This window comes from Plecotus auritus (genome assembly GCF_963455305.1).
Source record: "Plecotus auritus genome assembly, chromosome: 13".
In the NCBI taxonomy this organism is placed as follows: domain Eukaryota; kingdom Metazoa; phylum Chordata; class Mammalia; order Chiroptera; family Vespertilionidae; genus Plecotus; species Plecotus auritus.
This window is the reverse complement of record NC_137779.1, coordinates 758,388-829,320: the sequence shown is the minus strand read 5'-3', so window position 1 is coordinate 829,320 and position 70,933 is coordinate 758,388. Positions and strand designations below refer to the sequence as shown.

The window sequence follows — 70,933 nt, the reverse complement described above, 5'->3', positions numbered from 1 at the left end:
GACATCAGCAATTCTGGCCAGCCAGAGAGCCCCAAGTATTTGTCCACCTGAGTATTTCTGGCTCTCCACGTGTCCCCATCCCTCCCATGACGTCAGCACTTCCTGCTGCACCCCGGTCATCAGCCCTTATAAACCTGAGCATTTAGGGCTGTTTTCGTGGCCACTCCCCCTCGATGACGTCAGCACTTCCGGCCAGCCCCAGGGCCCCAGAACTTGGAACACCTAAGCACTTCTGGCTATCCACGAGCCCCTTTCCCTTTAATGAAGTCAGCATTTCCTGCTGGTCTCTGGACCCCAAGGACTTATCCACCTGAGCACTTCTGGCTGTCCAGCATTCCAAACTCCACTGATTGATATGACCACAAAAAGCTGGTCACAGGGCCCCAAACTTTCTTCACGTGAGCGTTTTCGGCCATTAACCCCCCTTGTTTGCCTGACCAATGACTCACAAGGCTGTCTACTGAGCTCCTAAGAAGCGGGGTGACTTCCCAATCTCTGGAAGTTCTCTTAAAGGCCTACCACCCACAGCTCCAGCTCAACTTCTGCTCACAGACTTACTCTTCCCAGCTGGGTAGGGTTACAGGCAGGCGGCTGCCAGCGCTCCTTTAAAATCTCCCTGGGCGTCGATCAGGCCAGAGACCCCGCATTGTCCCCAACATGCGGGCGCCTCACACTGGACTGACCTGGGACTCTGACAGTCCTTCCTTAGGTTTTGAAATCGGAGAAAAAGCAGTGTTGAGACCCTGAAAAGCCTTTCACTAATGGGCATAAAAGCCTGCCCCTCCAGGCTCAATTACAGTTTCCTGAGCCCTAAGTCCCAGTTTTTTGCTTAATAATGGGGAACGCCCTTCCCTGAGAACAGGTACCATGTCCAAAATTCCAGAGCACTGACCCAAGGAAGTTGGGTTGTTTGTGACCTCTAGCGACCCTCCCGGGAATGCATTCATCTGGCTTTCTATGTGGCCCCTCTCCTTGATGACATCAGCACTTCTGGCCAGCCAGAGAGCCCCAAGTATTGGTCCACCTGAGTATTTCTGGCTCTCCACGTGTCCCCATCCCTCCCATGACGTCAGCACTTCCTGCTGCACCCCGGTCATCAGCCCTTATAAACCTGAGCATTTAGGGCTGTTTTCGTGGCCACTCCCCCTCGATGACGTCAGCACTTCCGGCCAGCCCCAGGGCCCCAGAACTTGGAACACCTGAGCACTTCTGGCTATCCACGAGCCCCTTTCCCGTCAATGACGTCAGCATTTCCTGCTGGTCTCCGGACCCCAAGGACTTATCCACCTGAGCACTTCTGGCTGTCCAGCATTCCAAACTCCACTGATGATATGACCACAAAAAGCTGGTCACAGGGGCCCAAACTTTCTTCACGTGAGCGTTTTCGGCCATTAACCCCCCTTGTTCGCCTGACCAATGACTCACAAGGCTGTGTACTGAGCTCCTAAGAAGCGGGGTGACTTCCCAATCTCTGGAAGTTCTCTTAAAGGCCTACCACCCACAGCTCCAGCTCAACTTCTGCTCACAGACTTACTCTTCCCAGCTGGGTAGGGTTACAGGCCGGCGGCTGCCAGCGCTCCTTTAAAATATGCCTGGGCGTCGATCAGGCCAGAGACCCCGCATTGTCCCCAACATGCGGGCGCCTCACACTGGACTGACCTGGGACTCTGACCGTCGTTCCTTAGGTTTTGAAATCGGAGAAAAAGCAGTGTTGAGACCCTGAAAAGCCTTTCACTAATGGGCATAAAGGCCTGCCCCTCCAGGCTCACTTACAGTTACCCGAGCCCTAAGTCCCAGTTTTTTGCTTAATAATGGGGAACGCCCTTCCCTGAGAACAGGTACCATGTCCAAAATTCCAGAGCACTGACCCAAGGAAGTTGGGTTGTTTGTGACCTCTAGGGACCCTCCCTGGAATGCATTCACCTGGCTCTCTACGTGGCCCCTCCCCTTGATGACGTCAGCACTTCTGGCCAGCCGGAGAGCCCCAAGCACTTGTCCACCTGAGTATTTCTGGCTCTGCACGTGTCCCCATCCCTCCCATGACGTCAGCACTTCCTGCTGCTCCCCGATGATCAAGCCCTTATAAACCTGAGCATTTAGGGCTGTTTTCGTGGCCACTCCCCCTCGATGACGTCAGCACTTCCGGCCAGCCCCAGGGCCCCAGAACTTGGAACACCTGAGCACTTCTGGCTATCCATGCGCCCCTTTCCCGTCAATGACGTCAGCATTTCCTGCTGGTCTCCGGACCCCAAGGACTTATCCACCTGAGCACTTCTGGCTGTCCAGCATTCCAAACTCCACTGATGATATGACCACAAAAAGCTGGTCACAGGGCCCAAAACTTTCTTCACGTGAGCGTTTTCGGCCATTAACCCCCCTTGTTCGCCTGACCAATGACTCACAAGGCTGTTTACTGAGCTCCTAAGAAGCGGGGTGACTTCCCAATCTCTGGAAGTTCTCTTAAAGGCCTACCACCCACAGCTCCAGCTCAACTTCTGCTCACAGACTTACTCTTCCCAGCTGGGTAGGGTTACAGGCAGGCGGCTGCCAGCGCTCCTTTAAAATCTCCCTGGGCGTAGATCAGGCCAGAGACCCCGCATTGTCCCCAACATGCGGGCGCCTCACACTGGACTGACCTGGGACTCTGACAGTCCTTCCTTAAGTTTTGAAATCGGAGAAAAAGCAGTGTTGAGACCCTGAAAAGCCTTTCACTACTGGGCATAAAGGCCAGCCCCTCCAGGCTCACTTACAGTTTCCCGAGCCCTAAGTCCCAGTTTTTTGCTTAATAATGGGGAACGCCCTTCCCTGAGAACAGGTACCATGTCCAAAATTCCAGACACTGACCCAAGGAAGTTGGGTTGTTTGTGACCTCTTGCGACCCTCCCTGGAATGCATTCACCTGGCTTACTACGTGGCCCCTCTCCTTGATGACATCAGCACTTCTGCCCAGCCAGAGAGCCCCAAGTATTTGTCCACCTGAGTATTTCTGGCTCTCCATGTGTCCCCATCCCTCCCATGACGTCAGCACTTCTTGCTGCACCCCGGTCATCAGCCCTTATAAACCTGAGCATTTAGGGCTGTTTTCGTGGCCACTCCCCCTCGATGACGTCAGCACTTCCGGCCAGCCCCAGGGCCCCAGAACTTGGAACACCTAAGCACTTCTGGCTATCCACGAGCCCCTTTCCCTTCAATGAAGTCAGCATTTCCTGCTGGTCTCTGGACCCCAAGGACTTATCCACCTGAGCACTTCTGGCTGTCCAGCATTCCAAACTCCACTGATTGATATGACCACAAAAAGCTGGTCACAGGGCCCCAAACTTTCTTCACGTGAGCATTTTCGGCCATTAACCCCCCTTGTTCGCCTGACCAATGACTCACAAGGCTGTCTACTGAGCTCCTAAGAAGCGGGGTGACTTCCCAATCTCTGGAAGTTCTCTTAAAGGCCTACCACCCACAGCTCCAGCTCAACTTCTGCTCACAGACTTACTCTTCCCAGCTGGGTAGGGTTACAGGCAGGCGGCTGCCAGCGCTCCTTTAAAATCTCCCTGGGCGTCGATCAGGCCAGAGACCCCGCATTGTCCCCAACATGCGGGCGCCTCACACTGGACTGACCTGGGACTCTGACAGTCCTTCCTTAGGTTTTGAAATCGGAGAAAAAGCAGTGTTGAGACCCTGAAAAGCCTTTCACTAATGGGCATAAAGGCCTGCCCCTCCAGGCTCAATTACAGTTTCCCGAGCCCTAAGTCCCAGTTTTTTGCTTAATAATGGGGAACGCCCTTCCCTGAGAACAGGTACCATGTCCAAAATTCCAGAGCACTGACCCAAGGAAGTTGGGTTTTTTGTGACCTCTAGCGACCCTCCCGGGAATGCATTCATCTGGCTTTCTACGAGGCCCCTCTCCTTGATGACATCAGCACTTCTGGCCAGCCAGAGAGCCCCAAGTATTGGTCCACCTGAGTATTTCTGGCTCTCCACGTGTCCCCATCCCTCCCATGACGTCAGCACTTCCTGCTGCACCCCAGTCATCAGCCCTTATAAACCTGAGCATTTAGGGCTGTTTTCGTGGCCACTCCCCCTCGATGACGTCAGCACTTCCGGCCAGCCCCAGGGCCCCAGAACTTGGAACACCTGAGCACTTCTGGCTATCCACGAGCCCCTTTCCCGTCAATGAAGTCAGCATTTCCTGCTGGTCTCCGGACCCCAAGGACTTATCCACCTGAGCACTTCTGGCTGTCCAGCATTCCAAACTCCACTGATGATATGACCACAAAAAGCTGGTCACAGGGCCCCAAACTTTCTTCACGTGAGCGTTTTCGGCCATTAACCCCCCTTGTTCGCCTGACCAATGACTCACAAGGCTGTTTACTGAGCTCCTAAGAAGCGGGGTGACTTCCCAATCTCTGGAAGTTCTCTTAAAGGCCTACCACCCACAGCTCCAGCTCAACTTCTGCTCACAGACTTACTCTTCCCAGCTGGGTAGGGTTACAGGCAGGCGGCTGCCAGCGCTCCTTTAAAATCTCCCTGGGCGTCGATCAGGCCAGAGACCCCGCATTGTCCCCAACATGCGGGCGCCTCACACTGGACTGACCTGGGACTCTGACAGTCCTTCCTTAAGTTTTGAAATCGGAGAAAAAGCAGTGTTGAGACCCTGAAAAGCCTTTCACTACTGGGCATAAAGGCCAGCCCCTCCAGGCTCACTTAGAGTTTCCCGAGCCCTAAGTCCCAGTTTTTTGCTTAATAATGGGGAACGCCCTTCCCTGAGAACAGGTACCATGTCCAAAATTCCAGACACTGACCCAAGGAAGTTGGGTTGTTTGTGACCTCTTGCGACCCTCCCTGGAATGCATTCACCTGGCTTTCTACGTGGCCCCTCTCCTTGATGACATCAGCAATTCTGGCCAGCCAGAGAGCCCCAAGTATTTGTCCACCTGAGTATTTCTGGCTCTCCACGTGTCCCCATCCCTCCCATGACGTCAGCACTTCCTGCTGCACCCCGGTCATCAGCCCTTATAAACCTGAGCATTTAGGGCTGTTTTCGTGGCCACTCCCCCTCGATGACGTCAGCACTTCCGGCCAGCCCCAGGGCCCCAGAACTTGGAACACCTAAGCACTTCTGGCTATCCACGAGCCCCTTTCCCTTTAATGAAGTCAGCATTTCCTGCTGGTCTCTGGACCCCAAGGACTTATCCACCTGAGCACTTCTGGCTGTCCAGCATTCCAAACTCCACTGATTGATATGACCACAAAAAGCTGGTCACAGGGCCCCAAACTTTCTTCACGTGAGCGTTTTCGGCCATTAACCCCCCTTGTTTGCCTGACCAATGACTCACAAGGCTGTCTACTGAGCTCCTAAGAAGCGGGGTGACTTCCCAATCTCTGGAAGTTCTCTTAAAGGCCTACCACCCACAGCTCCAGCTCAACTTCTGCTCACAGACTTACTCTTCCCAGCTGGGTAGGGTTACAGGCAGGCGGCTGCCAGCGCTCCTTTAAAATCTCCCTGGGCGTCGATCAGGCCAGAGACCCCGCATTGTCCCCAACATGCGGGCGCCTCACACTGGACTGACCTGGGACTCTGACAGTCCTTCCTTAGGTTTTGAAATCGGAGAAAAAGCAGTGTTGAGACCCTGAAAAGCCTTTCACTAATGGGCATAAAAGCCTGCCCCTCCAGGCTCAATTACAGTTTCCTGAGCCCTAAGTCCCAGTTTTTTGCTTAATAATGGGGAACGCCCTTCCCTGAGAACAGGTACCATGTCCAAAATTCCAGAGCACTGACCCAAGGAAGTTGGGTTGTTTGTGACCTCTAGCGACCCTCCCGGGAATGCATTCATCTGGCTTTCTATGTGGCCCCTCTCCTTGATGACATCAGCACTTCTGGCCAGCCAGAGAGCCCCAAGTATTGGTCCACCTGAGTATTTCTGGCTCTCCACGTGTCCCCATCCCTCCCATGACGTCAGCACTTCCTGCTGCACCCCGGTCATCAGCCCTTATAAACCTGAGCATTTAGGGCTGTTTTCGTGGCCACTCCCCCTCGATGACGTCAGCACTTCCGGCCAGCCCCAGGGCCCCAGAACTTGGAACACCTGAGCACTTCTGGCTATCCACGAGCCCCTTTCCCGTCAATGACGTCAGCATTTCCTGCTGGTCTCCGGACCCCAAGGACTTATCCACCTGAGCACTTCTGGCTGTCCAGCATTCCAAACTCCACTGATGATATGACCACAAAAAGCTGGTCACAGGGGCCCAAACTTTCTTCACGTGAGCGTTTTCGGCCATTAACCCCCCTTGTTCGCCTGACCAATGACTCACAAGGCTGTGTACTGAGCTCCTAAGAAGCGGGGTGACTTCCCAATCTCTGGAAGTTCTCTTAAAGGCCTACCACCCACAGCTCCAGCTCAACTTCTGCTCACAGACTTACTCTTCCCAGCTGGGTAGGGTTACAGGCCGGCGGCTGCCAGCGCTCCTTTAAAATATGCCTGGGCGTCGATCAGGCCAGAGACCCCGCATTGTCCCCAACATGCGGGCGCCTCACACTGGACTGACCTGGGACTCTGACCGTCGTTCCTTAGGTTTTGAAATCGGAGAAAAAGCAGTGTTGAGACCCTGAAAAGCCTTTCACTAATGGGCATAAAGGCCTGCCCCTCCAGGCTCACTTACAGTTACCCGAGCCCTAAGTCCCAGTTTTTTGCTTAATAATGGGGAACGCCCTTCCCTGAGAACAGGTACCATGTCCAAAATTCCAGAGCACTGACCCAAGGAAGTTGGGTTGTTTGTGACCTCTAGGGACCCTCCCTGGAATGCATTCACCTGGCTCTCTACGTGGCCCCTCCCCTTGATGACGTCAGCACTTCTGGCCAGCCGGAGAGCCCCAAGCACTTGTCCACCTGAGTATTTCTGGCTCTGCACGTGTCCCCATCCCTCCCATGACGTCAGCACTTCCTGCTGCTCCCCGATGATCAAGCCCTTATAAACCTGAGCATTTAGGGCTGTTTTCGTGGCCACTCCCCCTCGATGACGTCAGCACTTCCGGCCAGCCCCAGGGCCCCAGAACTTGGAACACCTGAGCACTTCTGGCTATCCATGCGCCCCTTTCCCGTCAATGACGTCAGCATTTCCTGCTGGTCTCCGGACCCCAAGGACTTATCCACCTGAGCACTTCTGGCTGTCCAGCATTCCAAACTCCACTGATTGATATGACCACAAAAAGCTGGTCACAGGGCCCCAAACATTCTTCACGTGAGCGTTTTCGGCCATTAACCCCCCTTGTTCGCCTGACCAATGACTCACAAGGCTGTCTACTGAGCTCCTAAGAAGCGGGGTGACTTCAAAATCTCTGGAAGTTCTCTTAAAGGCCTACCACCCACAGCTCCAGCTCAACTTCTGCTCACAGACTTACTCTTCCCAGCTGGGTAGGGTTATAGGCAGGCGGCTGCCATCGCTCCTTTAAAATCTCCCTGGGCGTCGATCAGGCCAGAGACCCCGCATTGTCCCCAACATGCGGGCGCCTCACACTGGACTGACCTGGGACTCTGACAGTCCTTCCTTAGGTTTTGAAATCGGAGAAAAAGCAGTGTTGAGACCCTGAAAAGCCTTTCACTACTGGGCATAAAGGCCTGCCCCTCCAGGCTCACTTACAGTTTCCCGAGCCCTAAGTCCCAGTTTTTTGCTTAATAATGGGGAACGCCCTTCCCTGAGAACAGGTACCATGTCCAAAATTCCAGAGCACTGACCCAAGGAAGTTGGGTTGTTTGTGACCTCTAGCGACCCTCCCTGGAATGCATTCACCTGGCTCTCTACGTGGCCGCTCTCCTTGATGACATCAGCACTTCTGGCCAGCCAGAGAGTGCCAAGTATTTGTCCACCTGAGTATTTCTGGCTCTCCACGTGTCCCCATCCCTCCCATGACGTCAGCACTTCCTGCTGCACCCCGGTCATCAGCCCTTATAAACCTGAGCATTTAGGGCTGTTTTCGTGGCCACTCCCCCTCGATGACGTCAGCACTTCCGGCCAGCCCCAGGGCCCCAGAACTTGGAACACCTGAGCACTTCTGGCTATCCACGAGCCCCTTTCCCGTCAATGACGTCAGCATTTCCTGCTGGTCTCTGGACCCCAAGGACTTATCCACCTGAGCACTACTGGCTGTCCAGCATTCCAAACTCCACTGATGATATGACCACAAAAAGCTGGTCACAGGGCCCCAAACTTTCTTCACGTGAGCGTTTTCGGCCATTAACCCCCCTTGTTCGCCTGACCAATGACACACAAGGCTGTCTACTGAGCTCCTATGAAGCGGGGTGACTTCCCAATCTCTGGAAGTTCTCTTAAAGGCCTACCACCCACAGCTCCAGCTCAACTTCTGCTCACAAACTTACTCTTCCCAGCTGGGTAGGGTTACAGGCAGGCGGCTGCCAGCGCTCCTTTAAAATCTCCCTGGGCGTCGATCAGGCCAGAGACCCCGCATTGTCCCCAACATGCGGGCGCCTCACACTGGACTGACCTGGGACTCTGACACTCCTTCCTTAGGTTTTGAAATCGGAGAAAAAGCAGTGTTGAGACCCTGAAAAGCCTTTCACTACTGGGCATAAAGGCCTGCCCCTCCAGGCTCACTTACAGTTTCCCGAGCCCTAAGTCCCAGTTTTTTGCTTAATAATGGGGAACGCCCTTCCCTGAGAACAGGTACCATGTCCAAAATTCCAGAGCACTGACCCAAGGAATTGGGTTGTTTGTGACCTCTTGCGACCCTCCCTGGAATGCATTCACCTGGCTCTCTACGTGGCCGCTCTCCTTGATGACATCAGCACTTCTGGCCAGCCAGAGATCCCCAAGTATTTGTCCACCTGAGTATTTCTGGCTCTCCACGTGTCCCCATCCCTCCCATGACGTCAGCACTTCCTGCTGCACCCCAGTCATCAGCCCTTATAAACCTGAGCATTTAGGGCTGTTTTCGTGGCCACTCCCCCTCGATGACGTCAGCACTTCCGGCCAGCCCCAGGGCCCCAGAACTTGGAACACCTGAGCACTTCTGGCTATCCATGCGCCCCTTTCCCGTCAATGACGTCAGCATTTCCTGCTGGTCTCCGGACCCCAAGGACTTATCCACCTGAGCACTTCTGGCTGTCCAGCATTCCAAACTCCACTGATTGATATGACCACAAAAAGCTGGTCACAGGGCCCCAAACATTCTTCACGTGAGCGTTTTCGGCCATTAACCCCCCTTGTTCGCCTGACCAATGACTCACAAGGCTGTCTACTGAGCTCCTAAGAAGCGGGGTGACTTCAAAATCTCTGGAAGTTCTCTTAAAGGCCTACCACCCACAGCTCCAGCTCAACTTCTGCTCACAGACTTACTCTTCCCAGCTGGGTAGGGTTATAGGCAGGCGGCTGCCATCGCTCCTTTAAAATCTCCCTGGGCGTCGATCAGGCCAGAGACCCCGCATTGTCCCCAACATGCGGGCGCCTCACACTGGACTGACCTGGGACTCTGACAGTCCTTCCTTAGGTTTTGAAATCGGAGAAAAAGCAGTGTTGAGACCCTGAAAAGCCTTTCACTACTGGGCATAAAGGCCTGCCCCTCCAGGCTCACTTACAGTTTCCCGAGCCCTAAGTCCCAGTTTTTTGCTTAATAATGGGGAACGCCCTTCCCTGAGAACAGGTACCATGTCCAAAATTCCAGAGCACTGACCCAAGGAAGTTGGGTTGTTTGTGACCTCTAGCGACCCTCCCTGGAATGCATTCACCTGGCTCTCTACGTGGCCGCTCTCCTTGATGACATCAGCACTTCTGGCCAGCCAGAGAGTGCCAAGTATTTGTCCACCTGAGTATTTCTGGCTCTCCACGTGTCCCCATCCCTCCCATGACGTCAGCACTTCCTGCTGCACCCCGGTCATCAGCCCTTATAAACCTGAGCATTTAGGGCTGTTTTCGTGGCCACTCCCCCTCGATGACGTCAGCACTTCCGGCCAGCCCCAGGGCCCCAGAACTTGGAACACCTGAGCACTTCTGGCTATCCACGAGCCCCTTTCCCGTCAATGACGTCAGCATTTCCTGCTGGTCTCTGGACCCCAAGGACTTATCCACCTGAGCACTACTGGCTGTCCAGCATTCCAAACTCCACTGATGATATGACCACAAAAAGCTGGTCACAGGGCCCCAAACTTTCTTCACGTGAGCGTTTTCGGCCATTAACCCCCCTTGTTCGCCTGACCAATGACACACAAGGCTGTCTACTGAGCTCCTAAGAAGCGGGGTGACTTCCCAATCTCTGGAAGTTCTCTTAAAGGCCTACCACCCACAGCTCCAGCTCAACTTCTGCTCACAAACTTACTCTTCCCAGCTGGGTAGGGTTACAGGCAGGCGGCTGCCAGCGCTCCTTTAAAATCTCCCTGGGCGTCGATCAGGCCAGAGACCCCGCATTGTCCCCAACATGCGGGCGCCTCACACTGGACTGACCTGGGACTCTGACACTCCTTCCTTAGGTTTTGAAATCGGAGAAAAAGCAGTGTTGAGACCCTGAAAAGCCTTTCACTACTGGGCATAAAGGCCTGCCCCTCCAGGCTCACTTACAGTTTCCCGAGCCCTAAGTCCCAGTTTTTTGCTTAATAATGGGGAACGCCCTTCCCTGAGAACAGGTACCATGTCCAAAATTCCAGAGCACTGACCCAAGGAATTGGGTTGTTTGTGACCTCTTGCGACCCTCCCTGGAATGCATTCACCTGGCTGTCTACGTGGCCGCTCTCCTTGATGACATCAGCACTTCTGGCCAGCCAGAGAGCGCCAAGTATTTGTCCACCTGAGTATTTCTGGCTCTCCACGTGTCCCCATCCCTCCCATGACGTCAGCACTTCCTGCTGCACCCCAGTCATCAGCCCTTATAAACCTGAGCATTTAGGGCTGTTTTCGTGGCCACTCCCCCTCGATGACGTCAGCACTTCCGGCCAGCCCCAGGGCCCCAGAACTTGGAACACCTGAGCACTTCTGGCTATCCACGAGCCCCTTTCCCGTCAATGACGTCAGCATTTCCTGCTGGTCTCCGGACCCCAAGGACTTATCCACCTGAGCACTTCTGGCTGTCCAGCATTCCAAACTCCACTGATTGATATGACCACAAAAAGCTGGTCACAGGGCCCCAAACATTCTTCACGTGAGCGTTTTCGGCCATTAACCCCCCTTGTTCGCCTGACCAATGACTCACAAGGCTGTCTACTGAGCTCCTAAGAAGCGGGGTGACTTCAAAATCTCTGGAAGTTCTCTTAAAGGCCTACCACCCACAGCTCCAGCTCAACTTCTGCTCACAGACTTACTCTTCCCAGCTGGGTAGGGTTATAGGCAGGCGGCTGCCATCGCTCCTTTAAAATCTCCCTGGGCGTCGATCAGGCCAGAGACCCCGCATTGTCCCCAACATGCGGGCGCCTCACACTGGACTGACCTGGGACTCTGACAGTCCTTCCTTAGGTTTTGAAATCGGAGAAAAAGCAGTGTTGAGACCCTGAAAAGCCTTTCACTACTGGGCATAAAGGCCTGCCCCTCCAGGCTCACTTACAGTTTCCCGAGCCCTAAGTCCCAGTTTTTTGCTTAATAATGGGGAACGCCCTTCCCTGAGAACAGGTACCATGTCCAAAATTCCAGAGCACTGACCCAAGGAAGTTGGGTTGTTTGTGACCTCTAGCGACCCTCCCTGGAATGCATTCACCTGGCTCTCTACGTGGCCGCTCTCCTTGATGACATCAGCACTTCTGGCCAGCCAGAGAGTGCCAAGTATTTGTCCACCTGAGTATTTCTGGCTCTCCACGTGTCCCCATCCCTCCCATGACGTCAGCACTTCCTGCTGCACCCCGGTCATCAGCCCTTATAAACCTGAGCATTTAGGGCTGTTTTCGTGGCCACTCCCCCTCGATGACGTCAGCACTTCCGGCCAGCCCCAGGGCCCCAGAACTTGGAACACCTGAGCACTTCTGGCTATCCACGAGCCCCTTTCCCGTCAATGACGTCAGCATTTCCTGCTGGTCTCTGGACCCCAAGGACTTATCCACCTGAGCACTACTGGCTGTCCAGCATTCCAAACTCCACTGATGATATGACCACAAAAAGCTGGTCACAGGGCCCCAAACTTTCTTCACGTGAGCGTTTTCGGCCATTAACCCCCCTTGTTCGCCTGACCAATGACACACAAGGCTGTCTACTGAGCTCCTAAGAAGCGGGGTGACTTCCCAATCTCTGGAAGTTCTCTTAAAGGCCTACCACCCACAGCTCCAGCTCAACTTCTGCTCACAAACTTACTCTTCCCAGCTGGGTAGGGTTACAGGCAGGCGGCTGCCAGCGCTCCTTTAAAATCTCCCTGGGCGTCGATCAGGCCAGAGACCCCGCATTGTCCCCAACATGCGGGCGCCTCACACTGGACTGACCTGGGACTCTGACACTCCTTCCTTAGGTTTTGAAATCGGAGAAAAAGCAGTGTTGAGACCCTGAAAAGCCTTTCACTACTGGGCATAAAGGCCTGCCCCTCCAGGCTCACTTACAGTTTCCCGAGCCCTAAGTCCCAGTTTTTTGCTTAATAATGGGGAACGCCCTTCCCTGAGAACAGGTACCATGTCCAAAATTCCAGAGCACTGACCCAAGGAATTGGGTTGTTTGTGACCTCTTGCGACCCTCCCTGGAATGCATTCACCTGGCTGTCTACGTGGCCGCTCTCCTTGATGACATCAGCACTTCTGGCCAGCCAGAGAGCGCCAAGTATTTGTCCACCTGAGTATTTCTGGCTCTCCACGTGTCCCCATCCCTCCCATGACGTCAGCACTTCCTGCTGCACCCCAGTCATCAGCCCTTATAAACCTGAGCATTTAGGGCTGTTTTCGTGGCCACTCCCCCTCGATGACGTCAGCACTTCCGGCCAGCCCCAGGGCCCCAGAACTTGGAACACCTGAGCACTTCTGGCTATCCACGAGCCCCTTTCCCGTCAATGACGTCAGCATTTCCTGCTGGTCTCCGGACCCCAAGGACTTATCCACCTGAGCACTTCTGGCTGTCCAGCATTCCAAACTCCACTGATGATATGACCACAAAAAGCTGGTCACAGGGCCCCAAACTTTCTTCACGTGAGCGTTTTCGGCCATTAACCCCCCTTGTTCGCCTGACCAATGACACACAAGGCTGTCTACTGAGCTCCTAAGAAGCGGGGTGACTTCCCAATCTCTGGAAGTTCTCTTAAAGGCCTACCACCCACAGCTCCAGCTCAACTTCTGCTCACAAACTTACTCTTCCCAGCTGGGTAGGGTTACAGGCAGGCGGCTGCCAGCGCTCCTTTAAAATCTCCCTGGGCGTCGATCAGGCCAGAGACCCCGCATTGTCCCCAACATGCGGGCGCCTCACACTGGACTGACCTGGGACTCTGACACTCCTTCCTTAGGTTTTGAAATCGGAGAAAAAGCAGTGTTGAGACCCTGAAAAGCCTTTCACTACTGGGCATAAAGGCCTGCCCCTCCAGGCTCACTTACAGTTTCCCGAGCCCTAAGTCCCAGTTTTTTGCTTAATAATGGGGAACGCCCTTCCCTGAGAACAGGTACCATGTCCAAAATTCCAGAGCACTGACCCAAGGAATTGGGTTGTTTGTGACCTCTTGCGACCCTCCCTGGAATGCATTCACCTGGCTTTCTACGTGGCCCCTCTCCTTGATGACATCAGCACTTCTGGCCAGCCAGAGAGCCCCAAGTATTTGTCCACCTGAGTATTTCTGGCTCTCCACGTGTCCCCATCCCTCCCATGACGTCAGCACTTCCTGCTGCACCCTGGTCATCAGCCCTTATAAACCTGAGCATTTAGGGCTGTTTTCGTGGCCACTCCCCCTCGATGACGTCAGCACTTCCGGCCAGCCCCAGGGCCCCAGAACTTGGAACACCTGAGCACTTCTGGCTATCCATGCGCCCCTTTCCCGTCAATGACGTCAGCATTTCCTGCTGGTCTCTGGACCCCAAGGACTTATCCACCTGAGCACTTCTGGCTGTCCAGCATTCCAAACTCCACTGATTGATATGACCACAAAAAGCTGGTCACAGGGCCCCAAACTTTCTTCACGTGAGCGTTTTCGGCCATTAACCCCCCTTGTTCGCCTGACCAATGACTCACAAGGCTGTCTACTGAGCTCCTAAGAAGCGGGGTGACTTCAAAATCTCTGGAAGTTCTCTTAAAGGCCTACCACCCACAGCTCCAGCTCAACTTCTGCTCACAGACTTACTCTTCCCAGCTGGGTAGGGTTATAGGCAGGCGGCTGCCATCGCTCCTTTAAAATCTCCCTGGGCGTCGATCAGGCCAGAGACCCCGCATTGTCCCCAACATGCGGGCGCCTCACACTGGACTGACCTGGGACTCTGACAGTCCTTCCTTAGGTTTTGAAATCGGAGAAAAAGCAGTGTTGAGACCCTGAAAAGCCTTTCACTACTGGGCATAAAGGCCTGCCCCTCCAGGCTCACTTACAGTTTCCCGAGCCCTAAGTCCCAGTTTTTTGCTTAATAATGGGGAACGCCCTTCCCTGAGAACAGGTACCATGTCCAAAATTCCAGAGCACTGACCCAAGGAAGTTGGGTTGTTTGTGACCTCTAGCGACCCTCCCTGGAATGCATTCACCTGGCTCTCTACGTGGCCGCTCTCCTTGATGACATCAGCACTTCTGGCCAGCCAGAGAGTGCCAAGTATTTGTCCACCTGAGTATTTCTGGCTCTCCACGTGTCCCCATCCCTCCCATGACGTCAGCACTTCCTGCTGCACCCCGGTCATCAGCCCTTATAAACCTGAGCATTTAGGGCTGTTTTCGTGGCCACTCCCCCTCGATGACGTCAGCACTTCCGGCCAGCCCCAGGGCCCCAGAACTTGGAACACCTGAGCACTTCTGGCTATCCACGAGCCCCTTTCCCGTCAATGACGTCAGCATTTCCTGCTGGTCTCTGGACCCCAAGGACTTATCCACCTGAGCACTACTGGCTGTCCAGCATTCCAAACTCCACTGATGATATGACCACAAAAAGCTGGTCACAGGGCCCCAAACTTTCTTCACGTGAGCGTTTTCGGCCATTAACCCCCCTTGTTCGCCTGACCAATGACACACAAGGCTGTCTACTGAGCTCCTAAGAAGCGGGGTGACTTCCCAATCTCTGGAAGTTCTCTTAAAGGCCTACCACCCACAGCTCCAGCTCAACTTCTGCTCACAAACTTACTCTTCCCAGCTGGGTAGGGTTACAGGCAGGCGGCTGCCAGCGCTCCTTTAAAATCTCCCTGGGCGTCGATCAGGCCAGAGACCCCGCATTGTCCCCAACATGCGGGCGCCTCACACTGGACTGACCTGGGACTCTGACACTCCTTCCTTAGGTTTTGAAATCGGAGAAAAAGCAGTGTTGAGACCCTGAAAAGCCTTTCACTACTGGGCATAAAGGCCTGCCCCTCCAGGCTCACTTACAGTTTCCCGAGCCCTAAGTCCCAGTTTTTTGCTTAATAATGGGGAACGCCCTTCCCTGAGAACAGGTACCATGTCCAAAATTCCAGAGCACTGACCCAAGGAATTGGGTTGTTTGTGACCTCTTGCGACCCTCCCTGGAATGCATTCACCTGGCTCTCTACGTGGCCGCTCTCCTTGATGACATCAGCACTTCTGGCCAGCCAGAGAGCGCCAAGTATTTGTCCACCTGAGTATTTCTGGCTCTCCACGTGTCCCCATCCCTCCCATGACGTCAGCACTTCCTGCTGCACCCCAGTCATCAGCCCTTATAAACCTGAGCATTTAGGGCTGTTTTCGTGGCCACTCCCCCTCGATGACGTCAGCACTTCCGGCCAGCCCCATGGCCCCAGAACTTGGAACACCTGAGCACTTCTGGCTATCCACGAGCCCCTTTCCCGTCAATGACGTCAGCATTTCCTGCTGGTCTCCGGACCCCAAGGACTTATCCACCTGAGCACTTCTGGCTGTCCAGCATTCCAAACTCCACTGATGATATGACCACAAAAAGCTGGTCACAGGGCCCCAAACTTTCTTCACGTGAGCGTTTTCGGCCATTAACCCCCCTTGTTCGCCTGACCAATGACACACAAGGCTGTCTACTGAGCTCCTAAGAAGCGGGGTGACTTCCCAATCTCTGGAAGTTCTCTTAAAGGCCTACCACCCACAGCTCCAGCTCAACTTCTGCTCACAAACTTACTCTTCCCAGCTGGGTAGGGTTACAGGCAGGCGGCTGCCAGCGCTCCTTTAAAATCTCCCTGGGCGTCGATCAGGCCAGAGACCCCGCATTGTCCCCAACATGCGGGCGCCTCACACTGGACTGACCTGGGACTCTGACACTCCTTCCTTAGGTTTTGAAATCGGAGAAAAAGCAGTGTTGAGACCCTGAAAAGCCTTTCACTACTGGGCATAAAGGCCTGCCCCTCCAGGCTCACTTACAGTTTCCCGAGCCCTAAGTCCCAGTTTTTTGCTTAATAATGGGGAACGCCCTTCCCTGAGAACAGGTACCATGTCCAAAATTCCAGAGCACTGACCCAAGGAATTGGGTTGTTTGTGACCTCTTGCGACCCTCCCTGGAATGCATTCACCTGGCTTTCTACGTGGCCCCTCTCCTTGATGACATCAGCACTTCTGGCCAGCCAGAGAGCCCCAAGTATTTGTCCACCTGAGTATTTCTGGCTCTCCACGTGTCCCCATCCCTCCCATGACGTCAGCACTTCCTGCTGCACCCTGGTCATCAGCCCTTATAAACCTGAGCATTTAGGGCTGTTTTCGTGGCCACTCCCCCTCGATGACGTCAGCACTTCCGGCCAGCCCCAGGGCCCCAGAACTTGGAACACCTGAGCACTTCTGGCTATCCACGAGCCCCTTTCCCGTCAATGACGTCAGCATTTCCTGCTGGTCTCTGGACCCCAAGGACTTATCCACCTGAGCACTACTGGCTGTCCAGCATTCCAAACTCCACTGATTGATATGACCACAAAAAGCTGGTCACAGGGCCCCAAACTTTCTTCACGTGAGCGTTTTCGGCCAGTAAACCCCCTTGTTCGCCTGACCAATGACTCACAAGGCTGTCTACTGAGCTCCTAAGAAGCGGGGTGACTTCCCAATCTCTGGAAGTTCTCTTAAAGGCCTACCACCCACAGCTCCACCTCAACTTCTGCTCACAGACTTACTCTTCCCAGCTGGGTAGGGTTACAGGCAGGCGGCTGCCAGTGCTCCTTTAAAATCTCCCTGGGCGTCGATCAGGCCAGAGACCCCGCATTGTCCCCAACATGCGGGAGCCTCACACTGGACTGACCTGGGACTCTGCCAGTCCTTCCTTAGGTTTTGAAATCGGAGAAAAAGCAGTGTTGAGACCCTGAAAAGCCTTTCACTACTGGGCATAAAGGCCTGCCCCTCCAGGCTCACTTACAGTTTCCCGAGCCCTAAGTCCCAGTTTTTTGCTTAATAATGGGGAACGCCCTTCCCTGAGAACAGGTACCATGTCCAAAATTCCAGAGCACTGACCCATGGAAGTTGGGTTGTTTGTGACCTCTAGCGACCCTCCCTGGAATGCATTCACCTGGCTCTCTACGTGGCCCATCCCCTTGATGACGTCAGCAATTCTGGCCAGCCGGAGAGCCCCAAGCACTTATCCACCTGAGTATTTCTGGCTCTCCACGTGTCCCCATCCCTCCCATGACGTCAGCACTTCCTGTTGCTCCCCGGTTATCAAGCCCTTATAAACCTGAGCATTTAGGGCTGTTTTCGTGGCCACTCCCCCTCGATGACGTCAGCACTTCCGGCCAGCCCCAGGGCCCCAAGAACTTGGAACACCTGAGCACTTCTGGCTATCCACGTGCCCCTTTTCCATCAATCACGTCAGCATTTCCTGCTGATCTCCGTACCCCAAGGACTTATCCACCTGAGCCCTTCTGGCTGTCCAGCATTCCAAACTCCACTGATGATATGACCACTAAAAGCTCGTCACAGGGCCCCATCCTTTCTTCACGTGAGCGTTTTCGGACTTTAACCCCCCTTGTTCGCCTATGGATGACTCACAAGGCTGTATACTGAGCTCCTAAGAAGCGGGGTGACTTCCCAATCTCTGGAAGTTCTCTTAAAGGCCTAACACCCACAGCTCCAGCTCAACTTCTGCTCACAGACTTTCTCTTCCCAGCTGGGTAGGGTTACAGGCAGGCGGCTGCCAGCGATCCTTTAAAATCTCCCTGGGCGTCGATCAGGCCAGAGACCGCGCATTGTCCCCAACATGTGGGCACCTCACACTGGACTGACCTGGGACTCTGCCAGTCCTTCCTTAGGTTTTGAAATCGGAGAAAAAGCAGTGTTGAGACCCTGAAAAGCCTTTCACTACTGGGCGTAAAGGCCTGCCCCTCCAGGCTCACTTACAGTTTCCCAAGCCCTAAGTCCCAGTTTTTTGCTTAATAATGGGGAACTCCCTTCCCTGAGAACAGGTACCATGTCCAAAATTCCAGAGCACTGACCCATGGAAGTTGGGTTGTTTGTGACCTCTAGCGACCCTCCCTGGAATGCATTCACCTGGCTCTCTACGTGGCCCCTCCCCTTGATGACGTCAGCACTTCTGGCCAGCCGGAGAGCCCCAAGCACTTGTCCACCTGAGTATTTCTGGCTCTCCACGTGTCCCCATCCCTCCCATGACGTCAGCACTTCCTGCTGCTCCCCGGTCATCAAGCCCTTATAAACCTGAGCATTTAGGGCTGTTTTCGTGGCCACTCCCCCTCGATGACGTCAGCACTTCCGGCCAGCCACAGGGCCCCAAGAACTTGGAACACCTGAGCACTTCTGGCTATCCACGTGCCCCTTTTCCGTCAATCACGTCAGCATTTCCTGCTGGTCTCCGGACCCCAAGGACTTATCCACCTGAGCCCTTCTGGCTGTCCAGCATTCCAAACTCCACTGATGATATGACCACTAAAAGCTGGTCACAGTGCCCCAACCTTTCTTCACGTGAGCGTTTTCGGCCATTAACTCCCCTTGTTCGCCTGACCAATGACTCACAAGGCTGTCTACTGAGCTCCTAAGAAGCGGGGTGACTTCCCAATCTCTGGAAGTTCTCTTAAAGGCCTAACACCCACAGCTCCAGCTCAACTTCTGCTCACAGACTTACTCTTCCCAGCTGGGTAGGGTTACAGGCAGGCGGCTGCCAGCGCTCCTTTAAAATCTCCCTGGGCGTCGATCAGGCCAGAGACCGCGCATTGTCCCCAACATGTGGGCACCTCACACTGGACTGACCTGGGACTCTGACAGTCCTTCCTTAGGTTTTGAAATCGGAGAAAAAGCAGTGTTGAGACCCTGAAAAGCCTTTCACTACTGTGCGTAAAGGCCTGCCCCTCCAGGCTCACTTACATTTTCCCGAGCCCTAAGTCCCAGTTTTTTGCTTAATAATGGGGAACGCCCTTCCCTGAGAACAGGTACCATGTCCAAAATTCCAGAGCACTGACCCAAGGAAGTTGGGTTGTTTGTGACCTCTAGCGACCCTCCCTGGAATGCATTCACCTGGCTCTCTACGTGGCCGCTCTCCTTGATGACATCAGCACTTCTGGCCAGCCAGAGAGCGCCAAGTATTTGTCCACCTGAGTATTTCTGGCTCTCCACGTGTCCCCATCCCTCCCATGACGTCAGCACTTCCTGCTGCACCCCGGTCATCAGCCCTTATAAACCTGAGCATTTAGGGCTGTTTTCGTGGCCACTCCCCCTCGATGACGTCAGCACTTCCGGCCAGCCCCAGGGCCCCAGAACTTGGAACACCTGAGCACTTCTGGCTATCCATGAGCCCCTTTCCCGTCAATGACGTCAGCATTTCCGGCTGGTCTCCGGACCCCAAGGACTTATCCACCTGAGCACTTCTGGCTGTCCAGCATTCCAAACTCCACTGATGATATGACCACAAAAAGCTGGTCACAGGGCCCCAAACTTTCTTCACGTGAGTGTTTTCGGCCATTAACCCCCCTTGTTCGCCTGACCAATGACTCACAAGGCTGTCTACTGAGCTCCTAAGAAGCGGGGTGACTTCCCAATCTCTGGAAGTTCTCTTAAAGGCCTAACACCCACAGCTCCACCTCAACTTCAGCTCACAGACTTACTCTTCCCAGCTGGGTAGGGTTACAGGCAGGTGGCTGCCAGCGCTCCTTTAAAATCTCACTGGGCGTCGATCAGGCCACAGACCCCGCATTGTCCCCAACATGCGGGCACCTCACATTGGACTGACCTGGGACTCTGACAGTCCTTCCTTAGGTTTTGAAATCGGGGAAAAAGCAGTGTTGAGACCCTGAAAAGCCTTTCACTACTAGGCGAAAAGGCCTGCCCCTAGAGGCTCACTTACAGTTTCCTGAGCCCTAAGAACCCGTTTTTTGCTTAATAATGGAAAACGCCCTTCCCTGAGAACAGGTACCATGTCCAAAATTCCAGAGCACTGACCCATGGAAGTTGGGTTGTTTGTGTCCTCTAGCGACCCTCCCTGGAATGCATTCACCTGGCTCTCTACGTGGCCCCTCCCCTTGATGACGTCAGCACTTCTGGCCAGCCGGAGAGCCCCAAGCACTTGTCCACCTGAGTATTTCTGGCTCTCCACGTGTCCCCATCCCTCCCATGACGTCAGCACTTCCTGCTGCTCCCCGGTCTCAAGCCCTTATAAACCTGAGCATTTAGGGCTGTTTTCGTGGCCACTCCCCCTCGATGACATCAGCACTTCCGGCAGACCCAGGGTCCCAAGAACTTAGACCACCTGAGCACTTCTGGCTATCCATATGCCCCTTTCCCGTCAATCACGTCAGCATTTCCTGTTGGTCTCCGGACACCAAGGACTTATCCACCTGAGCCCTTCTGGCTGTCCAGCATTCCAAACTCCACTGATGATATGACCACTAAAAGCTGGTCACAGTGCCCCAACCTTTCTTCACGTGAGCGTTTTCGGCCATTAACCCCCCTTGTTCGCCTGACCAATGACTCACAAGGCTGTCTACTGAGCTCCTAAGAAGCGGGGTGACTTCCCAATCTCTGGAAGTTCTCTTAAAGGCCTAACACCCACAGCTCCAGCTCAACTTCTGCTCACAGACTTACTCTTCCCAGCTGGGTAGGGTTACAGGCAGGCGGCTGCCAGCGCTCCTTTAAAATCTCCCTGGGAGATCCTCCGACTTGCCTCACACGCAGCATGGCCCCCAAACGCCCGTCCTCGCTCCCACCTCAGACGAAGAAACCGAAACTGGCTGCAGCCCCCAAGCCGGAGAAGAAGCCGACCCCTCCGGACGTGCCGAAGGGAGAAAAAGAACAGCAAGAAGCGATTGAACATATTGATGAAGTACAAAATGAAATAGACAGACTTAATGAACAAGCCAGTGAGGAGATTTTGAAAGTAGAACAGCAATACAACAAACTCCGCCAACCATTTTTTCAGAAGAGGTCAGAATTGATCGCCAAAATCCCAAATTTTTGGGTAACAACATTTGTCAACCATCCACAAGTGTCTGCACTGCTTGGGGAAGAGGATGAAGAGGCGCTGCATTATTTGACAAGAGTTGAAGTGACAGAATTTGAAGATATTAAATCAGGTTACAGAATAGATTTTTATTTTGATGAAAATCCTTACTTCGAAAATAAAGTTCTCTCCAAAGAGTTTCATCTGAATGAGAGTGGTGATCCATCTTCAAAGTCCACTGAAATCAAATGGAAATCTGGAAAGGATTTGACGAAACGTTCAAGTCAAACACAGAATAAAGCCAGCAGGAAGAGACAGCATGAGGAACCAGAAAGCTTCTTTACCTGGTTTACTGACCATTCTGATGCAGGTGCAGATGAGTTAGGAGAAGTCATCAAAGATGACATTTGGCCAAATCCTTTACAGTACTACTTGGTTCCTGACATGGATGATGAAGAAGGGGAAGGAGAAGAAGATGATGATGATGATGAAGAAGAGGAAGGGTTGGAAGATATTGATGAAGAAGGGGATGAGGATGAAGGTGAAGAAGATGAAGATGATGATGAGGGGGAAGAAGGAGAGGAAGATGAAGGAGAAGATGACTAATGAACACTGATGGATTCCAACCTTTTTTAATTTTCTCCAGTCCCTGGGAGCAAGTTGCAGTCTTTTTTTCCCCCCCTCTTGTGCTCAGTCGCCCTGTTTTTGAGGTCTCTTTTTCTCTCCTTTACACCATGGTTCTCACCTTCTTTGGGGGGGGATGTACCTTGAGCAGAATACAGTGGGAAAAGAATCTTTGCCCCTTTCTGTTCCAAATTAATTTTTATCCCTTCCTGTCTCAAGAAAAACTTAATGGAATCAACACCACCGTGCTCTGTGGGAAAAAAGAAAAACCACCTGCTCCCTTGCTCTGCTGGGAGCTGGAGGTTGCTAGGCCCCTGTGTAGTAGTGCATAGAATTCCAGCTTTTTTCCTCCTTTCTCTGTATATTGGGCTCAGAGATTACACTGTGTCTCTATGTGAATATGGACAGTTAGCATTTACCAACATGTATCTGTCTACTTTCTCTTGTTTAAAAAAAGAAAAAAAAAACTTTAAAAAAAAGGGGGGGTTATAGAAGGTGAGCAAAGGGTGGGTTTGAGATGTTTGGGTGGGTTAAGTGGGCATTTTGACAACATGGCTTCTCCTTTGGCATGTTTAATTGTGATGTTTAACGGACATCCTTGCAGTCTAAGATGACACTTTTAAAATAAAATTCTCTCCTAATGATGACTTGAGCCCTGCCACTCAATGGGAGAATCAGCAGAACCTGTAGGATCTTATTTGGAATTGACATTTCTCTATTGTAATTTTGTTCCTGTTTATTTTTAAATTTTCTTTTTGTTTCACTGGAAAGAAAAGATGATGCTCAGTTTTAAACATTAAAAGTGTACAAGTTGCTTTGTTACAATAAAACTAAATGTGTACACAAAAAAAAAAAAAAAAAAATCTCCCTGGGCGTCGATCAGGCCAGAGACCGCGCATTGTCCCCAACATGTGGGCACCTCACACTGGACTGACCTGGGACTCTGACAGTCCTTCCTTAGGTTTTGAAATCAGAGAAAAAGCAGTGTTGAGACCGTGAAAAGCCTTTCACTACTGTGCGTAAAGGCCTGCCCCTCGAGGCTCACTTACAGTTTCCTGAGCCCTAAGTCCCGTTTTTTGCTTAATAATGGGGAACGCCCTTCCCTGAGAACAGGTACCATGTCCAAAATTCCAGAGCACTGACCCATGGAACTTGGGTTGTTTGTGACCTCTAGTGACCCGCCCTGGAATGCCTTCACCTGGCTCTCTACGTGGCCCCTCCCCTTGATGACGTCAGCACTTCTGGCCAGCCGGAGAGCTCCAAGCACTTGTCCACCTGAGTATTTCTGGCTCTCCACGTGTCCCCATCCCTCCCATGACGTCAGCACTTCCTGCTGCTCCCCGGTCATCAAGCCCTTATAAACCTGAGCATTTAGAACTGTTTTCGTGGCCACTCCCCCTCGATGACGTCAGCACTTCCGGCCAGCCCCAGGGCCCCAAGAACTTGGAACACCTGAGCACTTCTGGCTATCCACGTGCCCCTTTCCCGTCAATCACGTCAGCATTTCCTGCTGGTCTCCGGACCCCAAGGACTTATCCACCTGAGCCCTTCTGGCTGTCCAGCATTCCAAACTCCACTGATGATATGACCACTAAAAGCTGGTCACAGTGTCCCAAACTTTCTTCACGTGAGCGTTTTCGGCCATTAACCCCCCTTGTTCGCCTAACCGATGACTCACAAGGCTGTATACTGAGCTCCTAAGAAGCGGGGTGACTTCCCAATCTCTGGAAGTTCTCTTAAAGGCCTAACACCCACAGCTCCAGCTCAACTTCTGCTCACAGACTTACTCTTCCCAGCTGTGTAGGGTTACAGGTAGGCGGCTGCCAGCGCTCCTTTAAAATCTCCCTGGGCGTCGATCAGGCCAGAGACCGCGCATTGTCCCCAACATGCGGGCACCTCACATTGGACTGACCTGGGACTCTGACAGTCCTTCCTTAGGTTTTGAAATCGGGGAAAAAGCAGTGTTGAGACCCTGAAAAGCCTTTCACTACTGGGCGAAAAGGCCTGCCCGTAGAGGCTCACTTACAGTTTCCTGAGCCCTAAGAACCCGTTTTTTGCTTAATAATGGGGAACGCCCTTCCCTGAGAACAGGTACCATGTCCAAAATTCCAGAGCACTGACCCATGGAAGTTGGGTTGTTTGTGACCTCTAGCGACCCTCCCTGGAATGCATTCACCTGGCTCTCTACGTGGCCCCTCCCCTTGATGACGTCAGCACTTCTGGCCAGCCGGAGAGCCCCAAGCACTTGTCCACCTGAGTATTTCTGGCTCTCCACGTGTCCCCATCCCTCCCATGACGTCAGCACTTCCTGCTGCTCCCCGGTCATCAAGCCCTTATAAACCTGAGCATTTAGGGCTGTTTTCGTGGCCACTCCTCCTCGATGACATCAGCACTTCCGGCAGACCCAGGGTCCCAAGAACTTAGACCACCTGAGCACTTCTGGCTATCCACATGCCCCTTTCCCGTCAATCACGTCAGCATTTCCTGTTGGTCTCCGGACCCCAAGGACTTATCCACCTGAGCCCTTCTGGCTGTCCAGCATTCCAAACTCCACTGATGATATGACCACTAAAAGCTGGTCACAGTGCCCCAACCTTTCTTCACGTGAGCGTTTTCTGTCATTAACCCACCTTGTTCGCCTGACCAATGACTCACAAGGCTGTCTACTGAGCTCCTAAGAAGCGGGGTGACTTCCCAATCTCTGGAAGTTCTCTTAAAGGCCTAACAACCACAGCTCCAGCTCAACTTCTGCTCACAGACTTACTCTTCCCAGCTGGGTAGGGTTACAGGCAGGCGGCTGCCAGCGCTCCTTTAAAATCTCCCTGGGCGTCGCTCAGGCCAGAGACCGTGCATTGTCCCCAACATGTGGGAACCTCACACTGGACTGACCTGGGACTCTGACAGTCCTTCCTTAGGTTTTGAAATCGGGGAAAAAGCAGTGTTGAGACCCTGAAAAGCCTTTCACTACTGGGCATAAAGGCCTGCCCCTCCAGGCTCACTTACAGTTTCCCGAGCCCTAAGTCCCAGTTTTTTGCTTAATAATGGGGAACGCCCTTCCCTGAGAACAGGTACCATGTCCAAAATTCCAGAACACTGACCCATGGAAGTTGGGTTGTTTGTGACCTCTAGCGACCCTCCCTGGAATGCATTCACCTGGCTCTCTACGTGGCCCCTCCCCTTGATGACGTCAGCACTTCTGGCCAGCCGGAGAGCCCCAAGCACTTGTCCACCTGAGTATTTCTGGCTCTCCACGTGTCCCCATCCCTCCCATGACGTCAGCACTTCCTGCTGCTCCCCGGTCATCAAGCCCTTATAAACCTGAGCATTTAGGGCTGTTTTCGTGGCCACTCCCCCTCGATGACGTCAGCACTTCCGGCCAGCCACAGGGCCCCAAGAACTTGGAACACCTGAGCACTTCTGGCTATCCACGTGCCCCTTTCCCGTCAATCACGTCAGCATTTCCTGCTGGTCTCCGGACCCCAAGGACTTATCCACCTGAGCCCTTCTAGCTGTCCAGCATTCCAAACTCCACTGATGATATGACCACTAAAAGCTGGTCACAGTGCCCCAACCTTTCTTCACGTGAGCGTTTTCGGCCATTAACCCCCCTTGTTCGCCTGACCGATGACTCACAAGGCTGTCTACTGAGCTCCTAAGAATCGGGGTGACTTCCCAATCTCTGGAAGTTCTCTTAAAGGCCTAACACCCACAGCTCCACCTCAACTTCAGCTCACAGACTTACTCTTCCCAGTTGGGTAGGGTTACAGGCAGGCGGCTGCCAGCGCTCCTTTAAAAACTCCCTGGGCGTCGATCAGGCCAGAGACCGCGCATTGTCCCCAACATGTGGGCACCTCACACTGGACTGCCCTGGGACTCTGACAGTCCTTCCTTAGGTTTTGAAATCGGGGAAAAAGCAGTGTTGAGACCCTGAAAAGCCTTTCACTACTGGGCGTATAGGTCTGCCCCTCCAGGCTCACTTACAGTTTCCCGAGCCCTAAGTCCCAGTTTTTTGCTTAATAATGGGGAACGCCCTTCCCTGAGAACAGGTACCATGTCCAAAATTCCAGAGCACTGACCCATGGAAGTTGGGTTGTTTGTGACCTCTAGCGACCCTCCCTGGAATGCATTCACCTGGCTCTCTACGTGGCCCCTCCCCTTGATGACGTCAGCACTTCTGGCCAGCCGGAGAGCCCCAAGCACTTGTCCACCTGAGTATTTCTGGCTCTCCACGTGTCCCCATCCTTCCCATGACGTCAGCACTTCCTGTTGCTCCCTGGTCATCAAGCCCTTATAAACCTGAGCATTTAGGGCTGTTTTCGTGGCCACTCCCCCTCGATGACGTCAGCACTTCCGGCCAGCCCCAGGGCCCCAAGAACTTGGAACACCTGAGCACTTCTGGCTATCCACGTGCCCCTTTTCCGTCAATCACGTCAGCATTTCCTGCTGATCTCCGTACCCCAAGGACTTATCCACCTGAGCCCTTCTGGCTGTCCAGCATTCCAAACTCCACTGATTATATGACCACTAAAAGCTCGTCACAGGGCCCCATCCTTTCTTCACGTGAGCGTTTTCGGCCATTAACCCCCCTTGTTCGCCTATCGATGACTCACAAGGCTGTCTACTGAGCTCCTAAGAATCGGGGTGACTTCCCAATCTCTGGAAGTTCTCTTAAAGGCCTAACACCCACAGCTCCACCTCAACTTCAGCTCACAGACTTACTCTTCCCAGCTGGGTAGGGTTACAGGCAGGTGGCTGCCAGCCCTCCTTTAAAATCTCACTGGGCGTCGATCAGGCCACAGACCCCGCATTGTCCCCAACATGCGGGCACCTCACATTGGACTGACCTGGGACTCTGACAGTCCTTCCTTAGGTTTTGAAATCGGGGAAAAAGCAGTGTTGAGACCCTGAAAAGCCTTTCACTACTGGGCGAAAAGGCCTGCCCCTAGAGGCTCACTTACAGTTTCCTGAGCCCTAAGAACCCGTTTTTTGCTTAATAATGGGGAACGCCCTTCCCTGAGAACAGGTACCATGTCCAAAATTCCAGAGCACTGACCCATGGAAGTTGGGTTGTTTGTGACCTCTAGCGACCCTCCCTGGAATGCATTCACCTGGCTCTCTACGTGGCCCCACCCCTTGATGACATCAGCACTTCTGGCCAGCCGGAGAGCCCCAAGCACTTGTCCACCTGAGTATTTCTGGCTCTCCACGTGTCCCCATCCCTCCCATGACGTCAGCACTTCCTGCTGCTCCCCGGTCATCAAGCCCTTATAAACCTGAGCATTTAGGGCTGTTTTCGTGGCCACTCCCCCTCGATGACATCAGCACTTCCGGCAGACCCAGGGTCCCAAGAACTTAGACCACCTGAGCACTTCTGGCTATCCACATGCCCCTTTCCCGTCAATCACGTCAGCATTTCCTGTTGGTCTCCGGACCCCAAGGACTTATCCACCTGAGCCCTTCTGGCTGTCCAGCATTCCAAACTCCACTGATGATATGACCACTAAAAGCTGGTCACAGTGCCCCAACCTTTCTTCACGTGAGCGTTTTCGGTCATTAACCCCCCTTGTTCGCCTGACCAATGACTCACAAGGCTGTCTACTGAGCTCCTAAGAAGCGGGGTGACTTCCCAATCTCTGGAAGTTCTCTTAAAGGCCTAACACCCACAGCTCCAGCTCAACTTCTGCTCACAGACTTACTCTTCCCAGCTGGGTAGGGTTACAGGCAGGCGGCTGCCAGCGCTCCTTTAAAATCTCCCTGGGCGTCGATCAGGCCAGAGACCGCGCATTGTCCCCAACATGTGGGCACCTCACACTGGACTGACCTGGGACTCTGACAGTCCTTCCTTAGGTTTTGAAATCGGGGAAAAAGCAGTGTTGAGACCCTGAAAAGCCTTTCACTACTGGGCGTAAAGGCCTGCCCCTCCAGGCTCACTTACAGTTTCCCGAGCCCTAAGTCCCAGTTTTTTGCTTAATAATGGGGAACGCCCTTCCCTGAGAAGAGGTACCATGTCCAAAATTCCAGAGCACTGACCCATGGAAGTTGGGTTGTTTGTGACCTCTAGCGACCCTCCCTGGAATGCATTCACCTGGCTCTCTACGTGGCCCATCCCCTTGATGACGTCAGCACTTCTGGCCATCTGGAGAGCCCCAAGCACTTGTCCACCTGAGTATTTCTGGCTCTTCAAGTGTCCCCATCCCTCCCATGACGTCACCACTTCCTGTTGCTCCCCGGTTATCAAGCCCTTATAAACCTGAGCATTTAGGGCTGTTTTCGTGGCCACTCCCCCTCGATGACGTCAGCACTTCCGGCCAGTCCCAGGGCCCCAAGAACTTGGAACACCTGAGCACTTCTGGCTATCCACGTGCCCCTTTCCCGTCAATCACGTCAGCATTTCCTGCTGATCTCCGTACCCCAAGGACTTATCCACCTGAGCCCTTCTGGCTGTCCAGCATTCCAAACTCCACTGATGATATGACCACTAAAAGCTCGTCACAGGGCCCCATCCTTTCTTCACGTGAGCGTTTTCGGACATTAACCCCCCTTGTTCGCCTATCGATGACTCACAAGGCTGTATACTGAGCTCCTAAGAAGCGGGGTGACTTCCCAATCTCTGGAAGTTCTCTTAAAGGCCTAACACCCACAGCTCCAGCTCAACTTCTGCTCACAGACTTACTCTTCCCAGCTGGGTAGGGTTACAGGTAGGCGGCTGCCAGCGCTCCTTTAAAATCTCCCTGGGCGTCGATCAGGCCAGAGACCGCGCATTGTCCCCAACATGTGGGCACCTCACATTGGACTGACCTGGGACTCTGACAGTCCTTCCTTAGGTTTTGAAATCGGGGAAAAAGCAGTGTTGAGACCCTGAAAAGCCTTTCACTACTGGGCGAAAATGCCTGCCCCTAGAGGCTCACTTACAGTTTCCTGAGCCCTAAGAACCCGTTTTTTGCTTAATAATGGGGAACGCCCTTCCCTGAGAACAGGTACCATGTCCAAAATTCCAGAGCACTGACCCATGGAAGTTGGGTTGTTTGTGACCTCTAGCGACCCTCCCTGGAATGCATTCACCTGGCTCTCTACGTGGCCCCTCCCCTTAATGACGTCAGCACTTCTGGCCAGCCGGAGAGCCCCAAGCACTTGTCCACCTGAGTATTTCTGGCTCTCCACGTGTCCCCATCCCTCCCATGACGTCAGCACTTCCTGCTGCTCCCCGGTCTCAATCCCTTATAAACCTGAGCATTTAGGGCTGTTTTCGTGGCCACTCCCCCTCGATGATGTCAGCACTTCCGGCCAGCCCCAGGGCCCCAAGAACTTGGAACACCTGAGCACTTCTGGCTATCCACGTGCCCCTTTCCCATCAATCACGTCAGCATTTCCTGCTGGTCTCTGGACCCCAAGGACTTATCCACCTGAGCCCTTCTGGCTGTCCAGCATTCCAAACTCCACTGATGATATGACCACTAAAAGCTCGTCACAGGGCCCCAACCTTTCTTCACGTGAGCGTTTTAGGCCATTAACCCCCCTTTTTCGCCTGACCGATGACTCACAAGGCTGTCTACTGAGCTCCTAAGAAGCGGGGTGACTTCCCAATCTCTGGAAGTTCTCTTAAAGGCCTAACACCCACAGCTCCACCTCAACTTCAGCTCACAGACTTACTCTTCCCAGCTGGGTAGGGTTACAGGCAGGTGGCTGCCAGCCCTCCTTTAAAATCTCACTGGGCGTCGATCAGGGCACAGACCCCGCATTGTCCCCAACATGCGGGCACCTCACATTGGACTGACCTGGGACTCTGACAGTCCTTCCTTAGGTTTTGAAATCGGGGAAAAAGCAGTGTTGAGACCCTGAAAAGCCTTTCACTACTGGGCGAAAAGGCCTGCCCCTAGAGGCTCACTTACAGTTTCCTGAGCCCTAAGAACCCGTTTTTTGCTAAATAATGGGGAATGCCCTTCCCTGAGAACAGGTACCATGTCCAAAATTCCAGAGCACTGACCCATGGAAGTTGGGTTGTTTGTGACCTCTAGCGACCCTCCCTGGAATGCATTCACCTGGCTCTCTACGTGGCCCCTCCCCTTGATGACGTCAGCACTTCTGGCCAGCCGGAGAGCCCCAAGCACTTGTCCACCTGAGTATTTCTGGCTCTCCACGTGTCCCCATCCCTCCCATGACGTCAGCACTTCCTGCTGCTCCCCGGTCATCAAGCCCTTATAAACCTGAGCATTTAGGGCTGTTTTCGTGGCCACTCCCCCTCGATGACATCAGCACTTCCGGCAGACCCAGGGTCCCAAGAACTTAGACCACCTGAGCACTTCTGGCTATCCACATGCCCCTTTCCCGTCAATCACGTCAGCATTTCCTGCTGGTCTCTGGACCCCAAGGACTTATCCACCTGAGCACTACTGGCTGTCCAGCATTCCAAACTCCACTGATTGATATGACCACAAAAAGCTGTTCACAGGGCCCCAAACTTTCTTCACGTGAGCGTTTTCGGCCAGTAAACCCCCTTGTTCGCCTGACCAATGACTCACAAGGCTGTCTACTGAGCTCCTAAGAAGCGGGGTGACTTCCCAATCTCTGGAAGTTCTCTTAAAGGCCTACCACCCACAGCTCCAGCTCAACTTCTGCTCACAGACTTACTCTTCCCAGCTGGGTAGGGTTACAGGCAGGCGGCTGCCAGCGCTCCTTTAAAATCTCCCTGGGCGTCGACAGGCCAGAGACCCCGCATTGTCCCCAACATGCGGGCGCCTCACACTGGACTGACCTGGGACTCTGACAGTCATTCCTTAGGTTTTGAAATCGGAGAAAAAGCAGTGTTGAGACCCTGAAAATCCTTTCACTACTGGGCATAAAGGCCTGCCCCTCCAGAATCACTTACAGTTTCCCGAGCCCTAAGTCCCAGTTTTTTGCTTAATAATGGGGAACGCCCTTCCCTGAGAACAGGTACCATGTCCAAAATTCCAGAGCACTGACCCAAGGAAGTTGGGTTGTTTGTGACCTCTAGCGACCCTCCCTGGAATGCATTCACCTGGCTCTCTACGTGGCCACTCCCCTTGATGACGTCAGCACTTCTGGCCAGCCGGAGAGCCCCAAGCACTTATCCACCTGAGTATTTCTGGCTCTCCACGTGTCCCCATCCCTCCCATGACGTCAGCACTTCCTGTTGCTCCCCGGTTATCAAGCCCTTATAAACCTGAGCATTTAGGGCTGTTTTCGTGGCCACTCCCCCTCGATGACGTCAGCACTTCCGGCCAGCACCAGGGCCCCAAGAACTTGGAACACCTGAGCACTTCTGGCTATCCACGTGCCCCTTTTCCGTCAATCACGTCAGCATTTCCTGCTGATCTCCGTACCCCAAGGACTTATCCACCTGAGCCCTTCTGGCTGTCCAGCATTCCAAACTCCACTGATGATATGACCACTAAAAGCTCGTCACAGGGCCCCATCCTTTCTTCACGTGAGCGTTTTCGGACTTTAACCCCCCTTGTTCGCCTATGGATGACTCACAAGGCTGTATACTGAGCTCCTAAGAAGCGGGGTGACTTCCCAATCTCTGGAAGTTCTCTTAAAGGCCTAACACCCACAGCTCCAGCTCAACTTCTGCTCACAGACTTACTCTTCCCAGCTGTGTAGGGTTACAGGTAGGCGGCTGCCAGCGCTCCTTTAAAATCTCCCTGGGCGTCAATCAGGCCAGAGACCGCGCATTGTCCCCAACATGTGGCACCTCACACTGGACTGACCTGGGACTCTGACAGTCCTTCCTTAGGTTTTGAAATCGGAGAAAAAGCAGTGTTGAGACCCTGAAAAGCCTTTCACTACTGGGCGTAAAGGCCTGCCCCTCCAGGCTCACTTACAGTTTCCCAAGCCCTAAGTCCCAGTTTTTTGCTTAATAATGGGGAACTCCCTTCCCTGAGAACAGGTACCATGTCCAAAATTCCAGAGCACTGACCCATGGAAGTTGGGTTGTTTGTGACCTCTAGCGACCCTCCCTGGAATGCATTCACCTGGCTCTCTACGTGGCCCCTCCCCTTGATGACGTCAGCACTTCTGGCCAGCCGGAGAGCCCCAAGCACTTGTCCACCTGAGTATTTCTGGCTCTCCACGTGTCCCCATCCCTCCCATGACGTCAGCACTTCCTGCTGCTCCCCGGTCATCAAGCCCTTATAAACCTGAGCATTTAGGGCTGTTTTCGTGGCCACTCCCCCTCGATGACGTCAGCACTTCCGGCCAGCCACAGGGCCCCAAGAACTTGGAACACCTGAGCACTTCTGGCTATCCACGTGCCCCTTTTCCGTCAATCACGTCAGCATTTCCTGCTGGTCTCCGGACCCCAAGGACTTATCCACCTGAGCCCTTCTGGCTGTCCAGCATTCCAAACTCCACTGATGATATGACCACTAAAAGCTCGTCACAGGGCCCCAACCTTTTTTCACGTGAGCGTTTTCGGCCATTAACCAACCTTGTTCGCCTGACCGATGACTCACAAGGCTGTCTACTGAGCTCCTAAGAAGCGGGGTGACTTCCCAATCTCTGGAAGTTCTCTTAAAGGCCTAACACCCACAGCTCCACCTCAACTTCAGCTCACAGACTTACTCTTCCCAGCTGGGTAGGGTTACAGGCAGGTGGCTGCCAGCGCTCCTTTAAAATCTCACTGGGCGTCGATCAGGCCACAGACCCCGCATTGTCCCCAACATGCGGGCACCTCACATTGGACTGACCTGGGACTCTGACAGTCCTTCCTTAGGTTTTGAAATCGGGGAAAAAGCAGTGTTGAGTCCCTGAAAAGCCTTTCACTACTAGGCGAAAAGGCCTGCCCCTAGAGGCTCACTTACAGTTTCCTGAGCCCTAAGAACCCGTTTTTTGCTTAATAATGGAAAACGCCCTTCCCTGAGAACAGGTACCATGTCCAAAATTCCAGAGCACTGACCCATGGAAGTTGGGTTGTTTGTGTCCTCTAGCGACCCTCCCTGGAATGCATTCACCTGGCTCTCTACGTGGCCCCTCCCCTTGATGACGTCAGCACTTCTGGCCAGCCGGAGAGCCCCAAGCACTTGTCCACCTGAGTATTTCTGGCTCTCCACGTGTCCCCATCCCTCCCATGACGTCAGCACTTCCTGCTGCTCCCCGGTCTCAAGCCCTTATAAACCTGAGCATTTAGGGCTGTTTTCATGGCCACTCCCCCTCGATGACATCAGCACTTCCGGCAGACCCAGGGTCCCAAGAACTTAGACCACCTGAGCACTTCTGGCTATCCACATGCCCCTTTCCCGTCAATCACGTCAGCATTTCCTGTTGGTCTCCGGACACCAAGGACTTATCCACCTGAGCCCTTCTGGCTGTCCAGCATTCCAAACTCCACTGATGATATGACCACTAAAAGCTGGTCACAGTGCCCCAACCTTTCTTCACGTGAGCGTTTTCGGCCATTAACCCCCCTTGTTCGCCTGACCAATGACTCACAAGGCTGTCTACTGAGCTCCTAAGAAGCGGGGTGACTTCCCAATCTCTGGAAGTTCTCTTAAAGGCCTAACACCCACAGCTCCAGCTCAACTTCTGCTCACAGACTTACTCTTCCCAGCTGGGTAGGGTTACAGGCAGGCGGCTGCCAGCGCTCCTTTAAAATCTCCCTGGGAGATCCTCCGACTTGCCTCACACGCAGCATGGCCCCCAAACGCCCGTCCTCGCTCCCACCTCAGACGAAGAAACCGAAACTGGCTGCAGCCCCCAAGCCGGAGAAGAAGCCGACCCCTCCGGACGTGCCGAAGGGAGAAAAAGAACAGCAAGAAGCGATTGAACATATTGATGAAGTACAAAATGAAATAGACAGACTTAATGAACAAGCCAGTGAGGAGATTTTGAAAGTAGAACAGCAATACAACAAACTCCGCCAACCATTTTTTCAGAAGAGGTCAGAATTGATCGCCAAAATCCCAAATTTTTGGGTAACAACATTTGTCAACCATCCACAAGTGTCTGCACTGCTTGGGGAAGAGGATGAAGAGGCGCTGCATTATTTGACAAGAGTTGAAGTGACAGAATTTGAAGATATTAAATCAGGTTACAGAATAGATTTTTATTTTGATGAAAATCCTTACTTCGAAAATAAAGTTCTCTCCAAAGAGTTTCATCTGAATGAGAGTGGTGATCCATCTTCAAAGTCCACTGAAATCAAATGGAAATCTGGAAAGGATTTGACGAAACGTTCAAGTCAAACACAGAATAAAGCCAGCAGGAAGAGACAGCATGAGGAACCAGAAAGCTTCTTTACCTGGTTTACTGACCATTCTGATGCAGGTGCAGATGAGTTAGGAGAAGTCATCAAAGATGACATTTGGCCAAATCCTTTACAGTACTACTTGGTTCCTGACATGGATGATGAAGAAGGGGAAGGAGAAGAAGATGATGATGATGATGAAGAAGAGGAAGGGTTGGAAGATATTGATGAAGAAGGGGATGAGGATGAAGGTGAAGAAGATGAAGATGATGATGAGGGGGAAGAAGGAGAGGAAGATGAAGGAGAAGATGACTAATGAACACTGATGGATTCCAACCTTTTTTAATTTTCTCCAGTCCCTGGGAGCAAGTTGCAGTCTTTTTTTCCCCCCCTCTTGTGCTCAGTCGCCCTGTTTTTGAGGTCTCTTTTTCTCTCCTTTACACCATGGTTCTCACCTTCTTTGGGGGGGGATGTACCTTGAGCAGAATACAGTGGGAAAAGAATCTTTGCCCCTTTCTGTTCCAAATTAATTTTTATCCCTTCCTGTCTCAAGAAAAACTTAATGGAATCAACACCACCGTGCTCTGTGGGAAAAAAGAAAAACCACCTGCTCCCTTGCTCTGCTGGGAGCTGGAGGTTGCTAGGCCCCTGTGTAGTAGTGCATAGAATTCCAGCTTTTTTCCTCCTTTCTCTGTATATTGGGCTCAGAGATTACACTGTGTCTCTATGTGAATATGGACAGTTAGCATTTACCAACATGTATCTGTCTACTTTCTCTTGTTTAAAAAAAGAAAAAAAAAACTTTAAAAAAAAGGGGGGGTTATAGAAGGTGAGCAAAGGGTGGGTTTGAGATGTTTGGGTGGGTTAAGTGGGCATTTTGACAACATGGCTTCTCCTTTGGCATGTTTAATTGTGATGTTTAACGGACATCCTTGCAGTCTAAGATGACACTTTTAAAATAAAATTCTCTCCTAATGATGACTTGAGCCCTGCCACTCAATGGGAGAATCAGCAGAACCTGTAGGATCTTATTTGGAATTGACATTTCTCTATTGTAATTTTGTTCCTGTTTATTTTTAAATTTTCTTTTTGTTTCACTGGAAAGAAAAGATGATGCTCAGTTTTAAACATTAAAAGTGTACAAGTTGCTTTGTTACAATAAAACTAAATGTGTACACAAAAAAAAAAAAAAAAAAAAAAAAATCTCCCTGGGCGTCGATCAGGCCAGAGACCGCGCATTGTCCCCAACATGTGGGCACCTCACACTGGACTGACCTGGGACTCTGACAGTCCTTCCTTAGGTTTTGAAATCGGAGAAAAAGCAGTGTTGAGACCCTGAAAAGCCTTTCACTACTGTGCGTAAAGGCCTGCCCCTCCAGGCTCACTTACAGTTTCCTGAGCCCTAAGTCCCAGTTTTTTGCTTAATAATGGGGAACGCCCTTCCCTGAGAACAGGTACCATGTCCAAAATTCCAGAGCACTGACCCATGGAAGTTGGGTTGTTTGTGACCTCTAGCGACCCTCCCTGGAATGCATTCACCTGGCTCTCTACGTGGCCCGTCCCCTTGATGACTTCAGCACTTCTGGCCAGCCGGAGAGCCCCAAGCACTTGCCCACCTGAGTATTTCTGGCTCTCCACGTGTCCCCATCCCTCCCATGACGTCAGCACTTCCTGCTGCTCCCCGGTCATCAAGCCCTTATAAACCTGAGCATTTAGGGCTGTTTTCGTGGCCACTCCCCCTCGATGACGTCAGCACTTCCGGCCAGCCCCAGGGCCCCAAGAACTTGGAACACCTGAGCACTTCTGGCTATCCACGTGCCCCTTTCCCGTCAATCACGTCAGCATTTCCTGCTGGTCTCTGGACCCCAAGGACTTATCCACCTGAGCCCTTTTGGCTGTCCAGCATTCCAAACTCCACTGAAGATATGACCACTAAAAGCTGGTCACAGGGCCCCAACCTTTTTCACATGAGCGTTTTCGGCCATTAACCCCCCTTGTTCGCCTGACCGATGACTCACAAGGCTGTCTACTGAGCTCCTAAGAAGCGGGGTGACTTCCCAATCTCTGGAAGTTCTCTTAAAGGCCTAACACCCACAGCTCCACCTCAACTTCTGCTCAGAGACTTACTCTTCCCAGCTGGGTAGGGTTACAGGCAGGCGGCTGCCAGCGCTCCTTTAATATCTCACTGGGCGTCGATGAGGCCACAGACCCCTCATTGTCCCCAACATGTGGGCAACTCACATTGGACTGACCTGGGACTCTGACAGTCCTTCCTTAGGTTTTGAAATCGGGGAAAAAGCAGTGTTGTGACCCTGAAAAGCCTTTCACTACTGGGCGAAAAGGCCTGCCCCTCGAGGCTCACTTACAGTTTCCTGAGCCCTAAGTCCCATTTTTTGCTTAATAATGGGGAACGCCCTTCCCTGAGAACAGGTACCATGTCCAAAATTCCAGAGCACTGACCCATGGAACTTGGGTTGTTTGTGACCTCTAGTGACCCGCCCTGGAATGCCTTCACCTGGCTCTCTACGTGGCCCCTCCCCTTGATGACGTCAGCACTTCTGGCCAGCCGGAGAGCTCCAAGCACTTGTCCACCTGAGTATTTCTGGCTCTCCACGTGTCCCCATCCCTCCCATGACGTCAGCACTTCCTGCTGCTCCCCGGTCATCAAGCCCTTATAAACCTGAGCATTTAGAACTGTTTTCGTGGCCACTCCCCCTCGATGACGTCAGCACTTCCGGCCAGCCACAGGGCCCCAAGAACTTGGAACACCTGAGCACTTCTGGCTATCCACGTGCCCCTTTCCCGTCAATCACGTCAGCATTTCCTGCTGGTCTCCGGACCCCAAGGACTTATCCACCTGAGCCCTTCTGGCTGTCCAGCATTCCAAACTCCACTGATGATATGACCACTAAAAGCTGGTCACAGTGTCCCAAACTTTCTTCACGTGAGCGTTTTCGGCCATTAACCCCCCTTGTTCGCCTAACCGATGACTCACAAGGCTGTATACTGAGCTCCTAAGAAGCGGGGTGACTTCCCAATCTCTGGAAGTTCTCTTAAAGGCCTAACACCCACAGCTCCAGCTCAACTTCTGCTCACAGACTTACTCTTCCCAGCTGTGTAGGGTTACAGGTAGGCGGCTGCCAGCGCTCCTTTAAAATCTCCCTGGGCGTCGATCAGGCCAGAGACCACGCATTTTCCCCAACATGCGGGCACCTCACATTGGACTGACCTGGGACTCTGACAGTCCTTCCTTAGGTTTTGAAATCGGGGAAAAAGCAGTGTTGAGACCCTGAAAAGCCTTTCACTACTGGGCGAAAAGGCCTGCCCGTAGAGGCTCACTTACAGTTTCCTGAGCCCTAAGAACCCGTTTTTTGCTTAATAATGGGGAACGCCCTTCCCTGAGAACAGGTACCATGTCCAAAATTCCAGAGCACTGACCCATGGAAGTTGGGTTGTTTGTGACCTCTAGCGACCCTCCCTGGAATGCATTCACCTGGCTCTCTACGTGGCCCCTCCCCTTGATGACGTCAGCACTTCTGGCCAGCCGGAGAGCCCCAAGCACTTGTCCACCTGAGTATTTCTGGCTCTCCACGTGTCCCCATCCCTCCCATGACGTCAGCACTTCCTGCTGCTCCCCGGTCATCAAGCCCTTATAAACCTGAGCATTTAGGGCTGTTTTCGTGGCCACTCCCCCTCGATGACATCAGCACTTCCGGCAGACCCAGGGTCCCAAGAACTTAGACCACCTGAGCACTTCTGGCTATCCACATGCCCCTTTCCCGTCAATCACGTCAGCATTTCCTGTTGGTCTCCGGACCCCAAGGACTTATCCACCTGAGCCCTTCTGGCTGTCCAGCATTCCAAACTCCACTGATGATATGACCACTAAAAGCTGGTCACAGTGCCCCAACCTTTCTTCACGTGAGCGTTTTCTGTCATTAACCCCCTTTGTTCGCCTGACCAATGACTCACAAGGCTGTCTACTGAGCTCCTAAGAAGCGGGGTGACTTCCCAATCTCTGGAAGTTCTCTTAAAGGCCTAACACCCACAGCTCCACCTCAACTTCAGCTCACAGACTTACTCTTCCCAGCTGGGTAGGGTTACAGGCAGGTGGCTGCCAGCCCTCCTTTAAAATCTCACTGGGCGTCGATCAGGGCACAGACCCCGCATTGTCCCCAACATGCGGGCACCTCACATTGGACTGACCTGGGACTCTGACAGTCCTTCCTTAGGTTTTGAAATCGGGGAAAAAGCAGTGTTGAGACCCTGAAAAGCCTTTCACTACTGGGCGAAAAGGCCTGCCCCTAGAGGCTCACTTACAGTTTCCTGAGCCCTAAGAACCCGTTTTTTGCTAAATAATGGGGAACGCCCTTCCCTGAGAACAGGTACCATGTCCAAAATTCCAGAGCACTGACCCATGGAAGTTGGGTTGTTTGTGACCTCTAGCGACCCTCCCTGGAATGCATTCACCTGGCTCTCTACGTGGCCCCTCCCCTTGATGACGTCAGCACTTCTGGCCAGCCGGAGAGCCCCAAGCACTTGTCCACCTGAGTATTTCTGGCTCTCCACGTGTCCCCATCCCTCCCATGACGTCAGCACTTCCTGCTGCTCCCCGGTCATCAAGCCCTTATAAACCTGAGCATTTAGGGCTGTTTTCGTGGCCACTCCCCCTCGATGACATCAGCACTTCCGGCAGACCCAGGGTCCCAAGAACTTAGACCACCTGAGCACTTCTGGCTATCCACATGCCCCTTTCCCGTCAATCACGTCAGCATTTCCTGCTGGTCTCTGGACCCCAAGGACTTATCCACCTGAGCACTACTGGCTGTCCAGCATTCCAAACTCCACTGATTGATATGACCACAAAAAGCTGTTCACAGGGCCCCAAACTTTCTTCACGTGAGCGTTTTCGGCCAGTAAACCCCCTTGTTCGCCTGACCAATGACTCACAAGGCTGTCTACTGAGCTCCTAAGAAGCGGGGTGACTTCCCAATCTCTGGAAGTTCTCTTAAAGGCCTACCACCCACAGCTCCAGCTCAACTTCTGCTCACAGACTTACTCTTCCCAGCTGGGTAGGGTTACAGGCAGGCGGCTGCCAGCGCTCCTTTAAAATCTCCCTGGGCGTCGATCAGGCCAGAGACCCCGCATTGTCCCCAACATGCGGGCGCCTCACACTGGACTGACCTGGGACTCTGACAGTCATTCCTTAGGTTTTGAAATCGGAGAAAAAGCAGTGTTGAGACCCTGAAAATCCTTTCACTACTGGGCATAAAGGCCTGCCCCTCCAGAATCACTTACAGTTTCCCGAGCCCTAAGTCCCAGTTTTTTGCTTAATAATGGGGAACGCCCTTCCCTGAGAACAGGTACCATGTCCAAAATTCCAGAGCACTGACCCAAGGAAGTTGGGTTGTTTGTGACCTCTAGCGACCCTCCCTGGAATGCATTCACCTGGCTCTCTACGTGGCCACTCCCCTTGATGACGTCAGCACTTCTGGCCAGCCGGAGAGCCCCAAGCACTTATCCACCTGAGTATTTCTGGCTCTCCACGTGTCCCCATCCCTCCCATGACGTCAGCACTTCCTGTTGCTCCCCGGTTATCAAGCCCTTATAAACCTGAGCATTTAGGGCTGTTTTCGTGGCCACTCCCCCTCGATGACGTCAGCACTTCCGGCCAGCACCAGGGCCCCAAGAACTTGGAACACCTGAGCACTTCTGGCTATCCACGTGCCCCTTTTCCGTCAATCACGTCAGCATTTCCTGCTGATCTCCGTACCCCAAGGACTTATCCACCTGAGCCCTTCTGGCTGTCCAGCATTCCAAACTCCACTGATGATATGACCACTAAAAGCTCGTCACAGGGCCCCATCCTTTCTTCACGTGAGCGTTTTCGGACTTTAACCCCCCTTGTTCGCCTATGGATGACTCACAAGGCTGTATACTGAGCTCCTAAGAAGCGGGGTGACTTCCCAATCTCTGGAAGTTCTCTTAAAGGCCTAACACCCACAGCTCCAGCTCAACTTCTGCTCACAGACTTACTCTTCCCAGCTGTGTAGGGTTACAGGTAGGCGGCTGCCAGCGCTCCTTTAAAATCTCCCTGGGCGTCAATCAGGCCAGAGACCGCGCATTGTCCCCAACATGTGGCACCTCACACTGGACTGACCTGGGACTCTGACAGTCCTTCCTTAGGTTTTGAAATCGGAGAAAAAGCAGTGTTGAGACCCTGAAAAGCCTTTCACTACTGGGCGTAAAGGCCTGCCCCTCCAGGCTCACTTACAGTTTCCCAAGCCCTAAGTCCCAGTTTTTTGCTTAATAATGGGGAACTCCCTTCCCTGAGAACAGGTACCATGTCCAAAATTCCAGAGCACTGACCCATGGAAGTTGGGTTGTTTGTGACCTCTAGCGACCCTCCCTGGAATGCATTCACCTGGCTCTCTACGTGGCCCCTCCCCTTGATGACGTCAGCACTTCTGGCCAGCCGGAGAGCCCCAAGCACTTGTCCACCTGAGTATTTCTGGCTCTCCACGTGTCCCCATCCCTCCCATGACGTCAGCACTTCCTGCTGCTCCCCGGTCATCAAGCCCTTATAAACCTGAGCATTTAGGGCTGTTTTCGTGGCCACTCCCCCTCGATGACGTCAGCACTTCCGGCCAGCCACAGGGCCCCAAGAACTTGGAACACCTGAGCACTTCTGGCTATCCACGTGCCCCTTTTCCGTCAATCACGTCAGCATTTCCTGCTGGTCTCCGGACCCCAAGGACTTATCCACCTGAGCCCTTCTGGCTGTCCAGCATTCCAAACTCCACTGATGATATGACCACTAAAAGCTCGTCACAGGGCCCCAACCTTTTTTCACGTGAGCGTTTTCGGCCATTAACCAACCTTGTTCGCCTGACCGATGACTCACAAGGCTGTCTACTGAGCTCCTAAGAAGCGGGGTGACTTCCCAATCTCTGGAAGTTCTCTTAAAGGCCTAACACCCACAGCTCCACCTCAACTTCAGCTCACAGACTTACTCTTCCCAGCTGGGTAGGGTTACAGGCAGGTGGCTGCCAGCGCTCCTTTAAAATCTCACTGGGCGTCGATCAGGCCACAGACCCCGCATTGTCCCCAACATGCGGGCACCTCACATTGGACTGACCTGGGACTCTGACAGTCCTTCCTTAGGTTTTGAAATCGGGGAAAAAGCAGTGTTGAGTCCCTGAAAAGCCTTTCACTACTAGGCGAAAAGGCCTGCCCCTAGAGGCTCACTTACAGTTTCCTGAGCCCTAAGAACCCGTTTTTTGCTTAATAATGGAAAACGCCCTTCCCTGAGAACAGGTACCATGTCCAAAATTCCAGAGCACTGACCCATGGAAGTTGGGTTGTTTGTGTCCTCTAGCGACCCTCCCTGGAATGCATTCACCTGGCTCTCTACGTGGCCCCTCCCCTTGATGACGTCAGCACTTCTGGCCAGCCGGAGAGCCCCAAGCACTTGTCCACCTGAGTATTTCTGGCTCTCCACGTGTCCCCATCCCTCCCATGACGTCAGCACTTCCTGCTGCTCCCCGGTCTCAAGCCCTTATAAACCTGAGCATTTAGGGCTGTTTTCATGGCCACTCCCCCTCGATGACATCAGCACTTCCGGCAGACCCAGGGTCCCAAGAACTTAGACCACCTGAGCACTTCTGGCTATCCACATGCCCCTTTCCCGTCAATCACGTCAGCATTTCCTGTTGGTCTCCGGACACCAAGGACTTATCCACCTGAGCCCTTCTGGCTGTCCAGCATTCCAAACTCCACTGATGATATGACCACTAAAAGCTGGTCACAGTGCCCCAACCTTTCTTCACGTGAGCGTTTTCGGCCATTAACCCCCCTTGTTCGCCTGACCAATGACTCACAAGGCTGTCTACTGAGCTCCTAAGAAGCGGGGTGACTTCCCAATCTCTGGAAGTTCTCTTAAAGGCCTAACACCCACAGCTCCAGCTCAACTTCTGCTCACAGACTTACTCTTCCCAGCTGGGTAGGGTTACAGGCAGGCGGCTGCCAGCGCTCCTTTAAAATCTCCCTGGGCGTCGATCAGGCCAGAGACCGCGCATTGTCCCCAACATGTGGGCACCTCACACTGGACTGACCTGGGACTCTGACAGTCCTTCCTTAGGTTTTGAAATCGGAGAAAAAGCAGTGTTGAGACCCTGAAAAGCCTTTCACTACTGTGCGTAAAGGCCTGCCCCTCCAGGCTCACTTACATTTTCCCGAGCCCTAAGTCCCAGTTTTTTGCTTAATAATGGGGAACGCCCTTCCCTGAGAACAGGTACCATGTCCAAAATTCCAGAGCACTGACCCAAGGAAGTTGGGTTGTTTGTGACCTCTAGCGACCCTCCCTGGAATGCATTCACCTGGCTCTCTACGTGGCCGCTCTCCTTGATGACATCAGCACTTCTGGCCAGCCAGAGAGCGCCAAGTATTTGTCCACCTGAGTATTTCTGGCTCTCCACGTGTCCCCATCCCTCCCATGACGTCAGCACTTCCTGCTGCACCCCGGTCATCAGCCCTTATAAACCTGAGCATTTAGGGCTGTTTTCGTGGCCACTCCCCCTCGATGACGTCAGCACTTCCGGCCAGCCCCAGGGCCCCAGAACTTGGAACACCTGAGCACTTCTGGCTATCCATGAGCCCCTTTCCCGTCAATGACGTCAGCATTTCCGGCTGGTCTCCGGACCCCAAGGACTTATCCACCTGAGCACTTCTGGCTGTCCAGCATTCCAAACTCCACTGATGATATGACCACAAAAAGCTGGTCACAGGGCCCCAAACTTTCTTCACGTGAGTGTTTTCGGCCATTAACCCCCCTTGTTCGCCTGACCAATGACTCACAAGGCTGTCTACTGAGCTCCTAAGAAGCGGGGTGACTTCCCAATCTCTGGAAGTTCTCTTAAAGGCCTAACACCCACAGCTCCACCTCAACTTCAGCTCACAGACTTACTCTTCCCAGCTGGGTAGGGTTACAGGCAGGTGGCTGCCAGCGCTCCTTTAAAATCTCACTGGGCGTCGATCAGGCCACAGACCCCGCATTGTCCCCAACATGCGGGCACCTCACATTGGACTGACCTGGGACTCTGACAGTCCTTCCTTAGGTTTTGAAATCGGGGAAAAAGCAGTGTTGAGACCCTGAAAAGCCTTTCACTACTAGGCGAAAAGGCCTGCCCCTAGAGGCTCACTTACAGTTTCCTGAGCCCTAAGAACCCGTTTTTTGCTTAATAATGGAAAACGCCCTTCCCTGAGAACAGGTACCATGTCCAAAATTCCAGAGCACTGACCCATGGAAGTTGGGTTGTTTGTGTCCTCTAGCGACCCTCCCTGGAATGCATTCACCTGGCTCTCTACGTGGCCCCTCCCCTTGATGACGTCAGCACTTCTGGCCAGCCGGAGAGCCCCAAGCACTTGTCCACCTGAGTATTTCTGGCTCTCCACGTGTCCCCATCCCTCCCATGACGTCAGCACTTCCTGCTGCTCCCCGGTCTCAAGCCCTTATAAACCTGAGCATTTAGGGCTGTTTTCGTGGCCACTCCCCCTCGATGACATCAGCACTTCCGGCAGACCCAGGGTCCCAAGAACTTAGACCACCTGAGCACTTCTGGCTATCCACATGCCCCTTTCCCGTCAATCACGTCAGCATTTCCTGTTGGTCTCCGGACACCAAGGACTTATCCACCTGAGCCCTTCTGGCTGTCCAGCATTCCAAACTCCACTGATGATATGACCACTAAAAGCTGGTCACAGTGCCCCAACCTTTCTTCACTTGAGCGTTTTCGGCCATTAACCCCCCTTGTTCGCCTGACCAATGACTCACAAGGCTGTCTACTGAGCTCCTAAGAAGCGGGGTGACTTCCCAATCTCTGGAAGTTCTCTTAAAGGCCTAACACCCACAGCTCCAGCTCAACTTCTGCTCACAGACTTACTCTTCCCAGCTGGGTAGGGTTACAGGCAGGCGGCTGCCAGCGCTCCTTTAAAATCTCCCTGGGAGATCCTCCGACTTGCCTCACACGCAGCATGGCCCCCAAACGCCCGTCCTCGCTCCCACCTCAGACGAAGAAACCGAAACTGGCTGCAGCCCCCAAGCCGGAGAAGAAGCCGACCCCTCCGGACGTGCCGAAGGGAGAAAAAGAACAGCAAGAAGCGATTGAACATATTGATGAAGTACAAAATGAAATAGACAGACTTAATGAACAAGCCAGTGAGGAGATTTTGAAAGTAGAACAGCAATACAACAAACTCCGCCAACCATTTTTTCAGAAGAGGTCAGAATTGATCGCCAAAATCCCAAATTTTTGGGTAACAACATTTGTCAACCATCCACAAGTGTCTGCACTGCTTGGGGAAGAGGATGAAGAGGCGCTGCATTATTTGACAAGAGTTGAAGTGACAGAATTTGAAGATATTAAATCAGGTTACAGAATAGATTTTTATTTTGATGAAAATCCTTACTTCGAAAATAAAGTTCTCTCCAAAGAGTTTCATCTGAATGAGAGTGGTGATCCATCTTCAAAGTCCACTGAAATCAAATGGAAATCTGGAAAGGATTTGACGAAACGTTCAAGTCAAACACAGAATAAAGCCAGCAGGAAGAGACAGCATGAGGAACCAGAAAGCTTCTTTACCTGGTTTACTGACCATTCTGATGCAGGTGCAGATGAGTTAGGAGAAGTCATCAAAGATGACATTTGGCCAAATCCTTTACAGTACTACTTGGTTCCTGACATGGATGATGAAGAAGGGGAAGGAGAAGAAGATGATGATGATGATGAAGAAGAGGAAGGGTTGGAAGATATTGATGAAGAAGGGGATGAGGATGAAGGTGAAGAAGATGAAGATGATGATGAGGGGGAAGAAGGAGAGGAAGATGAAGGAGAAGATGACTAATGAACACTGATGGATTCCAACCTTTTTTAATTTTCTCCAGTCCCTGGGAGCAAGTTGCAGTCTTTTTTTCCCCCCCTCTTGTGCTCAGTCGCCCTGTTTTTGAGGTCTCTTTTTCTCTCCTTTACACCATGGTTCTCACCTTCTTTGGGGGGGGATGTACCTTGAGCAGAATACAGTGGGAAAAGAATCTTTGCCCCTTTCTGTTCCAAATTAATTTTTATCCCTTCCTGTCTCAAGAAAAACTTAATGGAATCAACACCACCGTGCTCTGTGGGAAAAAAGAAAAACCACCTGCTCCCTTGCTCTGCTGGGAGCTGGAGGTTGCTAGGCCCCTGTGTAGTAGTGCATAGAATTCCAGCTTTTTTCCTCCTTTCTCTGTATATTGGGCTCAGAGATTACACTGTGTCTCTATGTGAATATGGACAGTTAGCATTTACCAACATGTATCTGTCTACTTTCTCTTGTTTAAAAAAAGAAAAAAAAAACTTTAAAAAAAAGGGGGGGTTATAGAAGGTGAGCAAAGGGTGGGTTTGAGATGTTTGGGTGGGTTAAGTGGGCATTTTGACAACATGGCTTCTCCTTTGGCATGTTTAATTGTGATGTTTAACGGACATCCTTGCAGTCTAAGATGACACTTTTAAAATAAAATTCTCTCCTAATGATGACTTGAGCCCTGCCACTCAATGGGAGAATCAGCAGAACCTGTAGGATCTTATTTGGAATTGACATTTCTCTATTGTAATTTTGTTCCTGTTTATTTTTAAATTTTCTTTTTGTTTCACTGGAAAGAAAAGATGATGCTCAGTTTTAAACATTAAAAGTGTACAAGTTGCTTTGTTACAATAAAACTAAATGTGTACACAAAAAAAAAAAAAAAAAAAAAAAAATCTCCCTGGGCGTCGATCAGGCCAGAGACCGCGCATTGTCCCCAACATGTGGGCACCTCACACTGGACTGACCTGGGACTCTGACAGTCCTTCCTTAGGTTTTGAAATCGGAGAAAAAGCAGTGTTGAGACCCTGAAAAGCCTTTCACTACTGTGCGTAAAGGCCTGCCCCTCCAGGCTCACTTACAGTTTCCTGAGCCCTAAGTCCCAGTTTTTTGCTTAATAATGGGGAACGCCCTTCCCTGAGAACAGGTACCATGTCCAAAATTCCAGAGCACTGACCCATGGAAGTTGGGTTGTTTGTGACCTCTAGCGACCCTCCCTGGAATGCATTCACCTGGCTCTCTACGTGGCCCGTCCCCTTGATGACTTCAGCACTTCTGGCCAGCCGGAGAGCCCCAAGCACTTGCCCACCTGAGTATTTCTGGCTCTCCACGTGTCCCCATCCCTCCCATGACGTCAGCACTTCCTGCTGCTCCCCGGTCATCAAGCCCTTATAAACCTGAGCATTTAGGGCTGTTTTCGTGGCCACTCCCCCTCGATGACGTCAGCACTTCCGGCCAGCCCCAGGGCCCCAAGAACTTGGAACACCTGAGCACTTCTGGCTATCCACGTGCCCCTTTCCCGTCAATCACGTCAGCATTTCCTGCTGGTCTCTGGACCCCAAGGACTTATCCACCTGAGCCCTTTTGGCTGTCCAGCATTCCAAACTCCACTGAAGATATGACCACTAAAAGCTGGTCACAGGGCCCCAACCTTTTTCACATGAGCGTTTTCGGCCATTAACCCCCCTTGTTCGCCTGACCGATGACTCACAAGGCTGTCTACTGAGCTCCTAAGAAGCGGGGTGACTTCCCAATCTCTGGAAGTTCTCTTAAAGGCCTAACACCCACAGCTCCACCTCAACTTCTGCTCAGAGACTTACTCTTCCCAGCTGGGTAGGGTTACAGGCAGGCGGCTGCCAGCGCTCCTTTAATATCTCACTGGGCGTCGATGAGGCCACAGACCCCTCATTGTCCCCAACATGTGGGCAACTCACATTGGACTGACCTGGGACTCTGACAGTCCTTCCTTAGGTTTTGAAATCGGGGAAAAAGCAGTGTTGTGACCCTGAAAAGCCTTTCACTACTGGGCGAAAAGGCCTGCCCCTCGAGGCTCACTTACAGTTTCCTGAGCCCTAAGTCCCGTTTTTTGCTTAATAATGGGGAACGCCCTTCCCTGAGAACAGGTACCATGTCCAAAATTCCAGAGCACTGACCCATGGAACTTGGGTTGTTTGTGACCTCTAGTGACCCGCCCTGGAATGCCTTCACCTGGCTCTCTACGTGGCCCCTCCCCTTGATGACGTCAGCACTTCTGGCCAGCCGGAGAGCTCCAAGCACTTGTCCACCTGAGTATTTCTGGCTCTCCACGTGTCCCCATCCCTCCCATGACGTCAGCACTTCCTGCTGCTCCCCGGTCATCAAGCCCTTATAAACCTGAGCATTTAGAACTGTTTTCGTGGCCACTCCCCCTCGATGACGTCAGCACTTCCGGCCAGCCACAGGGCCCCAAGAACTTGGAACACCTGAGCACTTCTGGCTATCCACGTGCCCCTTTCCCGTCAATCACGTCAGCATTTCCTGCTGGTCTCCGGACCCCAAGGACTTATCCACCTGAGCCCTTCTGGCTGTCCAGCATTCCAAACTCCACTGATGATATGACCACTAAAAGCTGGTCACAGTGTCCCAAACTTTCTTCACGTGAGCGTTTTCGGCCATTAACCCCCCTTGTTCGCCTAACCGATGACTCACAAGGCTGTATACTGAGCTCCTAAGAAGCGGGGTGACTTCCCAATCTCTGGAAGTTCTCTTAAAGGCCTAACACCCACAGCTCCAGCTCAACTTCTGCTCACAGACTTACTCTTCCCAGCTGTGTAGGGTTACAGGTAGGCGGCTGCCAGCGCTCCTTTAAAATCTCCCTGGGCGTCGATCAGGCCAGAGACCACGCATTTTCCCCAACATGCGGGCACCTCACATTGGACTGACCTGGGACTCTGACAGTCCTTCCTTAGGTTTTGAAATCGGGGAAAAAGCAGTGTTGAGACCCTGAAAAGCCTTTCACTACTGGGCGAAAAGGCCTGCCCGTAGAGGCTCACTTACAGTTTCCTGAGCCCTAAGAACCCGTTTTTTGCTTAATAATGGGGAACGCCCTTCCCTGAGAACAGGTACCATGTCCAAAATTCCAGAGCACTGACCCATGGAAGTTGGGTTGTTTGTGACCTCTAGCGACCCTCCCTGGAATGCATTCACCTGGCTCTCTACGTGGCCCCTCCCCTTGATGACGTCAGCACTTCTGGCCAGCCGGAGAGCCCCAAGCACTTGTCCACCTGAGTATTTCTGGCTCTCCACGTGTCCCCATCCCTCCCATGACGTCAGCACTTCCTGCTGCTCCCCGGTCATCAAGCCCTTATAAACCTGAGCATTTAGGGCTGTTTTCGTGGCCACTCCCCCTCGATGACATCAGCACTTCCGGCAGACCCAGGGTCCCAAGAACTTAGACCACCTGAGCACTTCTGGCTATCCACATGCCCCTTTCCCGTCAATCACGTCAGCATTTCCTGTTGGTCTCCGGACCCCAAGGACTTATCCACCTGAGCCCTTCTGGCTGTCCAGCATTCCAAACTCCACTGATGATATGACCACTAAAAGCTGGTCACAGTGCCCCAACCTTTCTTCACGTGAGCGTTTTCTGTCATTAACCCCCTTTGTTCGCCTGACCAATGACTCACAAGGCTGTCTACTGAGCTCCTAAGAAGCGGGGTGACTTCCCAATCTCTGGAAGTTCTCTTAAAGGCCTAACAACCACAGCTCCAGATCAACTTCTGCTCACAGACTTACTCTTCCCAGCTGGGTAGGGTTACAGGCAGGCGGCTGCCAGCGCTCCTTTAAAATCTCCCTGGGCGTCGCTCAGGCCAGAGACCGCGCATTGTCCCCAACATGTGGGAACCTCACACTGGACTGACCTGGGACTCTGACAGTCCTTCCTTAGGTTTTGAAATCGGGGAAAAAGCAGTGTTGAGACCCTGAAAAGCCTTTCACTACTGGGCATAAAGGCCTGCCCCTCCAGGCTCACTTACAGTTTCCCGAGCCCTAAGTCCCAGTTTTTTGCTTAATAATGGGGAACGCCCTTCCCTGAGAACAGGTACCATGTCCAAAATTCCAGAGCACTGACCCATGGAAGTTGGGTTGTTTGTTACCTCTACGTCCCTCCCTGGAATGCCTTCACCTGGCTCTCTACGTGGCCCCTCCCCTTGATGACGTCAGCACTTCTGGCCAGCCGGAGAGCCCCAAGCACTTGTCCACCTGAGTATTTCTGGCTCTCCACGTGTCCCCATCCCTCCCATGACGTCAGCACTTCCTGCTGCTCCCCGGTCATCAAGCCCTTATAAACCTGAGCATTTAGGGCTGTTTTCGTGGCCACTCCCCCTCGATGACGTCAGCACTTCCGGCCAGCCACAGGGCCCCAAGAACTTGGAACACCTGAGCACTTCTGGCTATCCACGTGCCCCTTTCCCGTCAATCACGTCAGCATTTCCTGCTGGTCTCCGGACCCCAAGGACTTATCCACCTGAGCCCTTCTAGCTGTCCAGCATTCCAAACTCCACTGATGATATGACCACTAAAAGCTGGTCACAGTGCCCCAACCTTTCTTCACGTGAGCGTTTTCGGCCATTAACCCCCCTTGTTCGCCTGACCGATGACTCACAAGGCTGTCTACTGAGCTCCTAAGAATCGGGGTGACTTCCCAATCTCTGGAAGTTCTCTTAAAGGCCTAACACCCACAGCTCCACCTCAACTTCAGCTCACAGACTTACTCTTCCCAGTTGGGTAGGGTTACAGGCAGGCGGCTGCCAGCGCTCCTTTAAAAACTCCCTGGGCGTCGATCAGGCCAGAGACCGCGCATTGTCCCCAACATGTGGGCACCTCACACTGGACTGACCTGGGACTCTGACAGTCCTTCCTTAGGTTTTGAAATCGGGGAAAAAGCAGTGTTGAGACCCTGAAAAGCCTTTCACTACTGGGCGAAAAGGCCTGCCCCTAGAGGCTCACTTACAGTTTCCTGAGCCCTAAGAACCCGTTTTTTGCTAAATAATGGGGAACGCCCTTCCCTGAGAACAGGTACCATGTCCAAAATTCCAGAGCACTGACCCATGGAAGTTGGGTTGTTTGTGACCTCTAGCGACCCTCCCTGGAATGCATTCACCTGGCTCTCTACGTGGCCCCTCCCCTTGATGACGTCAGCACTTCTGGCCAGCCGGAGAGCCCCAAGCACTTGTCCACCTGAGTATTTCTGGCTCTCCACGTGTCCCCATCCCTCCCATGACGTCAGCACTTCCTGCTGCTCCCCGGTCATCAAGCCCTTATAAACCTGAGCATTTAGGGCTGTTTTCGTGGCCACTCCCCCTCGATGACATCAGCACTTCCGGCAGACCCAGGGTCCCAAGAACTTAGACCACCTGAGCACTTCTGGCTATCCACATGCCCCTTTCCCGTCAATCACGTCAGCATTTCCTGCTGGTCTCTGGACCCCAAGGACTTATCCACCTGAGCACTACTGGCTGTCCAGCATTCCAAACTCCACTGATTGATATGACCACAAAAAGCTGTTCACAGGGCCCCAAACTTTCTTCACGTGAGCGTTTTCGGCCAGTAAACCCCCTTGTTCGCCTGACCAATGACTCACAAGGCTGTCTACTGAGCTCCTAAGAAGCGGGGTGACTTCCCAATCTCTGGAAGTTCTCTTAAAGGCCTACCACCCACAGCTCCAGCTCAACTTCTGCTCACAGACTTACTCTTCCCAGCTGGGTAGGGTTACAGGCAGGCGGCTGCCAGCGCTCCTTTAAAATCTCCCTGGGCGTCGACAGGCCAGAGACCCCGCATTGTCCCCAACATGCGGGCGCCTCACACTGGACTGACCTGGGACTCTGACAGTCATTCCTTAGGTTTTGAAATCGGAGAAAAAGCAGTGTTGAGACCCTGAAAATCCTTTCACTACTGGGCATAAAGGCCTGCCCCTCCAGAATCACTTACAGTTTCCCGAGCCCTAAGTCCCAGTTTTTTGCTTAATAATGGGGAACGCCCTTCCCTGAGAACAGGTACCATGTCCAAAATTCCAGAGCACTGACCCAAGGAAGTTGGGTTGTTTGTGACCTCTAGCGACCCTCCCTGGAATGCATTCACCTGGCTCTCTACGTGGCCACTCCCCTTGATGACGTCAGCACTTCTGGCCAGCCGGAGAGCCCCAAGCACTTATCCACCTGAGTATTTCTGGCTCTCCACGTGTCCCCATCCCTCCCATGACGTCAGCACTTCCTGTTGCTCCCCGGTTATCAAGCCCTTATAAACCTGAGCATTTAGGGCTGTTTTCGTGGCCACTCCCCCTCGATGACGTCAGCACTTCCGGCCAGCACCAGGGCCCCAAGAACTTGGAACACCTGAGCACATCTGGCTATCCACGTGCCCCTTTTCCGTCAATCACGTCAGCATTTCCTGCTGATCTCCGTACCCCAAGGACTTATCCACCTGAGCCCTTCTGGCTGTCCAGCATTCCAAACTCCACTGATGATATGACCACTAAAAGCTCGTCACAGGGCCCCATCCTTTCTTCACGTGAGCGTTTTCGGACTTTAACCCCCCTTGTTCGCCTATGGATGACTCACAAGGCTGTATACTGAGCTCCTAAGAAGCGGGGTGACTTCCCAATCTCTGGAAGTTCTCTTAAAGGCCTAACACCCACAGCTCCAGCTCAACTTCTGCTCACAGACTTACTCTTCCCAGCTGTGTAGGGTTACAGGTAGGCGGCTGCCAGCGCTCCTTTAAAATCTCCCTGGGCGTCAATCAGGCCAGAGACCGCGCATTGTCCCCAACATGTGGCACCTCACACTGGACTGACCTGGGACTCTGACAGTCCTTCCTTAGGTTTTGAAATCGGAGAAAAAGCAGTGTTGAGACCCTGAAAAGCCTTTCACTACTGGGCGTAAAGGCCTGCCCCTCCAGGCTCACTTACAGTTTCCCAAGCCCTAAGTCCCAGTTTTTTGCTTAATAATGGGGAATTCCCTTCCCTGAGAACAGGTACCATGTCCAAAATTCCAGAGCACTGACCCATGGAAGTTGGGTTGTTTGTGACCTCTAGCGACCCTCCCTGGAATGCATTCACCTGGCTCTCTACGTGGCCCCTCCCCTTGATGACGTCAGCACTTCTGGCCAGCCGGAGAGCCCCAAGCACTTGTCCACCTGAGTATTTCTGGCTCTCCACGTGTCCCCATCCCTCCCATGACGTCAGCACTTCCTGCTGCTCCCCGGTCATCAAGCCCTTATAAACCTGAGCATTTAGGGCTGTTTTCGTGGCCACTCCCCCTCGATGACGTCAGCACTTCCGGCCAGCCACAGGGCCCCAAGAACTTGGAACACCTGAGCACTTCTGGCTATCCACGTGCCCCTTTTCCGTCAATCACGTCAGCATTTCCTGCTGGTCTCCGGACCCCAAGGACTTATCCACCTGAGCCCTTCTGGCTGTCCAGCATTCCAAACTCCACTGATGATATGACCACTAAAAGCTCGTCACAGGGCCCCAACCTTTTTTCACGTGAGCGTTTTCGGCCATTAACCAACCTTGTTCGCCTGACCGATGACTCACAAGGCTGTCTACTGAGCTCCTAAGAATCGGGGTGACTTCCCAATCTCTGGAAGTTCTCTTAAAGGCCTAACACCCACAGCTCCACCTCAACTTCAGCTCACAGACTTACTCTTCCCAGCTGGGTAGGGTTACAGGCAGGTGGCTGCCAGCGCTCCTTTAAAATCTCACTGGGCGTCGATCAGGCCACAGACCCCGCATTGTCCCCAACATGCGGGCACCTCACATTGGACTGACCTGGGACTCTGACAGTCCTTCCTTAGGTTTTGAAATCGGGGAAAAAGCAGTGTTGAGTCCCTGAAAAGCCTTTCACTACTAGGCGAAAAGGCCTGCCCCTAGAGGCTCACTTACAGTTTCCTGAGCCCTAAGAACCCGTTTTTTGCTTAATAATGGAAAACGCCCTTCCCTGAGAACAGGTACCATGTCCAAAATTCCAGAGCACTGACCCATGGAAGTTGGGTTGTTTGTGTCCTCTAGCGACCCTCCCTGGAATGCATTCACCTGGCTCTCTACGTGGCCCCTCCCCTTGATGACGTCAGCACTTCTGGCCAGCCGGAGAGCCCCAAGCACTTGTCCACCTGAGTATTTCTGGCTCTCCACGTGTCCCCATCCCTCCCATGACGTCAGCACTTCCTGCTGCTCCCCGGTCTCAAGCCCTTATAAACCTGAGCATTTAGGGCTGTTTTCGTGGCCACTCCCCCTCGATGACATCAGCACTTCCGGCAGACCCAGGGTCCCAAGAACTTAGACCACCTGAGCACTTCTGGCTATCCACATGCCCCTTTCCCGTCAATCACGTCAGCATTTCCTGTTGGTCTCCGGACACCAAGGACTTATCCACCTGAGCCCTTCTGGCTGTCCAGCATTCCAAACTCCACTGATGATATGACCACTAAAAGCTGGTCACAGTGCCCCAACCTTTCTTCACGTGAGCGTTTTCGGCCATTAACCCCCCTTGTTCGCCTGACCAATGACTCACAAGGCTGTCTACTGAGCTCCTAAGAAGCGGGGTGACTTCCCAATCTCTGGAAGTTCTCTTAAAGGCCTAACACCCACAGCTCCAGCTCAACTTCTGCTCACAGACTTACTCTTCCCAGCTGGGTAGGGTTACAGGCAGGCGGCTGCCAGCGCTCCTTTAAAATCTCCCTGGGCGTCGATCAGGCCAGAGACCGCGCATTGTCCCCAACATGTGGGCACCTCACACTGGACTGACCTGGGACTCTGACAGTCCTTCCTTAGGTTTTGAAATCGGAGAAAAAGCAGTGTTGAGACCCTGAAAAGCCTTTCACTACTGTGCGTAAAGGCCTGCCCCTCCAGGCTCACTTACATTTTCCCGAGCCCTAAGTCCCAGTTTTTTGCTTAATAATGGGGAACGCCCTTCCCTGAGAACAGGTACCATGTCCAAAATTCCAGAGCACTGACCCAAGGAAGTTGGGTTGTTTGTGACCTCTAGCGACCCTCCCTGGAATGCATTCACCTGGCTCTCTACGTGGCCGCTCTCCTTGATGACATCAGCACTTCTGGCCAGCCAGAGAGCGCCAAGTATTTGTCCACCTGAGTATTTCTGGCTCTCCACGTGTCCCCATCCCTCCCATGACGTCAGCACTTCCTGCTGCACCCCGGTCATCAGCCCTTATAAACCTGAGCATTTAGGGCTGTTTTCGTGGCCACTCCCCCTCGATGACGTCAGCACTTCCGGCCAGCCCCAGGGCCCCAGAACTTGGAACACCTGAGCACTTCTGGCTATCCATGAGCCCCTTTCCCGTCAATGACGTCAGCATTTCCGGCTGGTCTCCGGACCCCAAGGACTTATCCACCTGAGCACTTCTGGCTGTCCAGCATTCCAAACTCCACTGATGATATGACCACAAAAAGCTGGTCACAGGGCCCCAAACTTTCTTCACGTGAGTGTTTTCGGCCATTAACCCCCCTTGTTCGCCTGACCAATGACTCACAAGGCTGTCTACTGAGCTCCTAAGAAGCGGGGTGACTTCCCAATCTCTGGAAGTTCTCTTAAAGGCCTAACACCCACAGCTCCACCTCAACTTCAGCTCACAGACTTACTCTTCCCAGCTGGGTAGGGTTACAGGCAGGTGGCTGCCAGCGCTCCTTTAAAATCTCACTGGGCGTCGATCAGGCCACAGACCCCGCATTGTCCCCAACATGCGGGCACCTCACATTGGACTGACCTGGGACTCTGACAGTCCTTCCTTAGGTTTTGAAATCGGGGAAAAAGCAGTGTTGAGACCCTGAAAAGCCTTTCACTACTAGGCGAAAAGGCCTGCCCCTAGAGGCTCACTTACAGTTTCCTGAGCCCTAAGAACCCGTTTTTTGCTTAATAATGGAAAACGCCCTTCCCTGAGAACAGGTACCATGTCCAAAATTCCAGAGCACTGACCCATGGAAGTTGGGTTGTTTGTGTCCTCTAGGGACCCTCCCTGGAATGCATTCACCTGGCTCTCTACGTGGCCCCTCCCCTTGATGACGTCAGCACTTCTGGCCAGCCGGAGAGCCCCAAGCACTTGTCCACCTGAGTATTTCTGGCTCTCCACGTGTCCCCATCCCTCCCATGACGTCAGCACTTCCTGCTGCTCCCCGGTCTCAAGCCCTTATAAACCTGAGCATTTAGGGCTGTTTTCGTGGCCACTCCCCCTCGATGACATCAGCACTTCCGGCAGACCCAGGGTCCCAAGAACTTAGACCACCTGAGCACTTCTGGCTATCCACATGCCCCTTTCCCGTCAATCACGTCAGCATTTCCTGTTGGTCTCCGGACACCAAGGACTTATCCACCTGAGCCCTTCTGGCTGTCCAGCATTCCAAACTCCACTGATGATATGACCACTAAAAGCTGGTCACAGTGCCCCAACCTTTCTTCACGTGAGCGTTTTCGGCCATTAACCCCCCTTGTTCGCCTGACCAATGACTCACAAGGCTGTCTACTGAGCTCCTAAGAAGCGGGGTGACTTCCCAATCTCTGGAAGTTCTCTTAAAGGCCTAACACCCACAGCTCCAGCTCAACTTCTGCTCACAGACTTACTCTTCCCAGCTGGGTAGGGTTACAGGCAGGCGGCTGCCAGCGCTCCTTTAAAATCTCCCTGGGAGATCCTCCGACTTGCCTCACACGCAGCATGGCCCCCAAACGCCCGTCCTCGCTCCCACCTCAGACGAAGAAACCGAAACTGGCTGCAGCCCCCAAGCCGGAGAAGAAGCCGACCCCTCCGGACGTGCCGAAGGGAGAAAAAGAACAGCAAGAAGCGATTGAACATATTGATGAAGTACAAAATGAAATAGACAGACTTAATGAACAAGCCAGTGAGGAGATTTTGAAAGTAGAACAGCAATACAACAAACTCCGCCAACCATTTTTTCAGAAGAGGTCAGAATTGATCGCCAAAATCCCAAATTTTTGGGTAACAACATTTGTCAACCATCCACAAGTGTCTGCACTGCTTGGGGAAGAGGATGAAGAGGCGCTGCATTATTTGACAAGAGTTGAAGTGACAGAATTTGAAGATATTAAATCAGGTTACAGAATAGATTTTTATTTTGATGAAAATCCTTACTTCGAAAATAAAGTTCTCTCCAAAGAGTTTCATCTGAATGAGAGTGGTGATCCATCTTCAAAGTCCACTGAAATCAAATGGAAATCTGGAAAGGATTTGACGAAACGTTCAAGTCAAACACAGAATAAAGCCAGCAGGAAGAGACAGCATGAGGAACCAGAAAGCTTCTTTACCTGGTTTACTGACCATTCTGATGCAGGTGCAGATGAGTTAGGAGAAGTCATCAAAGATGACATTTGGCCAAATCCTTTACAGTACTACTTGGTTCCTGACATGGATGATGAAGAAGGGGAAGGAGAAGAAGATGATGATGATGATGAAGAAGAGGAAGGGTTGGAAGATATTGATGAAGAAGGGGATGAGGATGAAGGTGAAGAAGATGAAGATGATGATGAGGGGGAAGAAGGAGAGGAAGATGAAGGAGAAGATGACTAATGAACACTGATGGATTCCAACCTTTTTTAATTTTCTCCAGTCCCTGGGAGCAAGTTGCAGTCTTTTTTTCCCCCCCTCTTGTGCTCAGTCGCCCTGTTTTTGAGGTCTCTTTTTCTCTCCTTTACACCATGGTTCTCACCTTCTTTGGGGGGGGATGTACCTTGAGCAGAATACAGTGGGAAAAGAATCTTTGCCCCTTTCTGTTCCAAATTAATTTTTATCCCTTCCTGTCTCAAGAAAAACTTAATGGAATCAACACCACCGTGCTCTGTGGGAAAAAAGAAAAACCACCTGCTCCCTTGCTCTGCTGGGAGCTGGAGGTTGCTAGGCCCCTGTGTAGTAGTGCATAGAATTCCAGCTTTTTTCCTCCTTTCTCTGTATATTGGGCTCAGAGATTACACTGTGTCTCTATGTGAATATGGACAGTTAGCATTTACCAACATGTATCTGTCTACTTTCTCTTGTTTAAAAAAAGAAAAAAAAAACTTTAAAAAAAAGGGGGGGTTATAGAAGGTGAGCAAAGGGTGGGTTTGAGATGTTTGGGTGGGTTAAGTGGGCATTTTGACAACATGGCTTCTCCTTTGGCATGTTTAATTGTGATGTTTAACGGACATCCTTGCAGTCTAAGATGACACTTTTAAAATAAAATTCTCTCCTAATGATGACTTGAGCCCTGCCACTCAATGGGAGAATCAGCAGAACCTGTAGGATCTTATTTGGAATTGACATTTCTCTATTGTAATTTTGTTCCTGTTTATTTTTAAATTTTCTTTTTGTTTCACTGGAAAGAAAAGATGATGCTCAGTTTTAAACATTAAAAGTGTACAAGTTGCTTTGTTACAATAAAACTAAATGTGTACACAAAAAAAAAAAAAAAAAAAAAAAATCTCCCTGGGCGTCGATCAGGCCAGAGACCGCGCATTGTCCCCAACATGTGGGCACCTCACACTGGACTGACCTGGGACTCTGACAGTCCTTCCTTAGGTTTTGAAATCGGAGAAAAAGCAGTGTTGAGACCCTGAAAAGCCTTTCACTACTGTGCGTAAAGGCCTGCCCCTCCAGGCTCACTTACAGTTTCCTGAGCCCTAAGTCCCAGTTTTTTGCTTAATAATGGGGAACGCCCTTCCCTGAGAACAGGTACCATGTCCAAAATTCCAGAGCACTGACCCATGGAAGTTGGGTTGTTTGTGACCTCTAGCGACCCTCCCTGGAATGCATTCACCTGGCTCTCTACGTGGCCCGTCCCCTTGATGACTTCAGCACTTCTGGCCAGCCGGAGAGCCCCAAGCACTTGCCCACCTGAGAATTTCTGGCTCTCCACGTGTCCCCATCCCTCCCATGACGTCAGCACTTCCTGCTGCTCCCCGGTCATCAAGCCCTTATAAACCTGAGCATTTAGGGCTGTTTTCGTGGCCACTCCCCCTCGATGACGTCAGCACTTCCGGCCAGCCCCAGGGCCCCAAGAACTTGGAACACCTGAGCACTTCTGGCTATCCACGTGCCCCTTTCCCGTCAATCACGTCAGCATTTCCTGCTGGTCTCTGGACCCCAAGGACTTATCCACCTGAGCCCTTTTGGCTGTCCAGCATTCCAAACTCCACTGAAGATATGACCACTAAAAGCTGGTCACAGGGCCCCAACCTTTTTCACATGAGCGTTTTCGGCCATTAACCCCCCTTGTTCGCCTGACCGATGACTCACAAGGCTGTCTACTGAGCTCCTAAGAAGCGGGGTGACTTCCCAATCTCTGGAAGTTCTCTTAAAGGCCTAACACCCACAGCTCCACCTCAACTTCTGCTCAGAGACTTACTCTTCCCAGCTGGGTAGGGTTACAGGCAGGCGGCTGCCAGCGCTCCTTTAATATCTCACTGGGCGTCGATGAGGCCACAGACCCCTCATTGTCCCCAACATGTGGGCAACTCACATTGGACTGACCTGGGACTCTGACAGTCCTTCCTTAGGTTTTGAAATCGGGGAAAAAGCAGTGTTGTGACCCTGAAAAGCCTTTCACTACTGGGCGAAAAGGCCTGCCCCTCGAGGCTCACTTACAGTTTCCTGAGCCCTAAGTCCCGTTTTTTGCTTAATAATGAGGAACGCCCTTCCCTGAGAACAGGTACCATGTCCAAAATTCCAGAGCACTGACCCATGGAACTTGGGTTGTTTGTGACCTCTAGTGACCCGCCCTGGAATGCCTTCACCTGGCTCTCTACGTGGCCCCTCCCCTTGATGACGTCAGCACTTCTGGCCAGCCGGAGAGCCCCAAGCACTTGTCCACCTGAGTATTTCTGGCTCTCCACGTGTCCCCATCCCTCCCATGACGTCAGCACTTCCTGCTGCTCCCCGGTCATCAAGCCCTTATAAACCTGAGCATTTAGGGCTGTTTTCGTGGCCACTCCCCCTCGATGACATCAGCACTTCCGGCAGACCCAGGGTCCCAAGAACTTAGACCACCTGAGCACTTCTGGCTATCCACATGCCCCTTTCCCGTCAATCACGTCAGCATTTCCTGTTGGTCTCCGGACCCCAAGGACTTATCCACCTGAGCCCTTCTGGCTGTCCAGCATTCCAAACTCCACTGATGATATGACCACTAAAAGCTGGTCACAGTGCCCCAACCTTTCTTCACGTGAGCGTTTTCTGTCATTAACCCCCTTTGTTCGCCTGACCAATGACTCACAAGGCTGTCTACTGAGCTCCTAAGAAGCGGGGTGACTTCCCAATCTCTGGAAGTTCTCTTAAAGGCCTAACACCCACAGCTCCAGCTCAACTTCTGCTCACAGACTTACTCTTCCCAGCTGGGTAGGGTTACAGGCAGGCGGCTGCCAGCGCTCCTTTAAAATCTCCCTGGGCGTCGCTCAGGCCAGAGACCGCGCATTGTCCCCAACATGTGGGAACCTCACACTGGACTGACCTGGGACTCTGACAGTCCTTCCTTAGGTTTTGAAATCGGGGAAAAAGCAGTGTTGAGACCCTGAAAAGCCTTTCACTACTGGGCATAAAGGCCTGCCCCTCCAGGCTCACTTACAGTTTCCCGAGCCCTAAGTCCCAGTTTTTTGCTTAATAATGGGGAACGCCCTTCCCTGAGAACAGGTACCATGTCCAAAATTCCAGAGCACTGACCCATGGAACTTGGGTTGTTTGTGACCTCTAGTGACCCGCCCTGGAATACATTCACCTGGCTCTCTACGTGGCCCCTCCCCTTGATGACGTCAGCACTTCTGGCCAGACGGAGAGCCCCAAGCACTTGTCCACCTGAGTATTTCTGGCTCTCCACGTGTCCCCATCCCTCCCATGACGTCAGCACTTCCTGCTGCTCCCCGGTCATCAAGCCCTTATAAACCTGAGCATTTAGGGCTGTTTTCGTGGCCACTCCCCCTCGATGACGTCAGCACTTCCGGCCAGCCACAGGGCCCCAAGAACTTGGAACACCTGAGCACTTCTGGCTATCCACGTGCCCCTTTCCCGTCAATCACGTCAGCATTTCCTGCTGGTCTCCGGACCCCAAGGACTTATCCACCTGAGCCCTTCTAGCTGTCCAGCATTCCAAACTCCACTGATGATATGACCACTAAAAGCTGGTCACAGTGCCCCAACCTTTCTTCACGTGAGCGTTTTCGGCCATTAACCCCCCTTGTTCGCCTGACCGATGACTCACAAGGCTGTCTACTGAGCTCCTAAGAATCGGGGTGACTTCCCAATCTCTGGAAGTTCTCTTAAAGGCCTAACACCCACAGCTCCACCTCAACTTCAGCTCACAGACTTACTCTTCCCAGTTGGGTAGGGTTACAGGCAGGAGGCTGCCAGCGCTCCTTTAAAAACTCCCTGGGCGTCGATCAGGCCAGAGACCGCGCATTGTCCCCAACATGTGGGCACCTCACACTGGACTGACCTGGGACTCTGACAGTCCTTCCTTAGGTTTTGAAATCGGGGAAAAAGCAGTGTTGAGACCCTGAAAAGCCTTTCACTACTGGGCGTATAGGTCTGCCCCTCCAGGCTCACTTACAGTTTCCCGAGCCCTAAGTCCCAGTTTTTTGCTTAATAATGGGGAACGCCCTTCCCTGAGAACAGGTACCATGTCCAAAATTCCAGAGCACTGACCCATGGAAGTTGGGTTGTTTGTGACCTCTAGCGACCCTCCCTGGAATGCATTCACCTGGCTCTCTACGTGGCCCATCCCCTTGATGACGTCAGCACTTCTGGCCAGCCGGAGAGCCCCAAGCACTTGTCCACCTGAGTATTTCTGGCTCTCCACGTGTCCCCATCCCTCCCATGACGTCAGCACTTCCTGTTGCTCCCCGGTCATCAAGCCCTTATAAACCTGAGCATTTAGGGCTGTTTTCATGGCCACTCCCCCTCGATGACGTCAGCACTTCCGGCCAGCCCCAGGGCCCCAAGAACTTGGAACACCTGAGCACTTCTGGCTATCCACGTGCCCCTTTTCCGTCAATCACGTCAGCATTTCCTGCTGATCTCCGTACCCCAAGGACTTATCCACCTGAGCCCTTCTGGCTGTCCAGCATTCCAAACTCCACTGATGATATGACCACTAAAAGCTCGTCACAGGGCCCCATCCTTTCTTCACGTGAGCGTTTTCGGCCATTAACCCCCCTTGTTCGCCTATCGATGACTCACAAGGCTGTCTACTGAGCTCCTAAGAATCGGGGTGACTTCCCAATCTCTGGAAGTTCTCTTAAAGGCCTAACACCCACAGCTCCACCTCAACTTCAGCTCACAGACTTACTCTTCCCAGCTGGGTAGGGTTACAGGCAGGTGGCTGCCAGCCCTCCTTTAAAATCTCACTGGGCGTCGATCAGGCCACAGACCCCGCATTGTCCCCAACATGCGGGCACCTCACATTGGACTGACCTGGGACTCTGACAGTCCTTCCTTAGGTTTTGAAATCGGGGAAAAAGCAGTGTTGAGACCCTGAAAATCCTTTCACTACTTGGCGAAAAGGCCTGCCCCTAGAGGCTCACTTACAGTTTCCTGAGCCCTAAGAACCCGTTTTTTGCTTAATAATGGGGAACGCCCTTCCCTGAGAACAGGTACCATGTCCAAAATTCCAGAGCACTGACCCATGGAAGTTGGGTTGTTTGTGACCTCTAGCGACCCTCCCTGGAATGCATTCACCTGGCTCTCTACGTGGCCCCACCCCTTGATGACGTCAGCACTTCTGGCCAGCCGGAGAGCCCCAAGCACTTGTCCACCTGAGTATTTCTGGCTCTCCACGTGTCCCCATCCCTCCCATGACGACAGCACTTCCTGCTGCTCCCCGGTCATCAAGCCCTTATAAACCTGAGCATTTAGGGCTGTTTTCGTGGCCACTCCCCCTCGATGACATCAGCACTTCCGGCAGACCCAGGGTCCCAAGAACTTAGACCACCTGAGCACTTCTGGCTATCCACATGCCCCTTTCCCGTCAATCACGTCAGCATTTCCTGTTGGTCTCCGGACCCCAAGGACTTATCCACCTGAGCCCTTCTGGCTGTCCAGCATTCCAAACTCCACTGATGATATGACCACTAAAAGCTGGTCACAGTGCCCCAACCTTTCTTCACGTGAGCGTTTTCGGTCATTAACCCCCCTTGTTCGCCTGACCAATGACTCACAAGGCTGTCTACTGAGCTCCTAAGAAGCGGGGTGACTTCCCAATCTCTGGAAGTTCTCTTAAAGGCCTAACACCCACAGCTCCAGCTCAACTTCTGCTCACAGACTTACTCTTCCCAGCTGGGTAGGGTTACAGGCAGGCGGCTGCCAGCGCTCCTTTAAAATCTCCCTGGGCGTCGATCAGGCCAGAGACCGCGCATTGTCCCCAACATGTGGGCACCTCACACTGGACTGACCTGGGACTCTGACAGTCCTTCCTTAGGTTTTGAAATCGGGGAAAAAGCAGTGTTGAGACCCTGAAAAGCCTTTCACTACTGGGCGTAAAGGCCTGCCCCTCCAGGCTCACTTACAGTTACCCGAGCCCTAAGTCCCAGTTTTTTGCTTAATAATGGGGAACGCCCTTCCCTGAGAAGAGGTACCATGTCCAAAATTCCAGAGCACTGACCCATGGAAGTTGGGTTGTTTGTGACCTCTAGCGACCCTCCCTGGAATGCATTCACCTGGCTCTCTACGTGGCCCATCCCCTTGATGACGTCAGCACTTCTGGCCATCTGGAGAGCCCCAAGCACTTGTCCACCGGAGTATTTCTGGCTCTCCACGTGTCCCCATCCCTCCCATGACGTCAGCACTTCCTGCTGCTCCCCGGTCTCAAGCCCTTATAAACCTGAGCATTTAGGGCTGTTTTCGTGGCCACTCCCCCTCGATGATGTCAACACTTCCGGCCAGCCCCAGGGCCCCAAGAACTTGGAACACCTGAGCACTTCTGGCTATCCACGTGCCCCTTTCCCGTCAATCACGTCAGCATTTCCTGCTGGTCTCTGGACCCCAAGGACTTATCCACCTGAGCCCTTCTGGCTGTCCAGCATTCCAAACTCCACTGATGATATGACCACTAAAAGCTCGTCACAGGGCCCCAACCTTTCTTCACGTGAGCGTTTTAGGCCATTAACCCCCCTTTTTCGCCTGACCGATGACTCACAAGGCTGTCTACTGAGCTCCTAAGAAGCGGGGTGACTTCCCAATCTCTGGAAGTTCTCTTAAAGGCCTAACACCCACAGCTCCACCTCAACTTCAGCTCACAGACTTACTCTTCCCAGCTGGGTAGGGTTACAGGCAGGTGGCTGCCAGCGCTCCTTTAAAATCTCACTGGGCGTCGATCAGGCCACAGACCCCGCATTGTCCCCAACATGCGGGCACCTCACATTGGACTGACCTGGGACTCTGACAGTCCTTCCTTAGGTTTTGAAATCGGGGAAAAAGCAGTGTTGTGACCCTGAAAAGCCTTTCACTACTGGGCGAAAAGGCCTGCCCCTCGAGGCTCACTTACAGTTTCCTGAGCCCTAAGTTCCCGTTTTTTGCTTAATAATGGGGAACGCCCTTCCCTGAGAACAGGTACCATGTCCAAAATTCCAGAGCACTGACCCATGGAACTTGGGTTGTTTGTGACCTCTAGCGACCCGCCCTGGAATGCATTAACCTGGCTCTCTACGTGGCCCCTCCCCTTGATGACGTCAGCACTTCTGGCCAGCCTGAGAGCACCAAGCACTTGTCCACCTGAGTATTTCTGGCTCTCCACGTGTCCCCATCCCTCCCATGACGTCAGCACTTCCTGCTGCTCCCCGGTCATCAAGCCCTTATAAACCTGAGCATTTAGGGCTGTTTTCGTGGCCACTCCCCCTCGATGACGTCAGCACTTCCGGCCAGCCCCTGGGCCCCAGAACTTGGAACACTTGAGCCCTTCTGGCTGTCCAGCATTCCAAACTCCACTGATGATATGACCACTAAAAGCGGGTCACAGTGCCCCAAAATTTCTTCACGTGAGCGTTTTCAGTCATTAACCCCCCTTGTTCTCCTGACCGATGACTCACAAGGCTGTCTACTGAGCTCCTAAGAAGCAGGGTAACTTCCCAATCTCTGGAAGTTCTCTTAAAGGCCTAACACCCACAGCTCCAGCTCAACTTCTGCTCACAGACTTACTCTTCCCAGCTGGGTAGGGTTACAGGCAGGCGGCTGCCAGCGCTCCTTTAAAATCTCCCTGGGTGTCGATCAGGCCAGAGACCTTGCATTGTCCCCAACATGCGGGCACCTCACACTGGACTGACCTGGGACTCTGACAGTCCTTCCTTAGGTTTTGAAATCGGGGAAAAAGCAGTGTTGAGACCCTGAAAAGCCTTTCACTACTGGGCATAAAGACCTGCCCCTCCAGGCTCACTTACAGTTTCCCGAGCCCTAAGTCCCAGTTTTTTGCTTAATAATGGGGAACGCCCTTCCCTGAGAACAGGTACCATGTCCAAAATTCCAGAGTACTGACCCATGGAAGTTGGTTGTTTGTGACCTCTAGCGACCCTCCCTGGAATGCCTTCACCTGGCTCTCTAAGTGGCCCCTCCCTTGATGACGTCAGCACTTCTGGCCAGCCGGAGAGCCCCAAGCACTTGTCCACCTGAGTATTTCTGGCTCTCCACGTGTCCCCATCCCTCCCATGACGTCAGCACTTCCTGCTGCTCCCCCGTCATCAAGCACTTATAAACCTGAGCATTTAGGGCTCTTTTCGTGGCCACTCCCCCTCGATGACGTCAGCACTTCCGGCCAGACCCAGGGCCCCAAGAACTTGGAACACCTGAGCACTTCTGGCTATCAACGTGCCCCTTTCCCGGCAATGACGTCAGCATTTCCTGCTGGACTCCGGACCCCAAGGACTTATCCACCTGAGCACTTCTGGCTGTCCAGCATTCCAAACTCCACTGATGATATGACCACTAAGCTGGTCACAGGGCCCCAACCTTTCTTCACGTGAGCGTTTTCGGCCATTAACCCCCCTTGTTCGCCTGACCAATGACTCTCAAGGCTGTCTACTGAGCTCCTAAGAAGCGGGGTGACTTCCCAATCTCTGGAAGTTCTCTTAAAGGCCTAACACCCACAGCTCCAGCTCAACTTCTGCTCACAGACTTACTCTTCCCAGCTGGGTAGGGTTACAGGCATGCGGCTGCCAGCGCTCCTTTAAAATATTCCTGGGCGTCAATCAGGCCAGAGACCCCGCATTGTCCCCAACATGATGGCACCTCACACTGGACTGACCTGGGACTATGACAGTCCTTCCTTAGGTTTTGAAATCGGGGAAAAAGCAGTTTTGAGACCCTGAAAAGCCTTTCACTACTGGGCGAAAAGGCCTGCCCCTCCAGGCTCACTGACAGTTTCCCGAGCCCTAAGTCCCAGTTTTTTGCTTAATAATGGGGAACGCCCTTTCCTGAGAACAGGTACCTTGTCCAAAATTCCAGAGCACTGACCCATGGAACTTGGGTTGTTTGTGACCTCTAGCGACCCTCCCTGGAATGCATTCACCTGGCTCTCTACGTGGCCCCTCCCCTTGATGAAGTCAGCACGTCTGGCCAGACGGAGAGCCCTAAGAACTTGTCCACCTGAGTATTTCTGCCTCTCCACGTGTCCCCATCCCTCCCATGACGTCAGCACTTCCTGCTGATCCCCAGTCATCAAGCCCTTATAAACCTGAGCATTTAGGGCTGTTTTCCTGGCCATTCCCCCTCGATGACGTCAGCACTTCCGGCCAGCCCCAGGGCCCCAAGAACTTGGAACACCTGAGCACTTCTGGCTATCCACGAGCCCCTTTCCCGTCAATCACGTCAGCATTTCCTGCTGGTCTCCGGACCCCAAGGACTTATCCACCTGAGCCCTTCTGGCTGTCCAGCATTCCAAACTCCACTGATGATATGACCACTAAAAGCTCGGCACAGGGCCTCAACCTTTCTTCACGTGAGCGTTTTCGGCCATTAACCCCCCTTGTTCGCCTGACCGATAACTCACAAGGCTGTGTACTGAGCTTCTAAGAAGCGGGGTGACTTCCCAATCTCTGGAAGTTCTCTTAAAGGCCTAACACCCACAGCTCCAGCTCAACTTCTGCTCACAGACTTACTCTTCCCAGCTGGGTAGGGTTACAGACAAGCGGCTGCCAGCGCTCCTTTAAAATCTCCCTGGGTGTCGATCAGGCCCGAGACCCCGCATTGTCCCCAACATGCGGGCACCTCACACTGGACTGACCTGGGACTCTGACAGTCCTTCCTTAGGTTTTGAAATCGGGGAAAAAGCAGTGTTGAGACCCTGAAAAGCCTTTCACTACTGGGCGTAAAGGCCTGCCCCTCCAGGCTCACTTACAGTTTCCTGAGTCCTAAGACCCCGTTTTTTGCTTAATAATGGGGAACACTGTTCCCTGAGAACAGGTACCATGTCCAAAATTCCAGAGCACTGACCCAAGGAAGTTGGGTTGTTTGTGACCTCTAGCGACCCTCCCTGGAATGCATTCACCTGGCTCTCTACGTGGCCCCTCCCCTTGATGACGTCAGCATTTCTGGCCAGCCGGACAGCCCCAAGAACTTGTCCACCTGAGTATTTCTGGCGCTCCACGTGTCCCCATCCCTCCCATGACGTCAGCACTTCCTGCTGCTCCCCGGTCATCAAGCCCTTATAAACCTGAGCATTTAGTGCTGTTTTCGTGGCCACTCCCCGTCGATGACGTCAGCACTTCCGGCCAGACCCAGGGTCCCAAGAACTTGGAACACCTGAGCACTTCTGGCTATCCACGTGCCCCTTTCCCGTCAATCACAACAGCATTTTCTGCTGGTCTCCGGACCCCAAGGACTTATCCACCTGAGCCCTTCTGGCTGTCCAGCGTTCCAAACTCCACTGATGATATGACCACTAAAAGCTGGTCACAGGGCCCCAACCTTTCTTCACGTGAGCGTTTTCGGCCATTAACCCCCCTTGTTCGCCTGACCGATGACTCACAAGGCTGTCTACTGAGCTCCTAAGAAGCGGGGTGACTTCCCAATCTCTGGAAGTTCTCTTAAAGGCCTAACACCCACAGCTCCAGCTCAACATCTGCTCAGAGACTTACTCTTCCCAGCTGGGTATGGTTACAGGCAGGCGGCTGCCATTGCTCCTTTAAAATCTCCCTGGGCGTCGATCAGGCCAGAGACCGCGCATTGTCCCCAACATGTGGGCACCTCACACTGGACTGACCTGGGACTCTGACAGTCCTTCCTTAGGTTTTGAAATCGGGGAAGAAGCAGTGTTGAGACCCTGAAAAGCCTTTCACTACTGGGCGAAAAGGCCTGCCCCTCGAGGCTCACTTACAGTTTCCTGAGCCCTAAGACCCCGTTTTTTGCTTAATAATGGGGAACACCATTCCCTGAGAACAGGTACCATGTCCAAAATTCCAGAGCACTGACCCATGGAAGTTGGGTTGTTTGTGTCCTCTAGCGACCCTCCCTGGAATGCATTCACCTGGCTCTCTACGTGGCCCCTCCCCTTGATGACGTCAGCACTTCTGGCCAGACGGAGAGCCCCAAGCACTTGTCCACCTGAGTATTTCTGGCTCTCCACGTGTCCCCATCCCTCCCATGACGTCAGCACTTCCTGCTGCTCCCCGGTCATCAAGCCCTTATAAACCTGAGCATTTAGGGCTGTTTTCGTGGCCACTCCCCCTCGATGACCTCAGAACTTCCGGCCAGCCCCAGGGTACCAAGAACTTAGAACACCTGAGCACTTCTGGCTATCCACGTGCCCCTTTCCCGGCAATGACGTCAGCATTTCCTGTTGGTGTCCGGACCCCAAGGACTTATCCACCTGAGCACTTCTGGTTGTCCAGCATTCCAAACTCCACTGATGATATGACCACTAAAAGGTGGTCACAGGGCCCCAACCTTTCTTCACGTGAGCGTTTTCGGTCATTAACCCCCCTTGTTCGCCTGACCGATGACTCACAAGGCTGAATACTGAGCTCCTAAGAAGCAGGGTGACTTCCCAATCTCTGGAAGTACTCTTAAAGGCCTAACACCCACAGCTCCAGCTCAACTTCTGCTCACAGACTTACTCTTCCCAGCTGGGTAGGGTTACAGGCAGGCGGCTGCCAGCGCTCCTTTAAAATCTCCCTGGGTGTCGATCAGGCCAGAGACCTTGCATTGTCCCCAACATGCGGGCACCTCACACTGGACTGACCTGGGACTCTGACAGTCCTTCCTTAGGTTTTGAAATCGGGGAAAAAGCAGTGTTGAGACCCTAAAAAGCCTTTCACTACTGGGCGAAAAGGCCTGCCCCTCGAGGCTCACTTACAGTTTCCTGAGCCCTAAGTTCCGGTTTTTATCTTAATAATGGGGAACGCCCTTCCCTGAGAACAGGTACCATGTCCAAAATTCCAGAGTACTGACCCATGGAAGTTGGGTTATTTGTGACCTCTAGCGACCCTCCCTGGAATGCCTTCACCTGGCTCTCTACGTGGCCCCTCCCCTTGATGACGTCAGCACTTCTGGCCAGCCAGAGAGCCCCAAGCACTTGTCCACCTGAGTATTTCTGCCTCTCCACGTGTCCCCATCCCTCCCATGACGTCAGCACTTCCTGCTGATCCCCAGTCATCAAGCCCTTATTAACCTGAGCATTTAGGGCTGTTTTCGTGGCCATTCCCCCTCGATGACGTCAGCACTTCCGGCCAGCCCTAGGGCCCCAAGAACTTGGAACACCTGAGCACTTCTGACTATCCACGTGGCCCTTTTCCGTCAATCACGTCAGCATTTCCTGCTGGTCTCCGGACCCCAAGGACTTATCCACCTGAGCCCTTCTGGCTGTCCAGCATTCCAAACTCCACTGATGATATGACCACTAAAAGCTCGTCACAGGGCCCCAACCTTTCTTCACGTGAGCGTTTTCGGCCATTAACAACCCTTGTTCGCCTGACCGAAAACTCACAAGGCTGTATACTGAGCTCCTAAGAAGCGGGGTGACTTCCCAATCTCTGGAAGTTCTCTTAAAGGCCTAACACCCACAGCTCCAGCTCAACTTCTGCTCACAGACTTACTCTTCCCAGCTGGGTAGGGTTACAGACAAGCGGCTGCCAGCGCTCCTTTAAAATCTCCCTGGGTGTCGATCAGGCCCGAGACCCCGCATTGTCCCCAACATGCGGGCACCTCACACTGGACTGACCTGGGACTCTGACAGTCCTTCCTTAGGTTTTGAAATCTGGGAAAAAGCAGTGTTGAGACCCTGAAAAGCCTTTCACTACTGGGCGAAAAGGCCTGACCCTCGAGGCTCACTTACAGTTTCCGGAGCCCTAAGTTCCCGTTTTTTGCTTAATAATGGGGAACGCCCTTCCCTGAGAACAGGTACCATGTGCAAAATTCCAGAGCACTGACCCAAGGAAGTTGGGTTGTTTGTGACCTCTAGCGACATTCCCTGGAATGCATTCACCTGGCTCTCTACGTGGCCCCTCCTCTTGATGACGTCAGCACTTCTGGCCAGTGGGAGAGCCCCAAACACTTGTCCACCTGCGTATTTCTGGCTCTCGACGTGTCCCCATCCCTCCCATGACGTCAGCAATTCCTGCTGCTACCCCGTCATCAAGCACTTATAAACCTGAGCATTTAGGGCTCTTTTCGTGGCCACTCCCCCTCGATGACGTCAGCACTTCCGGCCAGACCCAGGGTCCCAAGAACTTGGAACACCTGAGCACTTCTGGCTATCCACGTGCCCCTTTCCGGCAATGACGTCAGCATTTCCTGCTGGTCTCCGGACCCCAAGGACTTATCCACCTGAGCCCTTCTGGCTGTCCAGCATTCCAAACTCCACTGATGATATGACCACTAAGCTGGTCACAGGGCGCCAACCTTTCTTCACGTGAGCGTTTTCGGCCATTAACCCTCCATGTTCGCCTGACCAATGACTCACAAGGCTGTCTACTGAGCTCCTAAGAAGCGGGGTGACTTCCCAATCTCTGGAAGTTCTCTTAAAGGCCTAACACCCACAGCTCCAGCTCAACTTCTGCTCACAGACTTACTCTTCCCAGCTGGGTAGGGTTACAGGCATGCAGCTTCCAGCGCTCCTTTAAAATCTTCCTGGGCGTCAATCAGGCCAGAGACCCCCCATTGTCCCCAATATGCGGGGACCTCACACTGGACTGATCTGGGACTCTGACAGTCCTTCCTTAGGTTTTGAAATCGGGGAAAAAGCAGTGTTGAGACCCTGAAAAGCCTTTCACTACTGGGCGTAAAGGCCTGCCCCTCCAGGCTCACTTACAGTTTCCTGAGCCCTAAGTTCCCGTTTTTTGCTTAATAATGGGGAACGCCCTTCCCTGAGAACAGGTACCATGTCCAAAATTCCAGAGCACTGACCCAAGGAAGTTGGGTTGTTTGTGACCTCTAGCGACCCTCCCTGGAATGCATTCACCTGGCTCTCTACGTGGCCCCTCCCCTTGATGATGTCAGCACTTCTGGCCAGCCGGAGAGCCCCAAGAACTTGTCCACCTGAGTATTTCTGGCTCTCCACGTGTCCCCATCCCTCCCATGACGTCAGCACTTCCTGCTGCTCCCCCGTCATCAAGCACTTATAAACCTGAGCATTTAGGGCTCTTTTCGTGGCCACTCCCCCTCGATGACGTCAGCACTTCCGGCCAGACCCAGGGCCCCAAGAACTTGGAACACCTGAGCACTTCTGGCTATCAACGTGCCCCTTTCCCGGCAATGACGTCAGCATTTCCTGCTGGACTCCGGACCCCAAGGACTTATCCACCTGAGCACTTCTGGCTGTCCAGCATTCCAAACTTCACTGATGATATGACCACTA

The 70,933-nt window shown here is 52.8% G+C and overlaps 4 protein-coding genes across 4 annotated transcripts; all 4 read left to right on the top strand.

The window, feature by feature from the left end:
- Positions 1-21,149: 21,149 nt before the first annotated feature.
- Positions 21,150-22,075, top strand: LOC308238335 (protein SET-like; the record flags this gene model as incomplete). The annotated part of the gene is made up of 1 exon (XM_080650081.1): positions 21,150-22,075. One exon carries the CDS (start codon positions 21,150-21,152, stop codon positions 22,017-22,019), a length of 870 nt encoding a protein of 289 aa, XP_080506207.1. The 3' UTR covers positions 22,020-22,075.
- An 11,610-nt stretch (positions 22,076-33,685) lies between these two features.
- LOC308238284 (protein SET-like) lies at positions 33,686-34,611 on the top strand (the record flags this gene model as incomplete). The annotated part of the gene is made up of 1 exon (XM_080649984.1): positions 33,686-34,611. The coding sequence occupies one exon, from the start codon at positions 33,686-33,688 to the stop codon at positions 34,553-34,555; it is 870 nt and encodes a 289-aa protein (XP_080506110.1). The 3' UTR covers positions 34,556-34,611.
- A 9,660-nt stretch (positions 34,612-44,271) lies between these two features.
- LOC308238245 (protein SET-like) lies at positions 44,272-45,197 on the top strand (the record flags this gene model as incomplete). Its single annotated transcript, XM_080649899.1, has 1 exon — positions 44,272-45,197. One exon carries the CDS (start codon positions 44,272-44,274, stop codon positions 45,139-45,141), a length of 870 nt encoding a protein of 289 aa, XP_080506025.1. The 3' UTR covers positions 45,142-45,197.
- A 10,636-nt stretch (positions 45,198-55,833) lies between these two features.
- Positions 55,834-56,759, top strand: LOC308238153 (protein SET-like; the record flags this gene model as incomplete). Its single annotated transcript, XM_080649818.1, has 1 exon — positions 55,834-56,759. One exon carries the CDS (start codon positions 55,834-55,836, stop codon positions 56,701-56,703), a length of 870 nt encoding a protein of 289 aa, XP_080505944.1. The 3' UTR covers positions 56,704-56,759.
- Between the last annotated feature and the right edge of the window lie 14,174 nt (positions 56,760-70,933).